This window comes from Lolium rigidum, chromosome 4 (genome assembly GCF_022539505.1).
Source record: "Lolium rigidum isolate FL_2022 chromosome 4, APGP_CSIRO_Lrig_0.1, whole genome shotgun sequence".
Lineage (NCBI taxonomy): Eukaryota > Viridiplantae > Streptophyta > Magnoliopsida > Poales > Poaceae > Lolium > Lolium rigidum.
This window is the reverse complement of record NC_061511.1, coordinates 53,436,702-53,508,790: the sequence shown is the minus strand read 5'-3', so window position 1 is coordinate 53,508,790 and position 72,089 is coordinate 53,436,702. Positions and strand designations below refer to the sequence as shown.

Sequence of the window (72,089 nt, the reverse complement as noted above, 5' to 3'; positions counted from 1 at the left end):
AGATGAATATTTAGATAGTTAATTCCACATTTTTTGAACTTTGTTGGCATCAATGGTATCTACAATCTAGTGTTGAAGGCTAGGCATGCCCAGCTAGGTTCTTTGGGAATGTACCAATCAAAAGAAATTCATTCTCGTGCTATAAATGGCATGTTGAAATGCATTCTAGTTACCAATTTGAATTAAATGAAGCTCAGACATGGGTTTTTATCTTGTTGCGATGAATTATCCTTCCTGCTCCCTTGAGCTCGCTCTCTTTACAAAACTGATGTCATGAGAAATTTTTTGCATTACCAAGTTCTCAACAAGGTATGGCAATTTAAGGACCGTAAACATTTTTAATGTTCTCATTTGTCCATCTTTACGGGTAGCGACGTTGTTTTTACACAGCTGCTTTTATGGACGAATACTTTGGTAATCTGGATATTCCTCGGCCTCCTTACTATTCTCTTCACGAAATTCTTACAAATAGTGTGTAAATCATGCCATAAAATTGTGTATGTTGGGCTATATATGAACTACACCGTTACATTTACCATTTTTCTTAATCTAATCATTTCCATGCTAGATGAGATGCACAAACCTGACGAAGAACTGCCTAATTCTGAAGATAGACACTGCATGTAATTGACTTGCGAGCATAAAATTGTCTTGAACACCGCTCGTACTGTTTGTTTTTTCAGCTATAGCTTCTGTTGAGGAGGAAGATGAACCCATAAACAAGATCATTTTAAACGTTACATGAGATACAATTCTTGGTAATGGACTCTGGATCTGCTCTCCATCCGCTAGTTAATGCAGATGCAGCAGGGTAGTTGGACAGCCATAAGACACCTCATAGTTTTCGCCCGTTGAGGAATATTTGTCTCGGCCTCTCGGGTAGCTTCTTTAAAGGTCTCCAGACCAAGGTAAGATTCTGCATTTTATTTTGATACAAATTCACAGATGGTGTAAGATGTTGATTCTGTGTCCACTTCCTGCGCCTTTTTATTTTCTCAGACATGGCACTGAAAACTTGACATTTTAGTGTGAGGAATCCCAAAAGCTCACATGTTGGCAACCAAGTAAATTTTGATCGAGACAAGTTGTGCCATTACCCCTGGTATTTTCAACTTTACAGAATCACAGACTTCAGGGCATTGGTGTCTTCCTGCCCTTGCTGAACAGCTTGACAGCATAGCTCAATGCTTGCTGGGAGTTCTACTGCCATAGTATTCAGCCATTTTGAGTAGTTTCATATTGCACTGCATCTTGGGCAGTCACCAGATGTACTTGGACATGCCCCAGCTTAAACCGAACAAGCTGCACCACCTCTTTAAAGTTTACATTTTGGAGAGTCATGTACATGTTTTTCTTGGAACCCCTCAGTACCTATTAATTCATGTTCTAGGTTTCTCTGCGATCTGAATGACCTCAATCATTTCAAGATTGCTCTGCTAACAAATTTTACTTTCAAATCCATCCCTGTCATACATAGCTTTCTCATATGAACTCATAAGTCTATTATTTTCTCATACAAACTGTGTAAGTATGTTAGGTATACGTACCAGCAAAGTTGCAGTTTTTTATTACCTAGAACTATTGAGGTTGATTCGCCAGCAGTTCATGTTCATTGCAAATTTTTAACCAACATAACCCGCTTTATTACAGGATTCCCTGTCCCTATCGCTAGAGTCTCCTTCATGTATATGGCGGTGATGCTCTCTTCATTTTTTTCGGATGCAAGGGGTGTTCCCTGGGATTTCACTTCAAAAAAAAGTATGCAAATATATTGATAGCAGTTTATCAATTAGAAGCTAAACAAAAAGATGGCATTACATCTACGATGGAATAACGATGGGCATCTTGGTGGTTCGGCCATGCTGTTGATGGGTAGTCACATAGGGAGTGTTTCAGCGTCACAGTTGGATTCGTGGCTTGTTTTATGTGATAGTTGTACCAATATGTATGTTAAAGTTCAAACCGTGAAATGTTCAATATTGTGTTTCAGTGGCATAGCACGGGCATATTTTGTTAGTATGGCAAGAACAAATTTGGTGTCATGCTTTTGGTTATTTAAGAAATCAAGATGCCATCAATATCACATGATAATGGCATCTTGTATCACACGAACATCCATGAATGGTAAGTGCAATTTTTTCTCATTAATCGTAATATTTGATCGAACATGATTTTGCTACGGAGTAAAAGATTTTCTGAGGTGAATAGGATAAGGGTCATAAGATAGCCTTACTTTATTTATAGTATGTTGTTGGCCCATGGAGCTACCGGTGGCTTGGCTTCTTCTAATTCTCTTACGTTGGCCCTACATTCTCTTACCTCACGTGCACTTTTTGGAGCTAGCTCGGTCAAAACTTTACGTCGCGTGTAATGCTGTGTGAGAGCATCAGTGCACGGGTCAGGAGTTTCTTACATCACATGCAACTTTCTTACGACGCGAGGAATTTGGCGCGTGCTGGCTGGCTGCGCCAGGCGCGGCTCGGGACGGAAGCCTGGGTGCAGAATAATATTCTGCCCCAGTGAGTCAAATAGCGCGTCTATATCTATACCTAATAATAAAGGAGCTAAGGTTTCTGCCAAAAAGTTTCGTCAACGCTTTTTTTTAGACCGTTTTACCCTCCCACCAAAACGCATATTACTACCAAACGTCACTGTACCGGTTCGTTTTTATTTTACCCAGCCCTAACAAACCCGGACGCCACAACTTATCCCCATCCCCGAACGGCGCCTTTGAGCTGCCCAGACGACCTGATTATGGCGGCGAGCCGGCGACGATGGGAGTCTTTCGAGTTGCCCGGACCTACGGTGCAACGTGCGGCTGCGACGGTGGTCTGGCTATGTCGGCTACGAGAATCTCTGCGGTGCGACTACTACTCATCTCCCGCCTCCGAATCTGGCTCGCCCCCAATGTTTTGCAACCGGCTGGAATCAAGAGAGGAAGGGCGCGAGCTCTGAGTTGTACCGTGGTCCAGCACAGGCTCACCCCCTAACGACGAGCTATCTATCCCATCGACCGTCCGTCCGTGTGGAGGTGGTTTCCCTGCCGGTGCGCCCGCTGGCTGGTGCCGTCCTAATTCAATCTGATGGCAGCCGGCCGTGAGTGTGCTCCACTCCTTTGCCTTGCTCCCAGCGGATGCCCGCGAGAATTCAAGATGGTTCGTACGATTTGGAGCAACGCGGGTCAAGATCTGCGCCTCTCGCGAAAATCAAGAGAGACAGCCGGCCGCCGACCAATCCCGAACCGCTTGGAGGGAAGAGGATTTCCTGCTTCTCCCGCAAGATCCAGTCCATCTACCCCCCATCCCAACTGTCCGGCTGATTCGAGCTGCTAGCTCATCGCGTAGATGTGAAGCTGTTGCATGCTCTGACTCGGTCACCGCAACGCTTGCTAGATGCATTGAAGTCTGATGTTCACTGGGCAATCCATTCGGACAAAATGATCTACTGGTGAAGCTAATTAACCACCATAGGGACGACAAATATGCATGGCCAAAGCTGCTGGTAACTGCCATCTGACGGGAGCGTGCGGTGCGGTGGTCGTCCTCATCCATAGCACTGCTGGAGCTTGAGAAGGTACCCGATTACTTCTATCAGTATTGATTTCTTTCTCTTGTGTTTGATTCCTGTTAGAGCTAGCAACCACGATGAGTAGTAGCAACCTGATGGAAGAAAAATTATCAGCTAGCTAGGTTGTTTAGGTACACGGATGTGATGCTATGATGATTTGCTTCGGCCAAAAACCTGTTGGGGCATTGCGATTCATATTGCAGTGACGTCCAACGAGTTCTAGGATGCATGCATTCCTGAATACTATTCTGTCAGTTCAAGGTATACCTGTGTTCAAAGTCTAACTAATAATATGTCTATTTCTAAATGTAGAGATGAATGCATTTTAATTGCTTTACATATAGACGCATTACCATATAGTGGAGATGATTTCCATGTAAATTATGATTTCTATGTGAATCGAAGGTGTTCTTCTATAAATTAATAATTGATGCAAGTTACGTGTTTCATATTTATATTTCACATCGCATTTGTACTTTTTTAACTGATGCAACATTAGAAATGATAATTTTCTTGCAAACAACAAGTTGTGACGGCATGCTGAGGAAGGCGTCAATGCCCAGGACATTGACGACATGTACCCAAGCTAGGCAACGAGTGGGGGAATTTTAAAAGTTTCACATTTTTGCTAGGGAGAAAAAATTTAAGAGTAAAATTGAAGGAAGATGATTTTAAGTTTTTTTTATTTGCATATTTTCTCTCCCGGTGCAACGCACGGGCCTTTTTCCTAGTCTATACCTAATAATAAAGGAGCTAAGGTTTCTGCCAAAATTTTCGTCCAACTTTTCATTGGACGATTTTACCCTCCCACTAAATCGCATAATACATCAAATTGCCACCGTACCGGTTCAGGTTTTCTTTTTTCCTCCTCTACCCGTGAGAGGGAGCGAGAGCAGAGAACTGCTCTGCCGAGCCCCGGCCGCCCCACCGCTTTCGCCCATCCACGCCTGGCGCAGACCGCGTACCGCACCGCGCGCTCCATCCGCCGCCCGCACTGGACCGTCACCATCGCGCGCGGACGGCCGGTCCGGGGACCCGAGGGCCGATTCGAAGGTTGACCCGATGCAGCGCCGCCACAGTTAAAATCGAGCTCGAATCCCTGCCGGAATCAAGATCGGACGAGGAGCAGGGGAGAGGAAGAAGAGATGTAAGAGGGGCATGGCCACTCCTGCACGCGCCCACAGTCGTGCTGGCGAGCCAATTGAGGAAGAAGAGATGTAAGGGGACGAGGCCACTCCTGCACGGCCCTCCGCGGCGAGGACACGTCCGGCGAAGTCCATCGACTTGTCCTCCCAGGCTGCCGTCTCCCCCGGTTTTCCCCTCAATTTAATGCATCGCTAAAACGCTCCATGCCATGGCGAGATTCACGGCGTCGGCGCCGCGCTCTCAACCGGCGCAGACACAGACTGCTCTTTTAGTCTGCGGGTGGATTTTGGAGAAACGTACGGGAGAATAGAGTAGAATCCTTATCCCTTCGTGTGTGGTGTGGAGCCGTGGAGGGGACCGAGGTGGACAGCACACTAGAATGGTGCGACGACATAAACAGATGAAAAGGCCTGGCACAGGGGTGCTGCTTGGGCCGTACTTAATCTGAAATAATTTCAATGGGCTCATGTGCTACATAGATAGACGCTACTGAAAAATGTACTAAGGCATGGAATAGTCCCACCTCGGTCATTTATACAGAGTTCAGCCAATTTATATACCCTTGCAAATTGGGAACTCCAACAAGTTGTCTTGAAAACAACAAACAAGCAGCAGCACGGTCGTGTTTGGGCAAAAGCGAGCCACGCACAAGGAGGGAAAGCAAATAAAAATATGTCCTTATGCGGAGGGAGTATGCGGTTGTGATCTGGATAGAAGCATGTACTCCTATGAAAAGTCCCGCGCATAAGGACTGAACCGCGAGTATAGACGGACCGCGGCGTGGCAGAAAGCGGCAATTGTAATAAGCTAATGCTCCTAAAGAATTTAGGAAAAACAAACAAACGTACATGTGCTCCGCCGCGAATGGATGGATGTCCTTGTACAGCTGAGTTTGCACGCAGCCGATCGACCATGATGATCTCTAATTGTTCTTTATTTTATCTATAATTATTTTTAATTGTGCTTCTCATGAGCACTTGATGGATATAGAAACTGCCCAAATCAAATTGGAGAACTAATAAATTTATTTGTATTTTCTAAAGAAAGTGCTAAGTATACTCCAGAGGATCGGGGCTTCGGAACCACCGAGCCGAGCATACGACACATGTCTGTCCCCACAAGAAACAAAACAAGGACGAGAGATGAGAATTCCTTGGCTCACTTCTAACCGGTGCCCAAAAATATTTTGTTTTGCCTCTCGTATGGTTTTTATTAATAAACAACCCCTCTCTTGTCATTTAACAAACCCTAACACAAAACTATTTTACTTTTGCTATAAATTTTTTGTCTCTTATTTACTCTCTCTCCACTTCTTATTCAAATTCAAAACCCTATATGAACCTGAAAGTATAGAGATGGTAAACCTAGAGGGGGGGGTGAATAGGTTTCTACAAATTTTAATTCTTTCTTTGCAATATTAGGCTTTGCGGAATATAAAGATGAGCCTAATGCAAACTAGGTGAAGCAACCTATATGAGGATACAACTAACTCAAGCACGAAGGCTCTCACGAGCAGTTAAATCACAAGTAAGGAGTTCGGTTAGAGATAACCGATAGCACGCGGAGACGAGGATGTATTCCCGTGTTCCCTTGCTTTGCAACAAGGTACGTCACGTTTGGAGGAGTGGAGGTCCCACGAAGGATTCCCCGCGCCACGAAGGCTCACCCTATTCTCCGGAGCCTATCCCACGAAGGAATAGCTCACTCACTTGTGGTAGACTTTGAGGTAGCCTCCAAACCTTCACAATCTTGCCCGGAGCAAATCCACGGCCCGGATGCTTCGGACTCCTCTTGCCCACCTAGGGTTTCCAAGGAACCCTAGGAAGCAAGCTTCTCAATGAATACAAGGGGGAATGAGATTTGGCTTGGTAGAACGGTAGATCGGGTCCTCCTCTAGTGATTCCTGGAGGGATTTGAGTTTGGGTGGAGGAGGAGGGAGATCGCGAGGCTTTTGGTGTTTCTAGCAATGGAGTAAGAGAGAGAGAGCTCAAGAACAGTTTATAGTATGTTGCCCGACTGTCTAGAGGTAGGAGAAGGGCTATTTATAGTGTTCTTCAAAATCGGCCGTTGCCACTTGCCACCTCGGCATTCTTCCCGACAAACCCGGTCGAGACCGGACCACGAGCCGGACAGTCCGGTCCGAGGCCGGTCGGACCGGACCGGTGACCGGAGCACCTTTTGCGTCGTTCGGCTCTTCTCCGGTTTGTGCCCGGTTGGTGCCCGGCTTCCGACCGGTCGACCGGACGGGAGCGCCGGACCCGCCGGTCGAGAGCCCGGTCGGCCGGGCTACGACCGGACCTCGCTGGTCCTCCTGTGGAGCCCGGTTTCCGACCGGTCGACCGGCCTGTACGCCGGATCGGCCGGTTGCTGGTCCGGTTGGACCGGGCAGTGACCGGATTTCTCCTCGTAACCCCTTTTTGATTGTTGTTGAAATGGGGGGTCACCTTTAGCCTTCTTGTTCCATTGATACACCTTTATACCTCTTTGGCTAATACACTGGGAATCATCTAGTAGTCATGTATTAGTCCAAATACACTAGCACGGTGTCATTGTTACCAAAATAATGGATAAGGGTAAAATACCCTTACAATCTCCCCTTTTTGGTATACGATGACAAACCGAAGCTAGAGTCACAAATAGATATTATGATAAGCTCTAAACCTTGATTCCATATAAGATATTACGAAAGCTCCCCCATAATGTGTGTACTTGGAGAATTTGCGTTTGAATGCAAAGTACACCATTTGTGAAACATGAGAAGCTCCCCCAATATCTTTAGGAAACAAGCATGGTATGGAGATGTGCATAACAAGATATATAAGCATAGCATAATCATCCTAACATAGAGTAGCACACATAATAGTCGTCCATACACATCCATACACAAATAATTGGAAATAGCAAATGGTTCTTGAAAAACTCAAATAAAGCACAAGCCATATAAAATCCAAATAAAGCAACTCCCATGGCTTGTGGCGATCAAGGACCCCGTGGTCTAGACTCTACTCTCTTCTCCCCCTTTGGCATCGGAACACCAAAAAGGCGAAGAAAAGAGGAGAGATGCTATCGCACCCATCGAGTAGTGCCCAAACCCAAGCGAGGAGGAGCTCTCGCGTGCATCATCATCACCGGCATCATCATCACCCGCGTCATCATCACCCGCGTCATCATCACCCTCATCACCATCGGCATAGTCGACGAGGAGGAGCACGAGCGAGGCCTAGGGAGAGCACCATGAGCGTACACGGAGAAGTCGAAGTTACGGGAGCATCTCATCGGTAAGAAGAGGCATCTCCCACCGAGGTGCTATCACCGGCTCCATCTCGGGGCCGGGAGGAGGAACGGGGTGGTTCCTTGAGGCCATGAATTCATTCCGGCGCCTCCGTGTCTCTTGGGTCATAGAATGGGTTTGATGTGCAACATCATGGGTTCTCTTGCACATTTGGAACGGGCATGTGAAGAAACGAGCAGCCCCATCGTCGAGAGCGCCGAGAGTGACCGGAGCTAGCATCATGATCATGGTGTGCCTTGGAGCGGCGCTCGGTGGTGGGCATCATGGAGGGAACGTCTAAACGAGTGGCCTCCTGAATGGGGAACCGGAATGGCTCCATGATGACTTGCTCACCAGTAACGTTCCGAGGAGCGGGAACAATGAAGTTGATGAGCCGCTGAACATATTGGGCGTAGTTGGGAGTCATGCGGTCCATAATTGCTCTCCTCAGTTCACAGTAGATAAGGTCACAGCCATCAATCTTCCTCACCCTGTCAGGATGACAATAGTACATCAAGTTGAGATGATAGTTCCGGACTTCACCGTGGTCTCCGGACTTGCCGATGAGGTTCTCCCGAACAGCTTGGCAAGCACCAAATAGGAGTAGTACATCCCGGAGATAGTGGGAGGTCCGGGCGTAGGGTTAGCGGGATAGCGAAAAGAGATGTCACCCTTAGTACACCTGGACCGTGAGTGAATCTTGTACCCTGGATCATTGTCATCACCACAACCCATGGCTGCACGGAACTCAGAGTAGGAGCATGAGTACTTTGTCTTGCCGGTCATCCAAGTGAGGGTGCGGTCTGCATCATCATGGAAGAAAACAGTACAGTGAAACTGACGGACAAATAGGGGACAAAAGGTAGGATCATCTTGAGTATCATCAGGCTTGAGGCACACAAGATCATACAATCCCAGACTCCTCAAGGTTTGAACCACAAACCGATACTTGGTGGCTTCATGCGATCCGAGCTCGTCAGGATTGATGGCCTTGGGTGATACAATGTTACCATGCTTCATGAACTCATGAGAATCATAGAAACCCTCCCAGAGGGCTGCTTGTGTGTTGGTCCAGAATGCCTTGTCCGAACGAGTGTAAGTTGGCCTCGCAAAGCGATACGGATTCAGTGTCCTCCATTCCTGCCACTCAAGACGGTTTGCGGACCCAACATTGATGGTTGGTACTACCTCATCATCCTCTTGGACAACATTCTTATCCTTGTGCTTGGTGGCAACGAGACTTGGTTCCGCCTCGAGCTGAGCTGCCGGTGTCGGTACCTTGGCCGAGCTTGGGGGTGCACGGCCACTAGAACGGCGGGGAGGATCAACCGTCCTACCACGCTTGGCAACATGGCTACGTGGTGGCTCACCACTCCAACTTCCTGTGAATGAGAAAAATATAGCAAGGATAGCAGTGGGGTAAGTGTACATGTCATCAATAAGAGAGAAACCGAAAAGCATAGCATATAGTCAAGTGTAGTGATGAGTTTGTGCGAAAAACTGGGCAACCCGGCGCACAGGCCGGTCAAACCGGGCAGCAGACCGGACGATCCGGTTTCCGACCGGTTGACCGGACCATACGCCGGGCCGGCCGGTTGAACGGCCGGTCGACCGGGCTGGAAACCGGGTTTGTCGATTTGTTATTGTTGTGCCCAGATTTCTACCACAAAACCATGCAAAAGCTCATAAACTTGAATATAGACTATAGCAATGTAGTGGTGAAGTGCATTGTGGTGTGGGACACTCTAACGGCATGAGGACTTTACAAACCCTAACCCTAACCCTAAGTTTTCTCAACTTTTGACAAGATCTTGCAATGTGTGAGGAGGACTAGGGAAAAGGGAGGAAAGGAGAGTACATTACTCGAAGACATTGCGCTTCTTGATCAAGGGAGCAAGAAGAACACGTGGTAAGGCTTCAAAACCAAGAACTCCAAAAATTCCCAAGCTAGGTGGAGAGGGACCAAATCCTTTGGTGGAGATGTTCCAATGGCCCCGATCTATGGTGTGGTGGAGTTTGGGGGAGTTCTTGTGGCGGGAAGGGCCTAGATCTTGGTGGAGGTGTTGAGGGCGCCGGCCATGGTGGTTTGAGAGTGGGGAACAATGGAGAAGAAGACCCCAAGGGGTATCTCGTCCACAATATATAGGTGGCGATGGTCCGGTCGAGAGTCCGGTCAGACCGGGCTGGCGACCGGCTGACCCGGCCCAGACGCCGGTTGACCGCTCGGAAGCCGGACGGTCCGGTCGAGGACCCGGTCCAACCGGACCGAGGGACCGGCCAGCCCGAAGTTTTCTAATTTAGCCTCGTTTTTGCCCCTATGCTTTGTGTAATGTGTGTGAGTGCTCAAATGATGACATGTACATATAGATAGATAGATGATGATGAGATGAGCATAGACATGGGGTTGGAAAACACAAAGTCCTCTAGGCATACCCATTGGAGAGAAAATCCAAACAAGATGTGAATAGCAACAATGGGCATGATTCGAAGTGTATATCAAGAATCATAAGTCATTTTGGAATGATTTTTGCAATAAGATCATTTGCCCTTATATAGTCAAATTAGTTTGTAATGAGGGCTCAATGAGGGGCGGGGGATTACTCCCCCTATGTGAAAGCGCAAATGTCATGTGACCTCGAAGAGACATGCTTGGGTCCATATAATGACATTGGGTCTATTTATGTTGCACACATAGGTATGCATCATACCAAGACATGGTAAGATGACTATCCCCATATGTGCTATGCCTCTAAGCTAGATAGCTAGATAAATGCAAGAATATAGTGCAAGAAGTTAATCAATCCAAGTTTTTAGGATCAAGAATACCAAGTTCTCCTCTCAAGTTAACAAAACGGGCTTCATCCAAAGGCTTAGTGAAAATATCCGCCAATTGGTAGGTTGTTCCCACATGAGTGAGATCAATATCCTTATTGGCAACATGATCACGTAGGAAGTGATGGCGAATGTCAATATGTTTGGTGCGACAATGTTGAACCGGGTTGTTGGCGATCTTTATTGCACTTTCATTGTCACAAAGAAGAGGCACCGTACCAAGAGACACACCATAGTCTTTCAAGGTTTGCTTCATCCATAACAATTGAGTGCAACAAGATGCCGCGGATATGTATTCGGCTTCGGCGGTGGATAGGGCGGTGGAGTTTTGTTTCTTGGATGACCAACTCACCAATGACCGGCCAATAAATTGGCAAGCCCCGGAGAGTAGACTTCCGATCAACCTTATCACCGGCCCAATCGGAATCCGAATAGCCAATGAGTTCAAAGGTTGACCCCTTTGGATACCATAGCCCGAGAGTAGGAGTGAGAACAAGGTATCTTAGTATCCGTTTGACCGCCACTAAATGGCTCTCCTTGGGAGCGGATTGAAAACGAGCACACATCCCTACACTTAGCATGATATCCGGCCTAGAGGCACAAAGGTAGAGCAAGGATCCTATCATGGAGCGGTATACCTTTATGTCCACATCCTTCTCACCGTCACATGAACCAAGTTGCCCCTTTACGGGCATGGGTGTCTTCATTGGACTTGCATTGGTCATGTTGAATTTCTTGAGCATGTCCTTCACATATTTTTCTTGAGAGATGAAGGTGCCTTTTGCAAGTTGCCTCACTTGGAAGCCTAGAAAGAACTTCAACTCTCCCATCATAGACATCTCAAATTTCCTAGTCATCAATAGCTCAAAAGCTTTGTTATGATTGGGGTTAGTTCCACCAAAGATAATATCATCAACATATATTTGACATATAAAGAGGCCACCCCCTTTAACCCGCTTGGTGAAAAGGGTGGAATCGACCGTACCCATGCAAAACCCATCATGTAGTAAGAAATCCCTAAGGAACTCATACCAAGCACGTGGAGCTTGCTTGAGACCGTAGAGTGCCTTATGGAGTAAATACACGTGGTTGGGTCGGCATGGGTCTTCGAAACCCGGGGTTGTGCCACATATGCGGTTTCTTTTAGGGGACCATTCAAAAATGCACTTTTCACATCCATTTGATATAATTTGAAATTGTGGAAAGATGCAAATGCAAGCAAAAGACGAATAGCTTCAAGACGGGCTACCGGCGCAAAGGTATCCTCAAAGTCCATACCTTCTATTTGGGCAAACCCTTGCGCCACTAACCTTGCTTTGTTTCGTATAACAATGCCATTCTCATCTTGCTTGTTCTTGAATACCCATTTGGTCCCAATGACATTGATGCGATGATCCTTGGGTCTCTCAACTAGAGACCATACTTCATTACGAGTGAAACACTCCAATTCTTCTTGCATGGCAATTACCCAATCCGGATCAACCAAGGCTTCATGTACCTTGAGTGGTTCAAAACTAGACACAAAAGCATGATGTTGACAATAAGTGATAAGTAATGCATGGTGTCTACGAGTTACCACTCCTCTTGAGATGCTACCAAGGACTTGATCCACTTTCATGTCGCTTGCCCTTGTAGCGGCCTTGATCTTCCGGATGGTTCCTTCATGATCAATGAATTCATCTCTTGCTAGTACTTGATCATGAGGGACCATTTGAGCTTGATCATGAGTTGAGGATGTTTCTTGATCGTCATCATGATCTTGCTCCATGGAATGAGGATCTTCTTCTTGTTCTTCGGATTGTGACTCATCTTGAGTAGAGGATGATTCTTGAGTTGCACATGATGGTTCGGCTTGAGTTGAGCTAGGCTCCACTTGTGGCGTGCTTGAAACATCTCCTCCATCATCTTGATCATCATTATGAACCTCCATGGGCCGGATGTGTCCAATGCCCATATTCTTGATAGCACTCGGATGGATCATCATCATTACCTGCAACACATGGAACAACTTGCTCCACTCGGGAGCCATTATCCTCCAAGAACACCACATCACAAGATACTTCAATGGTCCCGGAGGATCGGTTGTAGTATCTATAGGCATGAGAGTTCTCCGCATATCCAACAAATATACCCTCTATGGTTCTAGTTTCAAATTTACCGAGCTTCCCTTTGTTGTTCTTAACAAGGCATGTGCATCCAAAGACACGAATATATGTGACATTAGGCTTGTTACCAGTAAGGAGCTCGTATGGGGTTTTGTTGTGGAGGGGACGGAGGAAGAGCCGGTTGGAGTAGTGGACGGCCGTAGAGATGGCTTCTCCCCAAAAGTTGTGGGGTGAGTTGAATTCACTCAACATGGTTCTTGCCATCTCAATGATAGTCCGGTTCTTCCTTTCAACAACACCGTTTTGTTGAGGGGTGTATGGCGCCGAAAACTCATGCTTGATGCCCTCATCATCAACAAACTCTTGCATAGTGTAGTTCTTGAACTCGGTGCCATTGTCGGTCCTAATTGCCTTGATCTCGGATTCATACATACGTTGAGCTTTCTTGGCAAAGGTGATGAACTCTCTATGAGTCTCGTCCTTAGTCTTGAGGAGAAAGACCCAAGAGTATCTTGAGTAATCATCAACAATGACAAGTCCATACTTGCTCCCACCAAGAGTATCATAATGTGATGGCCCAAAGAGATCCAAATGAAGGAGCTCCAAAGGCCTAGATGTGGAAACAATACTCTTGATGGGATGCTTCTTCTTGAGTTGCTTTCCGGCTACACATGCACTACAAACACGATCTTTCTCGAAAGAAACGCCGGTTAGTCCCACAATATGCTCACCCTTTAGGAGTTGTTTAAGATTTCTCATGTTAACATGACCAAGGCGGCGATGCCACAACCAACCTTCGTCATGCTTGGCCGCCATTAGACATGTGGAGAAGGAGGGGCTCTCTTTCGAGAGGTCAACCACGTAAAGGTTGTTCTCCACATATCCAACAAGGACCAATTTGAGATTGTCACTCCTAAAGACTTGCACATAATATTTAGTGAAATATGAATTGTAACCGAGCATCGGCAAGATGATATATAGAAAGTAAGTTATAGCCAAGGTGTTCAACAAGCATAACCGTCTCAAGGCACAAGTCCTTAGAGATTGCTACCTTGCCATACCCAAGTACCTTTCCCTTTGAGTTGTCACCAAAGGTAATGCTTGACTTCTTGTTGATATCTTCAATGAATTGATCAAGCACACCTTTTCCTCCGGTCATATGATTGGTGCATCCACTATCAAACACCCATTTTGGACCACTCGGAGGAATACCCCTACAAAATCAAGTAGAGGATTTAGGAACCCATCGATTAATGGGTTCCTTTGCAATGGCAACAATATCTTTTGGTACCCAAATTGAGTACCCTCTATAAGCATAGCCATTAGGAGGGCCAACATAGTTAGCATAAACATCACCATAATAATCAACAAATAATGCATAGTGATCGTTTGGCCCCGTGCGGTCACCACTAGTGGCTTTGCCCCTTGAGGCTTTGCCATTATTAGTGACCTTCTTGTTCTTATCTTGAGCGGGTTTCTCCTTCTTGTAGTTGTTCTTCTTGTGAGACTTGGGAACATATCCAAGTCCATACTTTTGATTGTTTGACCTTTGTTTACTCAAGAGGTCATCCAATCCCATCTTGTTCTTGGCGGTGGTGAACTTTGCAAGTTCCTTTGTTAACCTAACATTTTCCTCAAGAATAGATGCATGCTCACAAGAGGATTCATTAGGATGGTAGTCGAGACCATATTTAGTCACCAAGGATTCAAGATATGCATTGGTCTCAACATGCAAAGAGAGTTCCTCTTGTAAACGAACATGTTCCTCAACAAGCTTAGCATGCTCACTAGTAAAAGATGTAGGGGAACTAGCATGCTTTTCAACAACAATGGGATCCTTCATTGATTCAAGTGCTTTCATGTAGGTTTCTTGAAGTAGGTCATGGTTCTCTCCAAGTTTCTTGAGCTCATCCTTTACAAGCTTGTTAGCTCTTTCAAGGTGGTCAAGATCCCTAGTGAGAGAGGCATGAGCAACTTCAAGTTCCTCTTTTGAGGTATGGAGCACTTGAGTCAAAGATTGAGCCCTATCAATAGTTTCTAGGTCCTTAACTTTATCAAGTTCATAGGTTTCAATTTGTTGCTTAAGGCCTTGAGATATGCACCTTTCGGTTTTTAGCTCTTGTCTTAGGAGATTGAATCTCCGTTCCTTTTCATTCAATTGATATTCTAATTCCTCAATGGACTCATCCTTTTCTTTGAGAGAGTCCATCAAGAAATCAAACTTGACAAGAGCATCACCACGAAGGGTGCATCTAACATTGTAAAGTTCCTTAAGCACACTTAGTTCATCTTGATTTTCATTTTCATCATCAAGAACACTAGATAGGGAAGGTGGAGATTCCATTACCTTGGTTTCCCTTGCCATAAGACAAGAACCAACGATTGTAGAGGAAGAAGAGTCATCGGAGTCATCATCTTGAGTGATTCTTGCCATGAAGGAGGAGCCAACATCATTCTCCGTGGAGTAGTCCTTGGAGTAGTCATATGTGAAGAGTGATCCGGGCTTGGAGAAAGCCAAACCGGCCACCCCGGCCTCCTTCTCCTCATCTTCATCTTCATCATCGGACAAGTACTCGGCTCCAACAAAGGCTCTTCCCTTGTTCTTCTTGAATCGATCGTTGATTGGGTTTGGCTTCAATCTTGGCTTGACCCCTTTGATGAATCTTGGCTTGTCTACCCTTTTCTCATAAGGGCACTCATTTGCAAAGTGGCTATCTTCATCACAATTGTAGCAAGTTCTCTTCTTCTTCTTGTCATTGAGGAGCATTGGAAACTTTGCCTTGTATTTCTTGGCAAAGAAAGCAAAGTCGGTAGCCATATCACTAGTTGAAGTCATCTCTTCTTCTTCTTCAATTTCAAGGTCTTCTTTGCTTTCATGGTCGGCTCTAGCTTTGAGAGCAAGGTTGTGTGACGCTTCATGGTTGTGTGAAGCTTCATCAACACTGGTTCATTGCCTTGAGCCTCTTTCCGGCTTTGGCCATGTTTTCATTGGCGGCCACATAGGATACTAGATCATCGGAGTTGAGATCGGCACTCTTGGTCATGATTTGCAAGTTGAGCCCAAGGTTGGTGTCTTCTTGTTTGACGGCAATCATAGCAATGACCTTTGATTTTATGAAGGCTTCGTTCATCTCGAATCCGTCATTGTACTTCTCAGCACCAAGACCCTTGATCCTTACTTTCAGAGCACCAAGCCTAGCATAGGCATCGAATACGGATTCTCCATCTCGAATCATGAACTGGTAGGCCTCTTGCTTTGCGGTCTCATAGAGAGATGATTGGATCAAATCGGTTCCCTCTTGGAGTACTACGATCCGATCCCACAACTCTTTAGCGGAGACAATGTCATCAACTTGATCTAGAAGCTTGCGGTTGATGCCACTTCTAATCTTGTCACGTGCGGATGCATTGAGTTGACGGTTGTAGAACTCGGTGGAGGACAACCGAGTAGGATCTTGTGGCTCCCGATATCCATGAACAATGAGCTCCCATAGCTCCACACTGCACGCTGCGAATATGAGATTCCATAGCAGATTTCCAATGAGGAAAGTGAGTTCCATCGTAATGGGGAACGGTCCCACTATGGTTTATATGAGGCATGGGTGAAGTGTTTTTGGGATAGCTATGGTCAACCTCATGGAAGGATTCTTTAGAAGCCGAAGCCCCACTAAGAGTTCCACCCGCGGTTAGGTTCTTAAGCATGGCGGTCATTTCGTCATTTGGTTTTGTAGCTCATCCTCCTTTTTCTTCTTCTCGGCATCATATGCCAAGAATCTAGATTTCATCTCTTTAACCGAAAGGTTAGAGTCTTCATCTAGACCCTCGAAGAGTTTATCCATCTCACTCTTAAGGCGGTGAAGCCCTTAATAAGAGTCCAGGCTCGATACCAATTGAAAGTATAGAGATGGTAAACCTAGAGGGGGTGAATAGGTTTCTACAAATTTTAATTCTTTCTTTGCAATATTAGGCTTTGCGGAATATAAAGATGAGCCTAATGCAAACTAGGTGAAGCAACCTATATGAGGATACAACTAACTCAAGCACGAAGGCTCTCACAGGCGGTTAAATCACAAGTAAGGAGTTCGGTTAGAGATAACCGATAGCACGCGGAGACGAGGATGTATTCCCGTGTTCCCTTGCTTTGCAACAAGGTACGTCACGTTTGGAGGAGTGGAGGTCCCACGAAGGATTCCCCGCGCCACGAAGGCTCACCCTATTCTCCGGAGCCTATCCCACGAAGGAATAGCTCACTCACTTGTGGTAGACTTTGAGGTAGCCTCCAAACCTTCACAATCTTGCCCGGAGCAAATCCACGGCCCGGATGCTTCCGGACTCCTCTTGCCCACCTAGGGTTTCCAAGGAACCCTAGGAAGCAAGCTTCTCAATGAATACAAGGGGGAATGAGATTTGGCTTGGTAGAACGGTAGATCGGGTCCTCCTCTAGTGATTCCCGGAGGGATTTGAGTTTGGGTGGAGGAGGAGGGAGATCTGAGGCTTTTGGTGTTTCTAGCAATGGAGTAAGAGAGAGAGAGCTCAAGAACCGTTTATAGTATGTTGCCTGACTGTCTAGAGGTAGGAGAAGGGCTATTTATAGTGTTCTTCAAAATCTGGCCGTTGCCACTTGCCACCTCAGCATTCTTCCCGACAAACCCGGTCAGACCGGACCACGAGACCGGACAGTCCGGTCCGGAGGCCGGTCGAGACCGGACTGGTGACCGGAGCACCTTTTGCGTCGTTCGGCTCTTCTCCGGTTTGTGCCCGGTTGGTGCCCGGTTCCGACCGGTCGGCCGGACGGAGCGCGGACCCGCCGGTCGGGAGCCCGGTCGACCGGGCCACGGACCGGACCTGTCTGGTCCTCCTGTGGAGCCCGGTTTCCGACAGGTCGACCGGCCTGTACGCCGGACTGGCCGGTTGCTGGTCCGGTTGGACCGGGCAGGTGACCGGATTTCTCCTGTAACCCCTTTTTGATTGTTGTTGAAATGGGGGGTCACCTTTAGCCTTCTTGTTCCATTGATACACCTTTATACCTCTTTGGCTAATACCTGGGAATCATCTAGTAGTCATGTATTAGTCCAAATACACTAGCACGGTGTCATTGTTACCAAAATAATGGATAAGGGTAAAATACCCTTACAGAACCATTTCAAAATCAATTGCAAAACAGTTTTCAAAAGAGAAGGATTTTGAAAATAAAACAAAACCCCCTAACCTGACCCTCTCTATGCTTCTGGCCTGGCCTCTTAGGTAGTGCTTGTGTGGGAGCAAGAGCATTGACATGACTTCGGATTTTTGTTCTCCAACCTCTGTCCCATCATATCGGTGCATGCTCCGATTTCCTATCGAGTCAACATCGTTGTGTGCATTAGCAATTTAATTCCACATCGACGTCTGCGATGAAGTCTTGATTACCCGGTGCAACGCACGGGCACTTTTGCTAGTATATATATATATGAACATAATTTAAAACCTAGACACTAGTAGAAAACCCCCCCTTTAGTACCGGTTCCAAAGGGCCTTTAGTACCGGTTTTGGAACCCATCCTCACACTACTCCCGCACTAGCACGCTTAACTTTCAAGTTCCATCCCATTCCACCTCCAAGTGCTTCACGCGCATGTATGTGATAGTAGTATCATATCAATCCTATTAACATGTTGGTCTATGTCACACTTTTTATCGTTTGAATTCCAAATAATTCTTTTAATAAACAAAAGTAATGATGTAATAATAATGTTGAATAAATAAATAAAATAAAGTTTTTTAATTTTTTAATTTTTAATTTTTTAATTATTTTTTAAAAAATTAATATTTTTTGCAAAACCTAAAACTTGAAATAATTTGATAAAAGTAATAGTAATATGTTAGGACTCAAAAAATCTTATAATTAATATTTTAATTTAAAAAAAATAAAAAATATATAAAATTCTAAATTTCTGGAAAAAAAACTAAAATCTTCCTGCTTTAATATTTTAATTTGGAATTTTGAGAATCTAACAATTGGCTAACCGGGTAAACCCTGGTGAAATCGGATGTAACTTTTTCCCAGGATTTTTTTGTCCAGTCCGTCCCAATAGCCTTTAGGAGACGCTTTTGGGGGACGCGGCTGGAGATACTCTTAGGCCTGTTAAAGTGGAAGTGGGCTTTCGCTGCTATCATGGTCCATGGCCTCCTCGGCGGGCGACGGGGTGCTTTCGATTAGCTCACTTTCTTGTTTCTTCCATGACCGGGGTCACCAATCGACAGCCGCCGGTTACCATCGTGTTAAGGAGCTCCTTTTCTGCCCCCTTCCCGCCGGTCACCATCTGCTAGCTCCTCTCTGGCTCTTGACAAGCAGCTTCTGCTTGGTATATATATATCCTCACCTTTACTTTCTCTTCTTAAATCAGCCAGAGTGAATTTTGGAATCAGACTACTTTTCCGCTTCGTGTACTCAATTTGGCATCAGACTGGAAACTGTTGTCAATGTCCGAAAACATTTTTCATCTTGCCTGCTTTACTATCCAGACTCCAGAGGACGATCAGAGTGAGCTCGGAAAAAATCAAGCAAGCTTCAACATTGTTCTTGTTTACCTAGCAACATAGTTTGAAGAAAAATAGAGCAAGCTTCAACATAGGAATTACAATTCCAGTGCAAGAAACAATACATATAGATTGGAAACGGAGACACGCTTACAAAAGAAACCTTCACCTCGTGGTTGTCATGGCTATTGTAGTGCTCCAGCGCCGTGTTGGCATACACAGGGACATTTAGCAGATGGGAGTGGAAACATTCATCGTCGAGATTTTTAAACTGGAACATTTTCCAATTTTTTTTAAATTAGAACATTTTAAAATTTGATCAATTTTTAAAATTTGAACATTTTTCAAATTTGAAATATTTTCAGATCAGAATAGTTTTCAAATTTAAACATTTTCAAATTTGGATATTTTTCAAATTTGTAAATTTTATAATTTGAACAGTTTTCAAAAGTTGATTTTTTAAAATATGCATTTTTTCAACTCTTAACATATTTCAAATCTAAACATTTTCTAATTTAAATATTTTTTAAAATTTGAACAATTTTCAAATCTAAACAATTTCTTAGATCTCTTTTAAGATGTGAACATTTGTCATATCTGATTTTTTTTGTTTTCACCAAATATTTGATTTTTTTCTAAAAAGGTAGTTAACGCTTGACACTCCAGGTTAGCGGGACGAGAAATAGTGAGCGATCTTGATAGTATGATCTTTTTTGAGAAAATACGATGACCTTTTATTCCTCAATAATATTCCTGGGAATACATAACCCATCAGGAGGCTGTAGAAGCCATACCTAATGTCCAATTAATATTCATAGAAACACCACTACGGGCCACCTTATGTGCTTCAGAATTTGAAACTCTACTTTCATGCTTAAAGTTGGGGTCTTCAAAATCCCTCTACTATTCAAAAAAAAAAATTCATGCTTAAAAGAAATACTACAAAATGGCCCCAAAATTGCAAAGGTGGCAGGCCAAATATTTGGTGTGTCGTTGGGGGAAGCTAGCTGACGCAAACGGACCTGGGCGTCTTCGCTATCCGCCAGCAACTACAAACGAACCCAAACGAACAGATTGACGATCCGGAATGCAGTGGCTCGTTGAAAATGGCCTTATTCATCGATCTAGTTGTGCTCAAATATAAAACGGACGCACTCGAGTCGGAAGAAAACAAAATGATAGGAAGACAATTGCTTCAGACGCATTATATCAATGATCCTTCGATGCTACGTAACACAAACTGCGGAACTCTGGATCTAAAGAAAAAATACAGTAAGAGACATTCACAAACAAGTGCCCCATCCGCGTCTTATTATTCATCAGTCATTGCTGGAATACAAACACACACACCGGAAAGGAAAATGACAGAAGGAAAACAAAGTGATGACAAAAAGAAGAAAAAGAAAAAAACACTGACGCACGGGGCGGCCGCACTAGGCAGAGACGCAATTGTGGTCCCACTCGAATCGCAGCTCCTGCTCATTTGAACATTGCTATTCCAGTTTTGTGTTCTTAAAGTGGAACAAGAAAATAAACAAATGAGGTAGAGACGAGATATAAGTGGGATATTCCACTTAAGAAGTACTAGTATTACTACTAGCAAAAGTTGGCATCGATGGATCTGCCAACGTCAACCGAGCTGCCGAAAGAATATACCCTGTGGTATTTGGGCCCGTCCTCGTAGACGTTGATGGTGACGGTGCTAGGATGCCAGGTGCTTCCTGGGACTAGGAAGGAAGTCCAATGAAGTGCGAGGGTGAGGCGGCAAGGGTCTGCGCAGCGCTCGCCGTGGTTGGTGAACACGTCGGTGCTGCCCCTCTCGTACGCTGCACCCAAGCCAGTTACTGTTCGGGTCGTGATAAGGCCGGCCTTATCGTACAACCCAAACATGATCAATGCGTCTGTGCCCGCTCCAAATTCATCGGCTGTTAAGGTGCTAACCTCGTAGCGGCACAGGCCGTTGCAGATGCCGACGACGGCGGAGGCGACAAGGATGAGGACGCCGAGCTTCAGCTTGGCGGCCATGCTCGACGCTAGCTAACTCCGATCGAGATATCAGATATGAATATGAATATGGTGTTGCAAACTGTTTGCTCTGCCTTGTTCACATGAGATGGCCACACTTATATAGCTAGCTAGAGAGGGTGCCTGCCCTATAAAATACAAGTGTGTGGACTTTCTCTAGTCCAGATCATCCACGATCTCACTACCACGTGACTTTCTATCGTATCCGTTGCGAGCAGTATACGGTTGACTTTCTATCGTATCTTTTCTTTTTCAAGAACAAGATAGAGAGAGAGTGTACGTGTTTCAGAAATAACAGCACGAGCAACACACATCATATCCGATCTGTCTCGACAATTCCACGCTCACACGCAAAGGCACCATGCATAGTTTGGGTCGTTTCCCTCGATCGCTGAGTCCCACTTCCACATAGTTTGGGTCGTTTCCATTGCTCAAACTGCATCGTGCGTTTCATTCTTTCTTCTTTGTACCATGTGTAGTATATTAGTATTAACTGCACGTATACATGAACTTTTTTTTGCCATGTTTATGAAGTAACTTCTGCTGCTGCTCTACAACTCCTTGCCTGAGGGTAAATTCACTTGGCATATTTGACTCAACCTAGACGTCAGCTAACACGAAACTCGAGGGACTATCAAATATCACTATCCGGCGTCGCTCCCCCATTTTAAGATACCCCGCATCGCTCGCCAAAGGGTGGCTCAGGCTGGATCAAAGGCATGCATAGGCTATACGATTTTTGCTAGCGGGGTTTTTTCCCTGTCCATTCAGGATATGGCTCCGGTGTGTCGGTAACTCACGCTTAAGTGATTTCGTAGAGGGATATAGTGGACCCACATGCATCGAAAATCTCAATATCCTCAACTATATAACATAGTTAATCGTAAGCATGATACGGTGGCAAATGTTATGAGATCAACTCCATTAAACATAGGTTTTCGGAGGAGGTTAATTGGTGACAAGTGGGATCAATGGGTACACCTATGCCAAAGACTGATGGAGATAAATTTAAACGATGATCAAGACAAGTTTGTTTGGGATCTAACCTCTTGATGACCCACAAGTATAGGGGGTGTATCGTAGTATTTTCGATAAATAAGAGTGTCGAACCCAACGAGGAGCAGAAGGTGTTGACAAGCAGTTTCGATGAAGGATTCACTGTAAATGCTCACAGACAAGTATTCAGGGGGTTTTAATATAGCAGATGAATAAAGTACAAGTAAGTAAAGTGCGAGAGAAATAATTGCAGCGAGTGGCCCAATCCTTTTTAGCACAAAGAACAAGCCGGTTTGTTTACTTATAATGACCAAACGTTCTTGAGGACACACGGGAATTTAGTCTAGTGCTTTCACTTCATATAGCTGATTAATCTTCATTGTTTTGATAAGTGTTGTGTGGGTGAACCTATGCTAATGCACCGCCCTTCCTAGGACTAATACATACTTGTGATTATACCCCTTGCAAACATTCGCAAATACAAGAAAGTAATTAAGACAAATCTAACCACAACCTTAAACTCTGAGATCCTGCTATCCCTCCTGCATCGATATACCAACGGGGGTTCAGGTTTCTGTCACTCCGGCAACCCCGCAATTAGCAAACGAAGACAAGATGCATTCCCCTAGGCCCATAAATGGTGAAGTATCATGTAGTCGACGTTCACATGACACCACTAGAAGAATAACACCACAACTTAAATATCATAACATTGAATATTACCCAACATAATTCACTACTAACATTTAGACTTCACCCATGTCCTCAAGAACTAAACGAACTACTCACGAGACATCATATGGAACATGATCAGAGGTGATATGATGATGAATAACAATCTGAACATAAACCTTGGTTCAATGGTTTCACTCAATAGCATCAATAACAAGTAGAAATCAATACCGGGAGAGTTTCCCTATCAAACAATCAAGATCCAACCCTAATTGTTACAGCGGTGACGAGGTGCAGCGGTGGAGATGGCGGTGATGATGATGGAGATGATGGTGATGATGATGGAGATGATGTCCAGCTCGATGACGGTGACGATGGCGTCGATTTCCCCCTCCGGGAGGGAATTTCCCCGGCGGATTTCAGCCTGCCGGAGAGCTCTTTTCTCTCTGGTGTTTTCCGCCCCGCAGATGCGGCTGTGTCTCTTCGCGACTATCCTCTGGAGCTTAGGTTTTCGGGACGAAGAAGTACGTGAAGGAGAGGAGGCCAGAGGGGGCTGTGGGCCCCCTCCCCACATGGCGGCGCGGACAGGGCAGGGCCCGCGCCGGCCTATGAGGGGGGCCCATGGCGGCCCTCCTCGGCTCCTCCTTTTGGCTACCTCCGTCTTCTGTAAAAATAGGATTTTTAGTATAATTCCCGCCAGTTGTTGATCTTCCGAAATATTGCATTCTGACGGTGCTTTTTCCAGCAGAATCCTGACTCCGGTGCGCGATTCTCCAATAGTCTTGAAACATGCAAAATAGATGAAATAACATAAGTATCATCTCTAAATATGAAATATATCAATGAATAACTAGTAAATTATGATATAAAATAGTGATGCAAAATGGACGTATCAACTCCCCCAAGCTTAGACTTCGCTTGTCCCCAAGCGAAGCCGAGCTCGATAAACAAGACCACATGTTTATGGAGTGAAGAGTCGATAAATCAAATACGGACAAGAAGCATCATATTAATTCACACAAGACATTCTAGTAGACAACTTCCTCATATAATTCAACTTGAAACAAGTAGAAGGTAATCACAAATAAAGATGCATAAGAAATCATAATTGGTGATGGCAAACTTCGTTCTTGGTCGAAGAACGATTAACGATTATACTTATCTATTGAGCAGCGCTCTTATATTAAAGCTTATAACAAAACTTGCATACTCAATCGTAATAATTTCCGCATAATCATTGATAACCTTCAAAGCTATATTCATTCAGATAAAACTTGTACTAAACAAGGAAGAATAAAGGGCTTGATTAAGTAGATCACAATATAGATGGTTGGATCACAACAACTCAATGGCTTGCTTAAGATGGAGGGAAATAGGTTTACTGACTCAACATAAAGTAAAAGACAGGCCCTTCGTAGAGGGAAGCAAGGATTAAATCATGTGCTAGAGCTTTTTAAGTTTTGAAATCATATAGAGAGCATAAAAGTAAAGTTTTGAGAGGTGTTTGTTGTTGTCAACGAATGGTAGTGGGTATTCTAACCCCCTTCCCAAACAGACTTCCAAAGAGCAGCTCCCATGAAGGACATTATCTCTACCAGCAATGTAGATCATCCCTCTTCTCTTTTGTTTACACATGCATTTTAGTTTATTTAAGGATGACACTTCCCCCAACCTTTGCTTTCTCAAGCCATGGCTAACCGAATCCTCGGGTGCCTTCCAACATTTCACAAACCATGGAGGAGTGTCTATTGCAAAATTAAGTTGCTTACTGATGAATCAGGGCAAAACATGTGAAGAGAATTATTAATGAAAGTTAATTAATTGGGGCTGGGAACCCCGTTGTCAGCTCTTTTGCAAAATTATAGGATAAGTGAATGAAGCCACTAGTCCATTAGTGGAAGTTGGTCAACAAGTTTGAAAGATAAAACACCACATACTTCTTTATGAGCTATAAAACATTGACACAAATAAGAGGTAATAACTTTTGAATTGTTTAAAGGTAGCACATGAAATATTTACTTGGAATGGCAGGGAAATACCACATAGTAGGTAGTTATGGTGGACACCGATGGCATAGGTTTGGTTTAAGGGTTTGGATGCACGAGAAGCATTCCCTCTCAGTACAGGTCTTTGGCTACGAAGGTTGATTAGCAAGCATAAGAGTTGAGGGAAACAAACAAATATACATGTGATAGAAATAATCATGCATCTTACTTGTAAGCACAAACAATTTTAACTTCAGAATACTAAGCTAGAAGCTAACAAGAAAGATAATAACATATCTACATGTATTTCCTCTTTTCTACTTAAACTCAAAATGTTGTTGCTATTGACCAATGCTAAGTTTGCCAAAACCAAATAGATTTACTCAATGCTCCCAAAGTGATACCAATACTAACAACAAGATCAATCATATAATAGAGATTGCAAACTAAAATAAGATGTGCAATATGTAATGATAAGGCTTCTCATTAATATTCCATAACGATAACTCACACCAAGGGATACATAGATAACCAACTAAAGAGAGATACTTCCATACCGCAACACATCCTATATGACAACTTCCCTACTCATGATATGACACTACTTGATAGTAAAAAGATAAAAGATAGTGATGATGTGATACCGCGGCACTCCCCCAAGCTTGGAATAAACCAAAGGGGGTGCCAATACCGATGATGAATTACTCCTTCGGCGGTGATAGTGGTGGCCCGTTCCTGCGATTCTTAAAGATCTCCTTCAGCTTCAGCTTCTCAGTTTGGCAGTTCTGCACTAAGACTCGAAGAGATTCATTGTTATCCAAAGATGGCGGTGGTGGCCTTGTGATGGAAATTGAATGATACTCCGACGATTCCGCGAAGTCGGTTGTTCTCCTCCTGAAGTATCTCCACTTCCCTTCTCAGAGCACGGTATTGATCACAAAACTCATCGGTAACCCGTAGCACTTCCTCCACAGCAGGAAAAGAGCCGAGGCTAAGAGCAGGCGGTAGAGGTCCCTGCAAGTTATGAGAAAAAGAACGTCCAGTGTTAACCGATCCCACCAAGATTGGCTTACTCCCCACAGTTTGCCGCTTTCTTTTTGTTGATGACATCCCCTTCACTTCCTCCTTGAATTCTCTTTTCAACTCGGGATTCTGAATATCTTCCTCCAGAGGCTCCTTGTCCTTGTTGTTGGAGGCCATGATGCTTCTAGATCAAAAACAGATCCTGGCAGAAACAGCTCGAAACAAAATGCGACGAGAAAACGATATACGGACCTCCAGGGGTCCGGGGGATTATATAGCATAAATTTTCACGACAAAAGGAAAGTACCAGGTCGAACCAGAGTCGGAGAGGGGCAACGAGGGGGTCTCCTCATAGGGCGGCGCGGCCAGGCTGGGGCCCGCGCCGGCCTATGAGGGCACGCCCTCATGCGTCTCCTCCACTCCGTTTCGATCTCGTAATTTTTCATATTTTCCAAAAGTAGCAAAAACATTGTTCAGAAAGTTAAACGCGGACTTTTTCTTACCGAGCATCGTTACCTATTCAAAGTCGAACTCTGCAGGACTGTCAATTTGGCCTTTGATGAAAGCTTCCGGAGTTACCACTCGAATAACATCAACATCTTCATTATAAGAATTACCGGAGATATAATGCTTGAGTCTTTGTCCGTTTACCACTTGTGTGGCATTACCTTGCAGATAGCTAATTTTAATTGCTCCCGAACGATACACCTCATCAATGACATATGGTCCTTCCCATTTTGAGAATAATTTCCCTGCAAAAAATCTGAGACGAGACCGATACAATAGGACTTTATCTCCAACATTAAATTCTCTTTTGATAATTCTTCTATCATGCCATTTCTTAACTTTCTCTTTAAAGAGTTTAGCATTTTCATATGCTTCACTTCTCCATTCGTCTAGAGAACTCAATTGCAGCAATCTTTTCTTACCGGCAAGTTTAGGATCTTTATTTAGTTCTCTCACAACCCAGTAAGCTTTGTGCTCTAGTTCTAAAGGTAAATGACAAGCTTTCCCATAAACCATTTTATACGGTGACATACCCATAGGATTTTTATAAGCAGTTCTACAAGCCCATAGTGCTTCCTTCAATTTAATAGCCCAGCTCTTTCTAGATTTATTAACAGTCTTTTGCAAGATAGATTTAATATCTCTATTTGATAATTCTACTTGCCCACTAGTTTGAGGATGATAAGCGGAAGCAATTCTATGATTAATACCATATTTAGCAAGAGTTTTTCTAAAACCACCATGAATAAAATGAGAACCTCCATCAGTCATAAGGTATCTAGGAACTCCAAATCTAGGAAAAATAATATCTAAAAGCATTCTTAAAGAGGTCTCACCTTCAGCACTTTTTGTAGGTATGGCTTCCACCCATTTAGTAACATAATCACAAGCAACAAGTATATGAGTGTTACCTTCTGAAGAAGGGAAAGGACCCATGAAGTCAAATCCCCAACAATCGAATGGTTCAATAACAAGAGTATAATTCATAGGCATTTCATTGCGTCTGGAGATATTACCAACCCGTTGACATTCATCACAAGATAAAATAAACTTTCTTGCATCTTTGAAGAGAGTTGGCCAATAGAAACCTGATTGTAGAACCTTTTGCGCGGTTCTATCTCCGACGTGATGTCCTCCATAAACACTACCATGAAACTTACTCAATATCTCTTGTTGTTCATATTCGGGAACACAGCTTCGCAGAATACCATCCACTCCTTCTTTATATAAGTGTGGGTCATCCCAAAAATAATGCCTCAAGTCATAAAAGAATTTCCTGCTTTGCTAAGCTGAAAAGGTTGGAGGCAAGTACTTGGATACAATAAAGTTAGCATAATCGGCGTACCAAGGGCTATCTCGCGAGCTTACCTTTATTACAGCCAATTGTTCATTTGGAAAACTATCATTAACAGGAACATGATCATAAGTAATATTTTCCAATCTAGACAAATTATCAGCAACAGGATTATCAACACCTTTCCTATCTATAATATGTAAATTAAATTCTTGCAAAAGAAGCACCCATCTAATAAGCCTTGGCTTAGCATCTTTCTTTGCCATAAGGTATCTAATTGCAGCATGATCAGTATGGATTGTAACTTTTGAATCAACAATATAGGATCTAAACTTGTCACAAGCAAAGACTACAGCTAATAATTCTTTTTCAGTTGTAGCATAATTTCTTTGAGCAGCATCAAGATTTTTGCTAGCATAATGAATAACATTCAATTTTTTATCTACTCGTTGTCCAAGAACAGCGCCTACAGCAAAGTCACTAGCATCACACATAATCTCAAAAGGTAAATTCCAATCAGGAGGTTCAACTACAGGAGCAGTTGTTAAGGCTTTCTTTAGAGTTTCAAAAGCTTCCATACAATCATCATCAAAAACAAAAGGTACATCTTTTTGAAGAAGATTAGTAAGAGGCTTTGAAATCTTAGAAAAGTCTTTAATAAATCTCCTATAAAACCCAACATGACCAAGAACACTACGAATACCTTTAACATCCCTAGGATAGGGCATCTTCTCAATTGCTTCAACTTTAGCTCTATCAACTTCAATACCTCTCTCGGAAATTTTATGTCCCAATACAATTCCTTCATTAATCATAAAGTGGCATTTCTCCCAATTAAGAACAAGGTTAGTTTCTTCACATCTCTGCAAAACTTTATCAAGGTTTCGCAAGCAATTATCAAAAGAATTCCCATAGACAGAAAAATCATCCATGAATACCTCTACAATATTCTCACAAAAGCCATGAAAAATAGCAGACATGCATCTTTGAAAAGTAGCAAGAGCATTACATAAACCAAAAGGCATACGTCTATAAGCATAAGTTCCATAGGGACAAGTGAAAGTGGTTTTCTCTTGATCTTTAGTTTTAACAAGCAATTTGTGAAAACCCAGAATAACCATCAAGAAAGCAAAAATGAGTATTTTTAGACAACCTTTCTAACATTTGATCAATAAAGGGTAAAGGGTAATGATCCTTCTTAGTAACCTTATTAACTTTTCGATAATCAATGCACATTCTATACCCTACAACTACTCTTTGAGGGATGAGCTCATCATTATCATTAGGCACAACAGTCATTCCTCCTTTCTTAGGAACACAATGCACATGACTAACCCATCTACTATCCGCAATAGGATATATAATACCGGCTTCAAGAAGTTTTAATACCTCATTCCTTACCACATCCTTCATCTTAGGAATTAGATGGCGCTGATGTTCAACAACAGGCTTTGCATCATCTTCCATATTGATAGCATGTTGGCAAATAGAGGGAGAAATCCCCTTCAAGTGATCAAGAGTGTAGCCAATAGCTCCTCGGTGTTTCTTCAATATTTCCAATAACCTTTCTTCCTTAAAATCTGAAAGCTTAGAACTAATAATAACAGGATATATTTTCTTATCATCAATATGAGCATACTTAAGATTATAGGGCAACGGTTTTAAATCAAAAACAGGATCTTCCTTTGGTGGTGGTGTTGTACCTAAATCTTCAACCGGCAAGTCATGTTTAAGAATAGGTTGACGAAGGAAAATTTCATCAAGCTCATTTCTTTCTTCCCTAAAGACTTCACTCTCACTATCCTCCAAATGTTGCTGCAAAGAATTATTAGGAGCAAGAGCAATAGACGCACACTGTTCAACTCTAAAATCATTATTAGGCAAATCATATTTATAAGGAGTTTTGGCAAATTTAGAGAAATTAAACTCATAAGATTCACCAGCAAATTTAGTCACAATCTTTTCCTTCTTGCAATCTATAACAGCTCCACAAGTATTTAGGAAAGGTCTACCAAAAATAATAGGACAAGACTTACTTGCAGCAGAACCAAGTACCAAAAAGTCAGCAGGATATTTAATCTTACCACATAGAACTTCCACATCTCGAACAATACCAATAGGGGAGATAGTTTCTCTATTAGCTAGCCGAATAACCACATCAATATCTTCAAGTTCACAAGAGCCAATTTCATGCATGATCTTCGTATAAAGCTCATAAGGAATGGCGCTAATACTTGCACCCATGTCACATAAACCATAATAACAATGATCACCAATTCTAACAGAGAGCATAGGAACACTGGCTTCTCTAGACTTATTAGGATGCGAAACAATATTGGAAGCATCTTCGCAGAAAATAATATGACCATCTTCCACATTTTCAGTCACAAGATCTTTAACTATTGCAATAGCAGGTTCAACTTTTATTTGTTCTTCAGGTTGTATAGGTTTCTTTGCACTTTTATTAACCGCACTAGTTATAACAGAGTACTCCTTCATTTTAGCAGGGAAAGGAGTTTTTTCAATATAAGCTTCAGGAAGAATATGATCAACAGTTTCAATTATAGCACATTTATTTATAGATGGATCAATTTTATCTTTATACGGTTCATGATACTTATCAAAATTCTTCCTAGGCAATTCAAAGTGAGAGGCAAAAGCTTTATAAAAATTTGCAACGACTTGAGAATCAAGACCATAAGTAGCACTCATATTACAAAATTTATCAGTATCCATAAAAACTTCAATGCATTTATAATCATAGTTTATACCGACTCTCTATCTTTGTCGTTCTCCCATCCTTCAGTATTCTCCCGGATCCGATCAAGAAGGTCCCTTTTAAACTCTTCTTTGTTGCGTGTAAATGATCCGGAACAAGAAGTATCCAGCAAAGTCTTATCTTGAAAAGACAGTCTTGCATAGAAATTATCAATAATAATATTACCAGGAAGCTCATGAATGGGGCATTTGAGCATTAAAGACTTCAACCTCCCCTATGCTTGGGCAATACTCTCTCCATCATGAGGCCAGAAATTATATATGCGGTTCCGATCTTTGTGAATTTCACTTGGAGGATAGAATTTAGAATAAAATAAAGACACAATGTCCTCCCAATCAAGAGAATCCCTATTCTTCAGCAATTTATACCAATGCGCTGCTTTACCAGACAGCGATATAGAGACTAGTTTCTTCCTAACTTCATCCATAGCAATACCTGCACATTTGAATAACCCGCATAATTCATGTAAAAACAGTAAATGATCACCAGAATGGACAGTTCCATCCCCTTCATAGAGGTTATCCACAAGACGTTCAATAATTTTCATAGGTATTTTGTATGGAACCTCTTTCTCACCTGGCGCCTCATCCACTACCTTTGCAGTAGTAGTAGATTTTCCAAAGAGGAATTCAAGAGAAGACCTCTCCATAATGAATTATAGCAGCAGGCAGTAATAAAATCAGCATGTACGAGTAAAAGTTTCCCTTACCAATTCCACTTACCAATAGCGCTTCACTCCCGGCAACAGCGCCGTAAAATAGTCTTGATGACCCACAAGTATAGGGGGTGTATCGTAGTATTTTCGATAAATAAGAGTGTCGAACCCAACGAGGAGCGAGAAGGTGTTGACAAGCAGTTTCGATGAAGGATTCACTGTAAATGCTCACAGACAAGTATTCAGGGGTTTTAATATAGCAGATGAATAAAGTACAAGTAAGTAAAGTGCGAGAGAAATAATTGCAGCGAGTGGCCCAATCCTTTTTAGCACAAAGGACAAGCCGGTTTGTTTACTTATAATGAACAAACGTTATTGAGGACACACGGGAATTTAGTCTAGTGCTTTCGCTTCATATAGCTGATTAATCTTCATTGTTTTGATAAGTGTTGTGTGGGTGAACCTATGCTAATGCACCGCCCTTCCTAGGACTAATACATACTTGTGATTATACCCCTTGCAAGCATCCGCAAATACAAGAAAGTAATTAAGATAAATCTAACCACAGACCTTAAACTCGAGATCCTCGCTATCCCTCCCGCATCGATATACCAACGGGGGTTCAGGTTTCGTCACTCCGGCAACCCCGCAATTAGCAAACGAATACAAGATGCATTCCCCTAGGCCCATAAATGGTGAAGTATCATGTAGTCGACGTTCACATGACACCACTAGAAGAATAACACCACAACTTAAATATCATAACATTGAATATTACCCAACATAATTCACTACTAACATTTAGACTTCACCCATGTCCTCAAGAACTAAACGAACTACTCACGAGACATCATATGGAACATGATCAGAGGTGATATGATGATGAATAACAATCTGAACATAAACCTTGGTTCAATGGTTTCACTCAATAGCATCAATAACAAGTAGAAATCAATACCGGGAGAGTTTCCCCTATCAAACAATCAAGATCCAACCCTAATTGTTACAGCGGTGACGAGGTGCAGCGGTGGAGATGGCGGTGATGATGATGGAGATGATGGTGATGATGATGGAGATGATGTCCAGCTCGATGACGGTGACGATGGCGTCGATTTCCCCCTCCGGGAGGGAATTTCCCCGGCGGATTTCAGCCTGCCGGAGAGCTCTTTTATCTCTGGTGTTTACCGCCCCGCAGAGGCGGCTGTGTCTCTTCGCGACTATCCTCTGGAGCTTAGGTTTTCGGGACGAAGAAGTACGCGAAGGAGAGGAGGCCAGAGGGGGCTGTGGGCCCCCTCCCCACATGGCGGCGCGGCCGAGGCAGGGCCCGCGCCGGCCTATGAGGGGGCCCATGGCGGCCCTCCTCGGCTCCTCCTTTTGGCTACCTCCGTCTTCTGGAAAAATAGGATTTTCAGTATAATTCCCGTCAGTTGTTGATCTTCCGAAATATTGCATTCTGACGGTGCTTTTTCCAGCAGAACCCTGACTTCGGTGCGCGATTCTCCAATAGTCTTGAAACATGCAAAATAGATGAAATAACATAAGTATCATCTCTAAATATGAAATATATCAATGAATAAAAGTAAATTATGATATAAAATAGTGATGCAAAATGGACGTATCACCTCTTCAGAAAAATTCACTGTTAAATCTATGTATGATGACTTGTTAAATGGAAATACTAGATATCTTCGTAAATATCTTTGAAAACTTAAAATCCCACTAAAAATAAAAATCTTTATGCAGTTCCTTAGTAATGAAAGTCCTTTTGACCCGTGATAATCTAGCAAAGAGGAATTGGAATGGAAATACGAAATGTTCTTTCTGTGACGCTAAGGAATAAGTGGAACATTTGTTTATTTCATGTTCTTTTGCTAGGCTTATTTGGCGGGTGGTTTTGACTGCATATAATATTCCACCTCCATCCAATATCACCAATTTGTTTGGGAATTGGCTTAATGGAACTGACAAAACTGATAAAGCTAGAATTCGCATTGGTGTTTCGGCCTTATGTTGGTCAATTTGGAATTGCAGAAATGATATTGTTTTTAACAAAAAAAGATTCTACTAATTTCTTGCAGGTTATTCACATTATGGTGCACTGGATCCAGCTATGGCGCTTCTTGCTCCCGAAGGACCAGCGAGAGTGCATGGTTTCTGGATGCAACCGTCTTCGAATGGTTGCCCAGGATATTTTCTACCAAGCTACTTGGCGGCCTATTAAGAGATTACAAGATGAAGATGCCTAGATTGTCTAGCAGTTTTCATTTGTTTCGATGGTTGATTTTTGTATCGATCCTCGGTAATCGTTGATTTGTAAACTTTGAATTCTCCTTTGATTAATAAAAGGCTGTGTGCATCAATCGATGCAGAGGCCGGGGATCACCCCATTTCGAAAAAAAATGCATCAAAAATCTCGTATGGATACACATAAAATACAAAATCTCTAGATACGCGAGTCACGTGGAGATCTGTGGACTTATATTTCTTGCTCATGCTTGCTTCCACTATTTGGCAGATCTGATTTTTACAGCATATCACGCTATAGTGTTATCGGTAGAGTAGTAACGAAAAAGTGAATCCACATGGGTTCGAGATATCATAATGTTATGCACAACGTTCAAAGTTTCTAGAAATCCGAGTTGCATGCGAGAAGCCAATAGACTTCTCCCTTTTACGGGATTCATTCTAAATGTCCCAATGTGTGGGAGATGCCGGTGGAATTCTATTTCTTATATACTTCCTTCTATATTTGTCAGAATATTAAATACCACAACCTCAGATTGACCATCAGACGTAGATTATATTGACTAGTAAACATGTATGTGCAATGCACGACCCCCATTGATGATCAATTTATATTTAAAATTCATTGAACCATAAAAATTCAAAGCACATGTCTATTTTATTTTCTAAAAAATAAATATATATTCATGTTACTTCATATGATATTAAGGTTATGATACTGTCCAATTTGCTTCTCTCGCATATATATGCTTCAGAGTTTCGGACCCACTGGCTTAATCAGAGCAATTATTGTCTTAAATTTGAATATATCTAGATATATTTTGTTAATAGATACATTCAAATCCGCGACAAGAATTATAACACATCATTCACCTATGGCTAAGTCCTTAGTCACGTGATTGCAAGCGATATAGAATGTGCGTTACCTGAGTGGGCTTTGAGTATATCTATCTATTACACGGATGGACAAATCCCACTCTTGACACATACCACCCAACAAGTACTTTCTGAGATACCCAAAGACATCTCTATGATCACCTAATTATGAAGTTATGTTTGATGACCTCAAAGCATTCTTCGAGTACTAGGGAGTAGCATAATCTCATGGTCTAAGGATTGATATATTTAACGTTTGGAAAGCTACGCCAATTAAACATTGACACGATCGTATTGCTTTGCTTAGTTATTTCTTGTCCATCATATCATTCTCCTAATGACATGATTCTGTCATTAATTGATAACACATGTCTATGATTAGGAAACCTTAACCATCATTAGGCTTAGTAGGGACATGGTGTTGTCTACAAACCACACAAGTATTAAGTTTTCCGCTTAATAAAATTCTAGCATGGAGTATAGATATTTATCATGAAGAATGAAATATGATAATAATTTACTATATATTGCCTCCGGGTCATATTTTCAATACGATCATCCAGATAGTAGCGATCTGCATGACAATCATTGTGTAGGATGTCACTGAAGATCTCCAGCCTGACGCCACACGCCCCATGGTGGGCACCAACTAGCGTGGGATATTACCTCGGCAGATGCTATAGGGGAGGTAGCTTAAGTGAGTCCCGGGGCAGGGATGATGTAGGCATCTTAGAAACGAGATTAAGAGGACAAAGGTTTTTACCCAGGTTCGGCCTCTCTTAATTGAGGCAAAGACCGACTCCTTCTATTTTTGTATTGATTGACTATTTGCAATGGGGTTCAACGAGTTGGCTATGGTGGATCGCGTAACTAGGGCTCAAGTGTCGGGCGTAGAGCGTAGATATGTATGGATGAAAGCGTGTCCTCTAGGGTTACCTGCCGAGGGTTTATATGAGCACATTCGCCTAGGGTTTACAAAGCTGGGACCGAGGAAGTTACAACTCGGATCCTCCATTATGCTTTCTGGACCATCATGCTAGTCTCCTGGGCTTTCTTATGATCTAGTCGCCGGAGTAGTTAAGCCCATGCGAGATGGGCTGGCGTGCAATCTTCCTTCACACAGGCGACTCCTCCTGGTGACATATCTGGTGGTGCATATCTCCATCAACAGTGTAGTCCATTCCGCTCTCCCTTTAAATGCTATTGTAGGTATTTGCAGCTAGTCAATGTATCTATGATGTCCTATCTATTTCCTCATTTTATATTGCTCCTCGTAGTTTCAATTGGTTTGCTTAGTAATGGCCGCGTAATTTGTTCTACTTATGACTTACTTAGTTTTTACTTATCCATCGGGCTACATTTACTCTTTAATTCTCTGAATGTGATCATTTTAGTTAACGTGCACATGAAACAATTCAGTTTCTTATAATAATCTATAAAAAAAGTATCTATGATGCTAAGCAACCTCGATTCCAAATTCCAGCATACAGTATTCTAGCGTATCTACTCAAGGAAGAATGGCATACCAGTTACAAGCAGAAAAGTTCGCATTCTCTTGAGTAGTCTTGCTGATTAATTCTATCCGCCGCCCTTTGCTATTAGGTAGCCATTCCTCTTCACTTAGGTGCTTGCCGACGATCGAGATTGGGCATTCCGAGCAACTAGATCTCCTCTTGCAGCGGAGTTCTGCCGCCCTTGAACCTCTCGCATGAGCATGCCCCGAACTCCCGGCCCTCGCAGCTTCCGGCGTGGTAGTCGGCAGTCACGGCTACTCCGCTGTCCTAGATCGCTTGCCTCACTGTGCTCTACCCTCTTGTTTCTTTTTGTTGCTTTCGCCTCTAGCAGTTTCAGGAGGACAAGAAATAGTCGAGAGAAACAAGAAAATATGAAGCCATTGGAACTGATGAATCATTCATGGACCAAATTGGCTAACGTAGCCAATCTATCCAACCCACCAGTACTGCTAGCAAACCGGTCTAGATATTAAGAAGGTTGTTCTGCTAACTTGTCGATATAAAAAAAATAGGCTAGAGTTAGAAGAGCAGCCCACTGAACAATAGCTTGGTGTAGACATGTTAGGTGTGATCATCCAAGCCCTGGTTCAGCAGCTAGAAACATTAGTTATTACTTCCTCCGGTCGGATTAAATTGATGGGGAGGGGAGCCAAAGCTAACATATCGCGCGGGTAAACCCGCATCGATTAAATATGACTAGAGATAATATTATCAGTATCTCCAATTTACCCACAGGACTCCGAGTTGCCCTCCGATGTCGGGCCGGAGGTAGGAATAAGATTTAGGCTCATGAGGGGCCGACAAATTAAATTTAGGCGTCACCTTCGTCATCGACAGTGACTCGACCACATGCGTTCTCAGACCGGGGTCAGGAGGGGTCCACGTCGCGCTCTCGCTCCCCTTCGCCTCGGTCGTCGACGCCTTTAGCACATATAGTGGAGTTGCCCCCCCTCGTCTTCAGCCAACACACCCCCCTCATGCTCAACAGCCGGAGATTAGGCGGAGTGGACATCATGCGTTGGCTTCGGATGGGGCTGGAGTCACATACGAGGACATGATCCAGAAGGCAATGCGCCATAAAGCGGCCAAAATCCTCGACGCATCAGGTACGAAGAACTCCTCCACATATTTTCTTAAATTTTAAAATTTTAAAATTTCTTTCATGTTGAGTAGTGCAGGAGTTTCTTTGGGTCGTAGTTCGGAGGAGATGTCCGTTTCGGCCAATGACTTGAGGCATTTGGAATACGACCACATCAAAATCGTCCCAAAGGCTTCGACGGGGATTGAACCATCTTCTATAGAGGAGGAGGAACATGATGTCATATCAGATGGTCGTCCTCTTTCGACTCTAATAGGTGGTATTTTAGAGGTGTATTTAGAACAGTCGGGGCTAGAATCAATTTTATGATCTAAAAGCTTCTCGATGTACTTCTAAGTCTTCCGCTAAAAAAAAGAAAAAACATAGGTCAAGGATAAATACAAAATCTAAGATAGTTTCAAATGAATGACATGTTTAAGAATAGCAAAGGTCTTTGGGACTTGGATAAACATTCTCATATTGCCGATTGTTGTAAGGACTATAATTTCGATTTTATTGCTATTTCTGAGACAGATAAGCGAGATTACTCTCAAAGCCTCTTAAACCGGTTATCCAGAGGAATAGACTTTGAGTGGTTCTCTCGCCCACCTTGTGGTATGTCCGGTGGCTTGCTTGTATGCTTGTTGGAGTCCAAACAGATTTCATGGAAGTTTTGGCTAATTGTTGATGGCGAGTATCATATCAAACTCGCTATTTGAAACAGAGCGGATAATTTCATTTGGAGTCTGGTCTCCGTTTATGGAGCTGCCTAGGACAAGTTTAAAGCCGACTTTTTATGTGAGCTTGTTAATCTTGCAAAGGACGATCCTTACGCCATTCTGATTGGGGGAATTTCAATTTGCTCAGATTCCGCCATGAAAAAGTAGAAGTCAATTTAATGGCCAATGAACTTTTTTATTTAATGTTATCATTGATAGGTTGGACTTGAGAGAGTTTGAGATGGCGGGCTGACAGTTTACTTGGGCTAACAGACTACTTGACCCAATATACCAATATACGAGAAACTATATCGCGTGTTAATGGACACTACTTGGGAGGATAATTACCCTATAGTGTCTGCACGCGCTCTAGAATTATTGAAAATTTATGGGACCATGCTCCCTCACTTTTAACTACCGAAAATCCAAGACAACTGTCTAAATGTCCGTTCATCGTTTGAACTTGGATGGCTACAACCGGATGGTTTTCACGAGATGGTTAAAATGTCTGGGAAAGACCAGTATGGCAATAACCTGATAGTAAGGTGGAATAAGAAGATGTGTGCTCTACGCAAACACTTTTCTAGATTGCCCAGCCACATAGTTGGTATTCTTAAAAAAGAGAAGCTCCCCTTATCAACTATAATTGATGAGTTGTGCATTCGCTGAAGTTACACCACTAACGAGCCTAGAATTGTAATTAAAAAACCAATCTAATGCACAATTAACGGGACTTCTTCGGGAAGAAGAGTTGAAATGGTACCAACGTTCAAAAGCCCAATTCATTCTAGAAGGAAATTCAAATACTAGATATTTTCATGGGTTTGCCACTGGCCATCACAGGAAAAAGCGTATTCAATCTCTAATACAGGATGAGGGGTTAATTGAAGGTCATGATCAACTCAAATTATATATTACAATTATTACAAGGATCTATTTGGTCCACCGGATAGGAGTTCCTTCTCTCTGGATGAATCTCAAATAGCCGACATACCCAAAGTGTCCCCGGAGGAGAATGCCATTTTAACGGCTCCTTATTCAGAGGAGGAAGTTAATAGAGCTATTTTCCAAATGGAATATAACAAAGCCCCGGACCCAGATGGTTTCCCTACTGAATTTTATCAGACATTTTGGGTCACTATTAAAACGGACCTTCTGCAAATGTCCAGCGTTTTACACGCTAGACAGTTGGTGCTATTCTGTCTAAACTTTGGTGAGGTTATCTTATTACCTAAGGTTAAGGAGGAATAAATGATTCAACAATATAGACCTATCTACCTTTTAAACGTAAGCTTCAAGATATTCACGAAAGTGGCCATCATTAGACTGAATACAGTGGTTGATCATGTGGTGAGGCCGTCGCAGACCGCATTCATGCAAGGACGTAATATCCTAGATGGGATAGTGGTCCTACATGAGGCGGTACATGAACTGCACACCAAAAAGATGAATGTGGTTATTTTAAAGCTTGATTTTGAGAAAGCTTACGACAAAGTAAAGTGGTTTTTCCTTCATCAGATACTCAGGATGAAAGGCTTTTCACCAGAGTGGCAAGATTTGATCAACGATTTCGTGTCTGTAGAAAGCGTTGTGATCTGTGTTAATGATGTCACGGGACATTTTTTCCATACAAGAAAAGGTTTGCGCCAAGGTGACCCTCTATCACCACTTTTATTCAACATTTTGGCTGATATGCTCATTATCTTGATTGAACGTGCTAAATCTGATGGCCAAATTAAAGGGGTGATCCCACATCTGGTTGATGGGGGTTTATCGGTCCTTCAATATGCTGATGATGCAATTTTATTTATGAAACATGACCTCGATAAAGTTCGAAATCTAAAGCTAATCTTGACGGCTTTTGAGCATTTATCGGGTCTCAAAATCAATTTCCATAAAGTGAATTGTTTTGATTCGGCGAGGCTCAGGACTGAGTTGCCGCATACACGGAACTGTTTGGTTGTGGGCAAGGCCAGTTTCCTATCAACTATTTTGGAATCCCGATCCATTATCGGAGATTAACAATGGCTGAGTGGAAACTAGTGGAGGAAAGACTTCAGAAGCGTCTTAGTAGTTGGAAAGGTAAAGTGCTATCCCATGGAGGAAGACTGGTACTCATTAATTCAATACTTACCAATATGGTGTTGTATATGATATCCTTCTTCCTTGTGTCAAAAGGTGTTTTACACAAACTAGATTATTATCGATCAAGATTTTTTTTGCAAGAGGATAGCGAAAAAAAGAAGTATCGACTTGTTAAGTGGAATGTTGAATGTCGTCCCAAAGATATGGGTGGGTTGGGTGTTCATGAACTTAAGGTCAAATACTCGGCCTTACTGGGTAAGTGACATTTTAAGCTTCTAACGAAGATGGTGTATGGCAGACCTTTGTTAAAAGAAAGTATATTGCCGAGAAAGCGTTATCCCAAATCCTTTGGAATCGGGAGATTTGCATTTCTGGGCTGGCTTAATGGCTACGAAGAAGTTTTTCTTTAGATATGGTACTTTCTCCATTAAGGACGGATCACATATACGGTTTTGGGAAGATTCCTGGTTAGGGAATATGCCTCTCTCTGAACAATATCCGGCGTTATATAGAATTGTTCGTCGCAAAAGTGATATCATTTGTTTAGTAATGTCGATCTCACCACCGTCGATGACATTTAGACGAGATTTATATGGCCCGAGACTTCATGTGTGGAATGCCTTACTGCTTCGTTTGGAATCCATTAAATTGTCTGAAGGGCCGGATGAATTTCGTTGGAACTTACAATCCAATGAAAAGTTCACAATAAGTTCACTGTACAATGCAATTATCCAACCTGAAATACCAGTTGATACGAACAAGAAGATTTGGAAGATGAAAATACCGCTAAAAATCAAGATTTTTGGCTGGTATTTACATCGAGGGGTAATCCTAACCAAAGATAATCTTGTGAAACACAATTTTCTTGGGAGTAGTGAGTGTGTTTTCAGTCATCAGAATGAGACGATTAAACACTTGTTCTTCCAGTGCCGCTTTGCCAGATTTATATGGCCAGGCATCCAAGTAGCTTCTGATCTGTATCTCCCGACTAGTGTGGCCAATATCTTTGGTAATTGGCTTCATGGTATTGATCACAGGTTTAGAATGATTATTTGGGTGGGAGCGCTTACCGTTATATGGTCGCTATGGCTATACAGAAATGGCAAAGTTTTTAATGATAAGAATTGCTCTCTCTTGCAGGTTATTTACACAGATGTACCACTATTCTCCGTTCGCTGTCTGCGCTTCAAAGGGTGGAGAACCGCGACCTCTTTACGGAGCTCTGTACACGGTTGAAGAATACGCCGATGGATACTTTTCCCTACATGGATGGCACCATAATCTAACGATTGGACACCCCTTTCATCCTAGGCGTTCTACAATTGCTCATGATTGATTTGTAATTCGCTTTTTTGGTTTTCACTTTGAGATATTTGAGACTTTGAACGGTTGTGTGCATCTTGGCTATGCAGAGGCCGGGTGTAATTGCTTGTCAAAGTAATAAAGCGTCCATTATCGAAAAAAAGGAAGGCCGATCAAGATAATCTTCAAGTATGTGACCACAAAATCTAAACCAAGCCATCCAGTATAGCTTGATGCAGCATATCATGAGGGGGCATGGATGTTATTAGTGATGCTTACCTTAGTGTTTAAACATTGATTACCACAACATGTAATAATCTCTTAAATATCCTGTTATGTCTATGTTTCCTATGTGTCGTGGCATCTGAGGACCATGCTACGACAATCCCCATCTTTAGATGTTGCTTTTGCTGCTCCTTCTCTCTAGACAAAACCATAGAGTATTATTTATTTTAATGCAGTCCCTTATTGTCCTCGTTGTATATAAGTGTTTGCTACTCTGTTCATGATTTTGTGTGCTTTATCCTAATTTCATCATATTGACTTTGTTTTGTAAAACCTAAAAACGTATTCCACTTGATTTTTATCAACGCTATATAGAATATAAATCGGCGCTAATTAATTTCACGGAATTGTGCACCCATTGGTATGATGAATGTGCAGAGTCATTTGCTTGAGTATAACGTACGTCTAAAAATATCTGAATGTACCTTTGGAAAAAAGATTACTTCCTTCGGATCAGCTGATGACAACTAATTAGTCTAAAGAAAATATAAATTTTATGTCTACAAATATATACCATTAGATTCATATTCAAAAAATATTTTCAATAATATAATTGTTGTGAGACTAAAATAATGATCAAAATAATTTCCTAAACTACTTGAGGGTCTTTTAAACCGATCCGGAGAGAGTAGATGCGGAGTGAAGAGAGCCGGATTTGGGTTGGGTCGGCGCAGGTTCTCCACCATAAATGCAATATCAAAAGATAAATATAATCACTTTACAAAGCAGGAGCTAGATCTATAATTTAGAAGGTGAGAGCCTAACGATAGATGCAACTATGGACGACTGAGTGAATACTTCTCAACAGAGGCGAAAGGTGATGTACGAAGTTTTTTTTTGTCATGGTATATATACCTAAACTGATGGGACTGTAAACTTTGTATTGTTTTTGTATTATACCCTGATTTAGAATTCTGAAGGTCGAAACGTTGTTCCGCGTGCCTAGATTGTGCCACACCTAGCCTTGGATCGACAAGCTATATTTCATGTGTTTGGTCTAATGTAGTTTGTGGCTTGCTCTAATTACTAATAGGTTGCACACAAGCCATATATAGAATCAATTTTTTGCAGACCACTCTTTCCTTACATATTTAACGGGTCTTGTGGAACTAGTTCCCCGCTGCTGTGTGAGTAACGTTTATTACTTTGCTTAGAGAGTAAGGTTCGTGGAGTGGAACCAGTTCCCCGTTGCGATAACGTTTATTTGTACATAGCACTGTTATGCTAACTGCTAAGACATAGTACTGCTATCTTTATTCGCTGGTCATTTCAGTTAGCTGTGCGGAATATGATTCCTTTGATGTAAAGTATGGGCTCTGATTCTTAGCTTGAGCAAATTTCCTACTGTCCCACACCGTTAAAATATATAAAAGAATCCAACCATAAAAAAGTAATACTCCGTCTGTCTGGAAATAAGTGATATGGATGTATCTACATTTGCATGTATCTAGACATGTTTTAGTGTGTAAAAATACATATGAATTTATGTAAATCTGGATCACTTATTTCTGGACAAAAGAAAATGTACTACCTTTGTCCACCAAAAGGTTTCCCAAATTTATCTATATTTAGATGTACCTAAATATTTTTTAGTGTATAGATACATCTAAATTTAACAAAATTTCAATATTATTTTATAAAAGGGAGTAAAAAGGAAATATGTCATCGATCCGCCTTTTTCGTGGGAGTGTTTTGTGACCCGAAGCGTGAACCATGCATGTGTCTGGCCATCCCAAACGGACAGAGCATTTGCCAAAATTCAGACATTGTTGGAGAGTGTTATTCGAGATGTTGTAGGTCAACTGTCCACCCAGTCAATAGCAAAGTATTGGCTGGCACTAAGTCACAGTGGGAGTATCATAGGTAGTATCATGCATGCCATGTTGGCAAATATATGATGTGACACATCATTTAATGAGGTGAGAGATGAGAGTGGTATCATAATATGATACCGTATCATAGCACGTAAAACTAGAAAATTTAATGGCAAACACATCTTATACACATATTTGCATTGAGATTCTACAAAACATTAAATATAATAACACTATGATACTATCTTATGATACTATGTATTGTGGGGGTAGTATCATAAACTAGTATCATGTGCATGATACTAGTGTATGATACTTCCCATTGTGACTAATCTTAGGTCTCTCTGAAAAGAGATACCTGGCTAGCCACTCGCAGGTTTACAGAGTATAAATGTATACATGTAGAAGAGTTGCTTGCTGCATGCTTACCAATAACAACATAGACTATTTGGATTGAAATGGCCTTCTTTCTAGTGTGCGCATTCTCCTTTTCTGTTCATCCTCTTGTCTTCCTACGTGTTCCAACTGCTTCCCGACATCCGCCGCCGCCTGCCGCCCGGACCAAGGTCGCTTCCGGTCATCGGCAACCTCCTGGATGTTGCAAATAGTCTCCCGCACCGCTCCCTCGCGCACCTCGCCCAACGGTACGGCCCGCTCATGACGCTCCAGCTGGGCACGGTGGTCATGATCATCGCCTCCTCCGCCACCACGGCCCGCGAGGTCCTCCAGACGCACAACGCCACGCTCGCCGGCCGCAACCCGCCGGACGCGTGGCACGCCATGGGGCACGCCGCCAACTCCGTGTTCGTCCTCCCGCCGCGCCACAAGTGGCGCGCGCTGCGCAGGATCGGCACGGAGCGGCTCCTGTCGCCCAGGCGGCTCGACGGGGACGCGCTGCGGCCGTTGCTGCGGGATGCCGTCCTCGGCATGCTCCGTCAGGTGTCGGACCGCGCGGCGTCCGGCGGAACCGTGGAGGTCGGCCGCGTGGCGTTCGCGGCCACGGCGTACCTGCAGTGGTGCGCCATGTTCTCGGTCGGGCTCGACGACGCGACGTCCGGTGAGATGCACGTGTTCGCGCGGGAGGCCGTGGCCTTCTCCCTCAAGCCCAACGTCTCCGACTTCTTCCCGGCGCTCGCGGCCGCCGACCTCCAGAGCGTGCGGCGCGTCTTCACGAGGCACCTGGCGAGGGTTTACCAGCTCATCGACCAACAGATTGATCAGCGCAGGCATGACCGTGGCGGCGGTCCGCGTAAGGACGACCTGCTGGACGTGATGCTAGACATGGAGGAGCAAGGGAAGGACGACGTCGACGACAGCTTGGTGAACGTCAACCGGGATTTTATCAGGTCATTTCTCACGGTAAGCATGCGGATGCATATCACCAAACATTTCTTTCACAACGTGTTCAAATTTTCATTTTGCTGCGATAGGTCCGTTGGCCTCCTAAACCTTTACGTCATGCTTCAAGATTCTTCATCTCATCTCCATCTCCTCCAAGACAGGCCGAATATTCTGCACTAGAATTTTTTTAAAACCAACGATCTGACTCAATTAATTAAGAGAACACTTTATGTCGGATCAGAGAACCTGAAACAAAAGCAACCAGCAGAAAACATATATTGATAACCTCTAAATTTACATCAGAACATTATAAAGTCACGCATCTCGATGTTCTTCGATGCACCCTGTAAATAATTCGCAGCACACCATAGAAATGAATAATCTGTAAGGTTTTAAGTAGTCACATAAGTTGCCCACCAAAAGGACTGAGAATATTAGACCATTCCCCTCAAAAAATAATACTGTAGAATGTTCTCATAAGGCAGGTTCAAACCATTTCTTCATCACTAGACTCCCAAAGGAGAAGATCGTGATGATAGTAGGATACAATGCAGAAGAAACTGAGGCATCACTAAGTCTGCGACATCAGTCGTGAAGACCATGCTTGGGCTGCGTCCACGTTGAGGCACCCCCACAAAGCACACACAAGAATAACAAGAAAAACCTTACAACACTGGTAGAAAAACAGGCTTCCGGGAAGCCCCATAAGTCGCGAAGGTAAAGGAACCGCGACTAATGGGGTCTTTAGTCGCGGTTCGTGTGGCGAACCGTGACCAAAGGCCTGGGCCCAGGGCGCACGGTGGCCAGCTGGTGCACGTGGGGGGCTTTAGTCGCGGTTGGCCAGGCCAACCGGGACTAAAGCCCCTCCCCTATATATACCCATCCAGCAGCCAACACTTAGCCATTTGGAGCCATTCTCTTCACAAACTTCACAAGTGAGTGTTAGGTTTGCTTTTGGTTCCTCTTATGCACATAAGGTGTTTGATGAAATGCCCCAAGAGCATGAAACAAACATGATATGAAGTGTTGGAGCCACACTTGAGCTTTCTCATTTATTTTTTCCTCCTCGATCGCGGTTAGCAACTTGAACCTTTGATGTGTCGTCATTGATACAATATGCATGTGTGTGTAGTTCATTGTTTAATTTATATTGTTTGTAGCTAGTTAGTTTAACAAATGCATGATGGTTAATTATATATTTTATATTATAATAATGCAGATGAATCGGCAATGGATGTACGGTAACCGACTCTCCGGCGAGTTCAGTACGGGTTTGAAAGATTTCCTCGTAGTGGCTAATGCGAACAAGCAGGGGGTTTTTGTTATCTGTCCATGTGTTAAGTGTAAGAATCAGAAGGGTTACTCTTCCTCAAGAGATGTTCACATGCACCTGCTTCGGCACGGTTTCATGCCAAGCTATAATTGTTGGACCAAGCATGGAGAAAGAGGGGTTATAATGGAAGAAGATGAAGAAGGGGATGATTTCATCGATGAAAGCTATCTTTCTCATTTCGGTGATACTTTCATGGAGGATGCTGAAGGTGAAGGGGAAGGTGAAGGGGAAGGTGAAGAAGAGGATCCGGTTGATGATCTTGGTCGGACCATTGCTGATGCACGGAGACGCTGCGAAACTGAAAAGGAGAGGGAGAATTTGGATCGCATGTTAGAGGATCACAGGAAGGCGCTGTACCCCGGATGCGATGATGGTCTGAAAAAGCTGGGCTGCACACTCGGATTTGCTGAAATGGAAGGCACGGGCAGGTGTAGCTGACTCGGCATTTGAAAACTTACTCGAAAATGTTGAAGAATATGTTTCCAAAGAATAACGAGTTGCTCGCCACTACGTACGAAGCAAAGAAGGTTGTCTCGCCCTCTAGGTTTAGAGGTTCTGAAGATACATGCATGCATCAACGATCGCATCCTCTACCGCGGTGAATACGAGAATTTGAATGAATGCCCGATATGCACCGCATTGCGTTATAAGATCGAGAGGCGATGACCCCGGTGACGATGTTGAGGGCCGTAAACCCAGGAAGAGGGTTCCCGCCAAGGTGATGTGGTATGCTCCTATAATACCACGGTTGAAACGTCTCGTTCGGGAACAAAGAGCATGCCAAGTTGTTGCGATGGCACAAAGAGGACCGTAAGTCGGACGGGGAGTTGAGACACCCCGCGGATGGAACGCAATGGAGAAAGATCGACGGAGAGTTCAAAGATTTTGCAGCCGACGCAAGGAACATAAGATTTGGTCTAAGTACGGATGGCATGAATCCTTTTGGCGAGCGAGCTCCAGCCATAGCACTGGCCCGTGACTCTATGCATCTACAACCTTCCTCCTTGGTTGTGCATGAAGCGGAAGTTCATTATGATGCCGAGTGCTCATCCAAGGTCCGAAGCAACCCGGCAACGACATCGATGTGTACCTAAGGCCATTAGTTGATGAGCTTTTACAGCTGTGGGGCAGACCTGGTGTCCGTGTGTGGGATGAGCACAAAGAAGAGGAATTTGACCTACGAGCGTTGCTTTTCGTAACCATCAACGATTGGCCTGCTCTTAGTAACCTTTCCGGACTGTCAAATAAGGGATACAATGCATGCACGCACTGCTTACATGAGACCGAAAGTGTACATTTGCCAAATTGTAAGAAGAACGTGTACCTTGGGCATCGTCGATTTCTTCCGAAAGGTCATCCGATGAAGAAAGAAAGGCAAGCATTACAACGGCAAGGCAGATCACCGGCCGAAGCCTGCGGAACACACTCGGTGCTGAGGTATTTGATATGGTCAAGGATTTGAAAGTCATCTTTGGAAAGGGTCCCGGCGGACAATCAGTTCCGAAGGGAGCTGACGGGCACGTAGCCATGTGGAAGAAGAAATCTATATTCCGGGAGCTAGAATATTGGAAAGTCCTAGAAGTCCGCTCTGCAATCGACGTGATGCACGTTACGAAGAATATTTGCGTGAACCTCCTAAGCTTCTTGGGCGTGTATGGGAAGTCAAATGATACAAAGGAAGCACGGCAGGACCAGCAAAGTTTGAAAGACCCTGATGACCTGCATCCGGAACGGTTTCAAGGTCGTGCCAGCTACGCTCTGACCAAAGAAGAGAAGGTCATCTTTTTTGAATGCCTGAGCAGTATGAAGGTCCCGTCAGGATTCTCGTCCAATATAAAGGGAATAATAAACATGGCGGAGAAAAAGTTCCAAAACCTGAAGTCTCACGATTGCCACGTGATTATGACGCAATTGCTTCCGATTGCTTTGAGGGGGCTCTGCCGGAAAATGTTCGAGTAGCCATTGTGAAGCTATGTGCATTCCTCAATGCAATCTCTCGAAGGTAATCAATCCAGAAGTTCTACCACGGTTACGTGAACGATGTGATCCAATGTCTTGTCGGCTTCGAGTTGGTGTTCCCGCCATCCTTCTTCAATATTATGACGCACCTCCTGGTTCACCTAGTCGATGAGATTTCCATTCTCGGTCCTGTATTTCTACACAATATGTTCCCCTTCGAGAGGTTCATGGGAATATTAAAGAAATATGTTCGTAACCGTGCTAGGCCAGAAGGAAGCATCGCCAAGGGCTATGGAAATGAGGAGGTAATTGAGTTTTGTGTTGACTTTGTTCCCGACCTTAAGCCGATTGGTCTTCCTCGATCGCGGCACGAGGGGAGACTAAGTGGAAAAGGCACGATCGGAAGGAAATCAACGATATGTATGGACGGCCATTCTCCGACCGAAGCACACCACACGGTTCGACCAATTCCATCTTGGTGGCTCCGTACTTTGAGAAACACAAGAATATTTTACGCTCGGACAACCACAGGAAGCCTGAATCCTGGATTAGGAAGACCCACATGGAGACTTTCGGCAGTTGGTTGAGAAAACATTTAATGAGTGACGAAGATGTTGTAGATCAGTCTGTACATGTTGGCCAAGACACCATCTTCGACTATAACGACTTTCCAAGGGTACGAGATAAATGGGAATACATTTTACACGATCGCCCAAGATAAAAAGAGCACCAACCAAAACAGTGATGTCCGCTTTGATGCAGCAACCGAGAATGGGCAAAAGGTCACATATTATGGTTACATAGAGGAGATATGGGAACTTGACTATGGACCCTCCTTTAGGGTCCCTTTGTTCCGGTGCAAATGGTTCAAGCTAACGAGGAGGTGGGGTAAAGGTGGACCAGCAATACGGAATGACAATGGTGGATTTCAACAATCTTGGTTACCTTGACGAACCATTCGTCCTAGCGAAAGATGTCGCTCAGGTTTTCTATGTGAAGGACATGAGTAGCAAACCGAGGAAACGGAAAGATAAGAAAACGATCGGTACATCATGCGATGATCCAAAGCGCCACATTGTTCTTTCGGGGAAAAGAAACATCGTGGGAGTGGAGGACAAGACGGACATGTCGAGAAGATTATAATATGTTTGCTGAAATTCCGCCCTTCAAAGTGAACACCGACCCAAGCATTAAGTTAAATGATGAGGATGCTCCATGGATACGGCACAATCGTAAGCAAGCGGGGACACAAGGGAAGAAATGATGTGTAATAATTTATTGTACCAAACTTTGTTGAATGAATCATGTGAATTATATTACCCGTGATGTGTTTGGTGTCCATTTTCGAATGATTCAATTGACTCGAGATAGCACCGATGATACATGAAATTTGGAGTGACTAAGTCATACTCCTGCATACATGAAATTTGGAGTGACTAAGTCATACTCCTGCATATAGGAAATTTGGAGTGACTAAGTCATACTCCTGCATACATGAAATTTGGAGTGATTTAGTCATACTCCCGCCTAGGCGTATAATATGCATACTCGTAGTCTTCATAGCCGCCGCCGTTGTACCGGTAGTCGTCGCCTTCTAAGTTGCCGGCGTCGTCGTCGCTGCTTGTCGTCGGCTGTCGTCGGGCGGCGCTCGTGGCTCGAACCGAGGGTAGCGCGGGCGGGGATATCGCCGGCCGTGATGTAGTCCATGACGCTCGCGAGTCCGGCCGTACCACCATAGCCGATGGCCGGCCTCGTGGAAGTTTCCAGGAGGCAGACTGTCCTCCTCATACCTGGCGAGCGCCCTCTCACGCCGATTGATGAAGAAGGCGTCCCAAGTATGCTGGTTATCGGGATGCCAGCGGGGATTCATCCGCTGCTCCGGCGTGAGGTCGAGGTAGTAGTGGTTCGTGATGGCCGCCCGGCGCGCGGTACCCTGAGGGACGGGGAGGGACCGGCACGCCACCGGCGCTTAGGCTCCGGCCCGGCAGGGACGCGGTAGCCCGGAGGGCAAGGGTAGTTCGAGGCGCAAAGCTCCTCCACCTGCTGGTAGGTTAGAGTGGGTGCGGTGGAAGCCATGAGAGAGTGATGAGAGATTGTAGAGATGATAATGCTGGCCAAGCCGGGCTACCTATATGTAGTGACAAATGGCGGGAAAAATGGGAGCGGGAAGACAGGGAGGCGGGAAGAAAGAGGCGGGGAGAAAGTGGCGGGAAGAAATTGGCGGGAAAAAATTGGCGGGAAGAAAGAGGCCGGAAGAAATTGGCGGGAAACAATTGGCGGGAAGAAAGAGGCGGGAAGACCAGGGAAGAAATGGCGGGAAGACGAGGAGGGAAGAGGGGGTCGGCGGAAAGAGGCGGGACGAGGGGGCCAACGAACTTTTGAATTGAATTAGTTTTATTTTTATGAATTTTTGATAATTTGTATTTTTAAAATTTTGAATTGAATTAGTTTTATTTTTCTGAATTTTTTGATATATTATTTGTATTTTTAAAATTTTGAATTGAATTAGTTTTATTTTTCTGTATTTTTGATATATTATTTGTATTTTAAAATTTTGAATTGAATTAGTTTTATTTTTATGAATTTTTTGATATATTATTTGTATTTTAAAATTTTGAATTGAATTAGTTTTATTTTTCTGAATTTTTTGATATATTATTTGTATTTTTAAATTTTGAATTGAATTGGTTTTATTTTTATGAATTTTTTGATATATTATTTGTATTTTTAAAATTTTGAATTGAATTAGTTTTATTTTTCTGAATTTTTTGATATATTATTTGTATTTTTAAAATTTTGAATTGAATTAGTTTTATTTTTCTGAGTTTTTCTGTATTTTTAACATTTTGAAAAACAAAAAGTAATTCAAAAATACCTTTAGTCGCGGTTGGCTGTGCGCGCGCGGGAACGAAAAAACGGCGAAAAAAAGCCTTTAGTCGCGGTTGGTCTGGCCAACCGCGACTAAAGGGTGCCCTTTAGTCGCGGTTGGTGTCGCCAACCGCGACTAAAGGGCCTCCCCTATAAAAGCTCGCGGCGCCCTCGCGCGATCCACACTTCGTCTTCTCGCTCGAAACCGCCGCTCACAGAGACGCGTCACAGATCGACGCCGCCGGACGACACGCCGCCAACGACGCCGCCGGACGACGCCGAAACGCCGCCTCGATCTCGCAGTCTCTCGCCGCGCCGCGCCTCGCCGTGTGTACGTCGTCGACGCTCAGCTCGCCGCGCCCCCTCTCGCCGTTTCCCCGGCTGCCGTACGGGTGCGCGCACTCGCGCCACCGGCCGCCACCACACGCCGCACGACCGCCGCCGCCACACACCGCACTCCGCCGCCACACACCGCACTCCGTCGCTAATCTCGAGCCCCCCCGGCCGCTGCTCGATCGATCTCCTGCCGCGCCGCCGCCGCATCGACGAGATGGAGACGACGACGCGGCACCGCCGCCGCCCCTCGCCGCTGCCCCCGCGACCGCTGCCGCGCCCTCTCCCGGCCGGCCGTCGGCAGGGCGCCACAGCGCGCCGCCGGCGCGCCCTCGCCGCGCGCGCGGGTTGCGCCCCGCTCGGCAGAGAACTAGAGAGGGAGAAGTTTTTTGGTTTTTTTTGTTTTTTTATATCGTAACTAAATTTTTTTAATTAAAATTGTAATTTAATTAATTACACACTTTTTTGTTTACTGAACAAAAAATTTACTATAAGTTTAACTATAAGTTTTTTTAATTAAAAACTAGTAAAAATGCAACTACGTACAACTTTGACTTAATAAATATTGAACTAAAATGGGTACTAAAAAAAGAACTAAAATTTTGACTTAATTAAAAACTTTGTCTTAATTAAAAACTTTGACTTAATTAAAAACTTTGTTTAAAAAAAGAACTAAAATTTTGACTTAATAAAAATGAACTAAAATTTTGACTTAATAAAAAATGAACTAAAATTTTGACTTAATAAAAAATGAACTAAAATTGTAACGCCGCCGTACCGTCGCCAACGCCGTCAACGCGCCAACGCTACCTCTATTCATAAAAATGTAACGCCGTCAACGCTACCGCCTCTATTCAACGCGCCAACGCCAACGCCGTCAACGCGCCACCGCCACCGCGAGGGTTATGTGTCCTCGTCACCACCACCGCCCTTTCGCCACCGCCCTTTCGCCACCGCCACCGGTCTCTCGGTCACGCGGTCACTGCGTCCCCCCTCTCGCCTCCCGCTCGTCGCCCTCTCTGTTTATATGTAGAAGAGATGTGATAATGCATATACACAATTAATTTGATTTGACTACATGTTTTCAGGACTGACATATGGCGGACGATAGAGCTGACCCGATTCTGGACAACTATGATCCGGACGCTGAAGACCATATGTTCGGCATCATAAAAGGCGATATTCCATTTGTGCCGACCGGAGAAGAAGAAGATGATATCTCTTCTTATCCGAACCTTGAGGGTGAAGATGAAGGGCGCCGTCGACAAGATGATGCGGAAGAAACGTCGATAAACGACGATCTTCAATTGGAAGTAGCAACCACCTCCGGCGCCGAGGTATATATATATACATATTGAGCGTCTGGTGATACAACTAACTGATTTGAATAAATGTGTGTGTACTAACGCGCGCGACTCTCTTTCTTATTTTAGCCCTCGGCCGGATCGTCGAAAAAATCGAGTACGTCGTCAAAGCGTGGCGCAACCAAGACGATGAAAGCAGGAGAAACATGCACCATCGATGTTGTCGACGAAGCAACCGGCAGGCCGCTGGAGCCCAGCAAGAACGCCACCAAGTTTGTCGGCCAATGCGGAGCCGTTGTTAGAGACAACGTCTCGATCACCCGCCAGGAGTGGAATGAGCCAAAGAAGGCACGTGTTGGTTTCACTTTTGTCGATAAGAGAGAAAAAAAGATTGCTTCAACAAGCTTATGGAACATTTCGTTCTACCTCCGGAATACCGCAAATACGATGAGGAGGGTAACAAGATTGCGGAAAACAAGAAGAGGCGCAAGCTAGTCAAACAGTTCGCTCTTTCTAGGATGGCCAACGCATTCCGGAAATACAAGCAAAATCTAGCCCATGACTTTGTCAACCAGGGCAAGACTCCGGATTTCAAAGGACAATATGAGAAACTGCAACATGATTGGCCAGAATTTGTGAAGCAAAAGAAATCGGAGCGAGTTCCTTGAACTATCGAAAAAAAATAAGGAAAATGCGGCCAAGAAGGAGTACAATCATAAAATGGGGCCGGGAGGGTATCGCTTTTGGCAGCCTAGGTGGGAGAAGATGGAGAACGAGCTGAGGGCGCGAGGAATCCGTCCGAGTACGGAGGGATGGGACCCAAGGGCCAAAAGCTGGTGGTACGGGCATGGGGGATCGCTGAACCCGGAGACAGGGGAGTGTGTTTACCGGGGCAAAATAATTACACCCACCCAAAAGCTTATTGAGGCAATGAGGGATGCTCAAGAGGGGAGGATCAAGTTCAACGGAGAGAACGACGCCACGACAAAAGCCCTCGGGAATCCTGAACACGGAGGACGTGTACGAGGCATGGGGCCCATTCCGTGGAAAATAGGGTTCCCCGGAACGATGACCCGTACGGTTACGAAGCCGTAAGAGAAAGATGGATCGGGAAAAAGATGTTGTGGCGCGGTTGGTAACGGAAATGGATGTGATGAAGAAAACCGTGAGTGTACTAGTAGCCGAAAGAGAGGCAGCTCGGGCGCAGCATGAAGATCATCCAATGGATCTCGGAAGCCAGCAGCGGAGAAGAAGCAGCGTGGCTTCCACGGAGGCCTCACCGGCTGGTGCACCGACGATAGAAATTACTGCACCGGAGCCTCTGGTGGTCGAAATTACTGCACCGGAGCCTCCTCGCTACCCCGTGGACGATATAAAGGAGATGAAAGCATGTCATCTGTATTATCCTATGGGGAACATGTCCATGAAGGTAGCCATCGGCAGTGCTTTACCACCTGGAGCACTCCACCACAACAACCCCATTCAAGATGGCTATGCTCGTGTCACGGTGGAGGAGATAGTCCAAGGGTTTGAGAACCTGGACATTGACATTGCTACACCTGAAGGGGTGAAAAGACTTGGAGATGTCAAGCGCCAGTTCATTCTATGGCAGAAGAAATTTATCAAGTTTCCAGGCGAGGCGCCAACAAGTCCACCCCGTACGGTGGTGGTGGTGGCGGTGGCGGTGACGGTGGCGGTGGCGGTGGCGGTGACGGTGGCGGTGGCGGTGACGGTGGCGGTGGTGCTTCACCTAATACACCTCATTCACGTCGGCCGACGCCGCCCCCGGTCCTCGTCCGGCGGGTGATCGGACACCGGTACCGCCCCCCAATCCACCTCCGGCGAAGAAGCGAAGCAGTCCCGGGTTATTAACCCGGACCCTTATGTACCTAGAACCACAAAGATACCAGAGCCATCATCGAAGCCTCTCATCCCGAGGCCTTGGGAACTTAGTGTCGAGGAAAATGCAGCGGCCGTGGCTGCTCGGCATGAGAAATGGAAGGAGGAGTGCAAGAAGAAAAGAGAGGGCGAGCCCAAGCCGGTATATTCCGACAAGCAAAAGCGATGGGCTAAGTCATTTTTGAACACACCGTCCCAAGCCGCGAAGAATCTGCCGGACGACTATTTACGTGAACTTCGTAGGCAAGCACTCGCGTTCAAGAGGAACCAAGAGTTGGCGGAGAAGAAAGCCTTGGAGGACGAGGCCGAGACAAAATTAGAAAGGGGGAAAGAAGTTGCCCAGCTCGGGGAACAAAGTAAACAATCGATCGCCCCGCTCATAGTGCAAGCCGCCGGTCCGGATGCCCCCGATATCATAGCAGCTGCGGCAGCACATGGATTGACCGACGAGTGCCGGAGAACAAGCGGCCGACTTAGGTATCACTCTTCGTGCACTTGTTAGGCCTTGATGAGGCGCCAATGAAGGACGTAGTATTTACATATGTGAAGAATGGCCCTCTCATCGAGCCTGCGCAGGAAGAGGATCTACCTCGACAAATGAAAGGTCTGCTAAATTGGTACAAGGGTTACATAAAACATAAAGACGCCAAAGACTATATCTATGCGGAAGTTAGATATGAGCATCACTTCAAACGTTACTCGGTACAAATTCATCTGGGTGAATTGTTCCAGCTGTTCAATCTGCGCGACCTCGACAAATCTATCATCAGTTGCTACGTTCTGTAAGTGATTTATTAATTTCTACCCCATCTCGTTCATTGCCTGCACTATATATATATATATATATATATATATATATATATATATAGGATAAATACTTCCTACCCCTGGGTGTAGTTACACCCATGTCTAATATACTACCATACGGAAGTATCTATGATACTTTATCGGTTTGAGTATGTTCGTATACTATATTTAAGATACTCCAAATAAAGTTTTGTGACAAAAATGCAAGTGAACCCATAGTTTCCACTATATATCCGAAATACATGCATATGTATACGTATAAAATGAGTCTACGTAAAAAAATGTACATACTGCCTGCAAAATAGTATATATACTTTCAAAATAGTTTTATATACTTCATACTACATGTACATACTATCCGGTATGATAGATACTCTCTAGATTATGAGAAAAACGCGTGGGTGTAACTACACCCGGGTGTAGTATATATATATATATATATATATATATATAGGAAGCACAAATGGGGCACCAAGGAGCTTGGGCACCATGCATCTTAACCGTTCAATAGGTATCTACATTGTGCCAATCTGATCGGGTTTAGAATAACGGGTTTACCCCATTAGCATAGGTATATATCTGGAAATATTGCATGCATGATGTTTAAGAAGAGAGAGAATATTATTTCAAATTACCAAATATTTTGTTTCCTTTTTTGTAATTCGTATATAACATGAAGCCCAAATTTCCTTGCATGCATCGTCCTTGATTCGTGGGCTTTTACTACTCGGAACAAGGTATGTGCAGATATTTGGGCAGGATACAATGTACACAGGGTGGCCCACTATTTCTTCATTTGGAAATATGTATCGTCCATGCTTAGTGGGTGGGAATTAGGAAAGTGCAGATTTTTCAGGTTAGATCAAGGTATATGGGCCCAGCATTTCTACATTTGAAAATGTGCATCGTCCAATATTAATGGACTTATTGCTGTTGTGTGCCTGGATATGCAGACAAACAGGTATACTAGTCAAATTGGTAAATGAGGATGTCCAGGTATAATATTTAAACAGCTTAGTATAATTTCTAACGTCGCATTTTTTTAAAATTCTTCAGCTGTAACGCTTATGTGCACGACTCGGTCCCTTTGCATGCATCTAGCACATAGAAAAGGATGAATGTGGACAATTGATTTGATGTGTAAGCTAATTCATTAAATTTGTATATAATAATGTTAATATTTTTACATGCGCTAGTGGTTATACTATTATTATGAGGCGCACCCATGATTGTTCAGAAAAAAGTATGACACATGTTTGTGACAAAGAAATATTAAAATCACCGGTCTTTTTCCCAGAATATCCAAATTGTATCATGAGGAAATATTCCACGTTCTAGTTATTCAAACCGCATACTCAGGGTTTATGATGCCCGATGTACCGATATTGCATACTGAAGTTATGTACATATTGATGGACATGAAGTATGATTACATACGCGAGGTATCGAGGTATCAATGTATCGAGGTATCAAAGGTATCGTTCTATTATCCGAGGAGTATGATAGGTCTTGATGGTAACTCCGGGTATCAAGGTATGTTGGTAATACCGGGTATCGATATCCCATACTCATGTCACACGATACCTAGTTGAACTTCACGATTAGACAAAAATGAACAATCAATACCCCGATTTGAACTTCAAACCTTCATGGTCAATACCAGTTAGCCCAATGCTAACAGGGTTGTTATACCTTCACACGGAACATATTTCCCACTTCTTCAATTCACTGACCTAGTCCTCATGATGAGGTATGTTCACAATTTCAAGGTATCTTCAACCCTTATTGTTGGAAAGGGTAAAATACCCTTATTATGAGCATAGTGAGGAACTTAGGTTGTATCATACCCAAGGTACCTAGGTTTATGGGTATGTCAGGAACTGTTAGGTATGCAAGGTATCGAGGTATCGAGCTATTGTCCGAGGAGTATGATGGTAACTCCGGGTATCCAGGTGTGTTGGCAATACCGATACCTAGTATAAATTATTTGAAAAGGGTAGAATAACCCTTATTATGAGCTTCACGAGGAACTTAGGTTGTATCATACCCAAGGTACATGGGTATATGCGTATGTGTGGAACTATTAGGTATGCAAGGTATCGAGGTATCGAGCTATTGTCCGATTAGTATGATAGGTCTTGATGGTAACTCCGGATATCAAGGTATGTTGGTATTATCGATACCTAGTATAAATTATTGGAAAAGGATAGAATAACCCTTATTATGAGCATCGTGAGGAACTCATGTCTTATCATACCCAAGGTACCTGGGTATATGCATATGCGAGGAACTGTTAGGTATGCAAGGTATCGAGCTATTGTCCGAGGAGTATGATAGGGCTTGATGGTAACTCTGTGTATCAAGGTATGTTGGTATTATCGATACCTAGTATAAATTATTGGAAAATGGTAGAATAAACCTTATTATGAGCATCTTGAGGAACTCATGTCATATCATACCCAAGGTACCTGGGTATATGCGTATGCGAGGAACTGTTAGGTATGCAAGGTATCGAGCTATTGTCCGAGGAGTATGATAGGGCTTGATGGTAACTCCGGGTATCTAGGTATGTTTGTATATGTGTATGCGAGGAACTGTTAGTTATGCAAGGTATCGAGCTATTGTCCTAGCAGTACGATAGGTCTTGATGGTAACTCCGGGTATCCAGGTGTGTTGGCAATACCGATACCTAGTATAAATTATTGTAAAAGGGTAGAATAACCCTTATTATGAGCATGACAAGGAACTTAGGTTGTATCATACCCAAGGTACCTGGGTATATGCGTATGTGTGGAACTATTAGGTATGCAAGGTATCGAGGTATCGAGCTATTGTCCGATTAGTATGATAGGTCTTGATAAAAATGGGAATTGGTTCCCGTTTATCCATTGGTTAGGTTAACCTAACCTAAAAAAGAGCCCAATGGACCGGATGGTTAACCTGAAAAAGCTACAGGTTAATTAGGTTCGATCCTGTTTTACCAAAGGTTACCCGTCACTCCTACGAGGCGGACGAAAGCGACGCCGCCGCCGCGCTTGTTGGCCGCACTGCGCCCCCGCACTCGCCGGATGATACTCGACCGGCTCACCACGCCCCACGCCAGCTTGCCCACTGATGCCGGCCAGCTCGCCCTCGCGCTCGTCGGCTGATGCTCGGCCAGCTCGCCGCGCCCCCACGCTCGCCGGCTGATGCTCGACCAGCTCGCCGCGCTCGCCGGCTGATGCTCGACCAGCTCGCCGTGCCACCTTGCTCGCCGGCTGGTGCTCGGCCAGCTCGGCGTGCCTCGCGCTCACCCGCTAATGCTCGATTGCTTGACTAGCTGGCCGCGTCCCCGCGCTCGCCGGCTGATGCTCGGCCAGCTCGCCGCACCCTGCGCTTGCCGACTCATACGAGTGACAACAAAAGCTAACAGCCTAGGAGACATGCGTGCTAGCTCAGTTAGCACTTGCACGTGGTGTCCGCTGCTGTTGAATTGGTAAAATAGTATTGTAACATGTCTTGCAATGAAAGTTAGGCAGTTAGATATGATTTTTTTGACCGACTATTCAAGGTAGCAAGTCGAAGTTTATGAGTATTAAACATTTTTATAATGCATTCTCATTTACCAACGATTTGTGCCATTCTACTGTTGCACAATGTTTAAAATGGTTTGAACCTTAATAACCAATGGTTAACCATTTAAACCGTATTAACCTAATGGTTAACCTTATTAACCTTTTAAACAAAATGGTTAAATAGGTTCGAATCCGAAAAATAAATGGTTAACCAAGTCCCATCTTGAGGTCTTGATGGTAACTCCGAGTATCAAGGTATGTTGGTATTATCGTACCTAGTATAAATTTATGGAAAATGGTAGAATAAACCTTATTATGAGCATCGTGAGGAACTCGGGTCATATCATACCCAAGGTACCTGGGTATATGCGTATGCGAGGAACTGTTAGGTATGCAAGGTATCGAGCTATTGTCCGAGGAGTATGATAGGGCTTGATGGTAACTCCGGGTATGTAGGTATGTTGGTATATCTCTATGCGAGGAACTGTTAGGTATGCAAGGTATCGAGCTATTGTCCGAGGAGTATGATATTTCTTGATGGTAACTCCGGGTATCTAGGTATGTTGGTAATACCGATAGCTAGTATAAATTATTGGAAAAGGGTAGAATAACCCTTATTATAAGCATTGTGAGGAAGTTAGGTTGTATCATACCCAAGGTACCTAGGTATATGTGTATGTGAGGAAGTGTTATGTATGCAAGGTATAGACGTATCGAGCTATTGTCCGAGGGGTGTGGTCGGTCCGAGGAGTATCTAGCTATTGTCCGAGAAGAAGCGAGGATTAGGATCCGAAAAAGGGGTACAGAGTTCGTCGAGCTTCTTTATATCCTTTATATCCCTAGGTAAGCTACGGTGTTCGGCGGCATCAGGCGAGGGCGGGCGGGGGCGTGGCCGAGCGGCATCGAGCGAGGGCGAGGCCAAGGCCGAGGGGGCGAAGCTGGGCGGCACCGGGCGAGGCTAGGGCTAGCAGGGCGGCGCGGGGCGTGGCCGAGCGGGGAGAGGCCGGGCGAGCTCAGGCTCAAGGGGGCGGGCGGCGCCGGGCGCGCCGTCCGACAGAGTCCATTGTGTCGGAGCTCGAGGCGAAGTCATCGAGGATAGGCAGCTCGGGGAGTTGTTGGGGCAGGGCGGCGGAGCGTGGGGATGTCAAGCTCGGGACTGGGTGGCGGCTTAGGGAGGTTGAGCTCGGGGCTGCTTACGACGCGCTCGCTGCCACCACGGCTTTTTGGGTGTTACCCTATTATACAACATCTATTGGAGATGCTCTAATATATAGTAATAAGAATAATTAGTGTATACTCCCTCCATTCTGAAATACTATGCATTCTAGGCTTAGAATTTGTTCTGAAATAGTATGCATTCTGAGTGGGACCCACTGGGGAATTAATGTCCAGGAGTTAATCAACCCTTTAATCACCCAGCAGCACACCTACCTGATCCCATCCCCACGAGAACACTTTCTAGTACTACTACTTCGTGTGATACTGTTTTCTGCTGTAAAATGGAGGGAACGCTTTCTAGTACTACTACTTCCTGTGATTTGGTGGTAAAGTAACTCGCGTCAAACGTTTTAGCATGCAAATTGCATGGCTACCATTAATTCTTTTTTTGGGTATAGGGCTGACGCATGGATTCCTGTCTATTTACTCACCGTCAGCTAAGCTAAGTACTACTAATAAATACACTTTTTATTTGTCTGAAATTTTCTAGAATGCATAGTATTTCAGAATGGAGGGAGTATACCTCAGATTGGCACACGCACAATTGATCAGGTACATATACCAGTAAATTTACGGACACGAGGCTGATAGATATACACATACAACTTATCTCTTTTTTTCTCTCGCAGAGAGAAAAGCACGTACGTTCAATCAGAACCACAAATATAATTGAATCATACACGCGCTGGGTATGTTCCCATTTGAATTAAACTTTGAACGACATACATGTAAATGGGGCTGGACAAACATTTTTCTAGGATATTGAATACATGAAGCGGCCTTGGATAGCTATTGCCACGACCACAAATGGTTGTGTGCTTTCGAGCATGTTGGAAGTCCTCCTGGTGTACCTTGAACCTGTAGCATCATGTTTCAGTTACAGACGTATTGGAAAGGTTCCCGAAAACAATGTCGCGACACATTTTATTAGATAAATAAAGATCTGAAGCACATGCATACCTAGATAAACACATGCATGTCGTCTACCATCAGGGGCTCCCCCAGCTCATCATGGCCTGTTAATCTGGAGCAATAGTACTGTGGCGAACGGCGGTATCTTATTCCATGGTGCAATCATGCATCACCTCGAAGCAGAAACATCTTGCTTAAATCTGCAGAAAGGATGAGATACTGGGAGGATGATTCTGTCTGTGGGTAAACATACTGCCGTGGCCAGCCAAAGAAGAACGTCTCCTTATAGCACTAGCACACATCTGCAGCCTGGGCATCAAGATACTTATGATTGAACAAGAAAATTCTGAATTCTAATGGACCTGATGGTGAAGATAAACAAGACATCATACACAGCAGCCAGTTCTAAATCAGAGTACGCATATCCGGAATCGCTACCACTGTCGAAACTCACAGTACGGTGTTTCGGAAAAACATGGTCCAACAATGAAAGCCCCAATACATACCTCAGCCCAAGAAGAATTCAAAAACATGGAGGCGTTTTGGGTCGTCCTTCACTCGGCCAAGTCTAGACTAGGATGCAACAATTCAAAAATGTGGAAACATGAATTACGTTTCTGATTGGCACCTTATAAATAGCCGAGAGATATGAGTTCAAAAATAACCAGAAAAGGCAACTAAGGCACGGAAATCGCGGCTGATTGGTAAACATTAAACTGGCATGCGTTTTCTATGGCAAGAGATCACTATCCTATTTTTTCATTCCGGGTATCTAATATCTGCAATCACGGTGCATGCATTCAAAACCAAAAATGGAAATATTTTGGAATCATCCATTGGAGCTGCCATGCAAATTAAATATGGAAATATCTAGAAATTGTCGGTTCTTGCTACAAAACGGGTATTATGGTGCGCTAACGGGTTTCATCACAATATATACCCGGATTTCTTTCATCTCCCAGTGGATCAATCCAACGGTGCAAGATCTGGGAGCCTGGGCACCATGGTGCCCCAATTATTTTACCTATATATATATATATATATATATATATATATATATATATATATATATATATATATATATATATATTGTCCTAACTATCTTGTTGTGTACGCTATTATGCAGAATGAAGAAGCGGGAAATGCGAATAAGGAACATCCATGATGTTGGGTTCATTGACCCACACATCGTTAATTCATATGTGTTAGAACACCACCCCGCCGACGTGGAGGATGACCTGTGGCGGTTTATTAGAAAACAGCAACGAGAAAAGTGATATTCTATTTCCTTACCATTTTGGGTGAGTGTTTCTGTCTTGAGCACATTCTCTTTTGTTTTCTCCATGCATGGTATGTGGCTAATCGATGAGTTATGCATGACTGTGCATGTATCGTGTCCGCAGGTTCCACTGGATTCTTATGGTAATTAAAGTTCAGACCTCCTCGGTTCTCGTCCACGACTCTCTGAATATGGATCCGGCGCTTTGGGGCGACATGAGAAAAATGATGCAAAAGTAATTATTTTCATTCATTTGCGCTCTATATCGATCGGCCTATTTCGTTCATCATTTCCTAATATCAAGTAACTAATTAATAACTCTCTTGTTTATTTAATTTTCTTTGCCTCGTAGGGTTTGGAGACGGTTCGTAGATACCAAGGTCGGTGAATTCAAAAAAGAGCTACATTTTAAAATGGCAGTGCGGACGAATGGGGATACTCAGCCACCGGGAACCAATCTATGTGGATACTATGTTTGTGAGAGGATCCGGAGATACTGCAATGAGCGGGACCAGAAGTGTGAGAACAACATCCTGAGGAATAACCTCCGGAAGACGCTTAGTCCAGAAGCTCGCTTCCGACCACTTCAAGAGGAACTAGCTGGATGGTTGGCGAGGAAGTCATCGATCCTAGAGGAGAACACTATTACGATGACGTAGAACTTTATATGCACCAGAATTTGTAACTAACTTGTTCAAAATTGTATATGGTCATCCGATATTGAATATATATTGTATATGGTCATCCGATATTGAATATATATTGTATATTCCTCTTGAATTCTTTTTGGCTCTAATTTCAAATTTGTTTGAAATTGTACATTCATATGCATTTATGTATACAGTACCGTAGAATATGTGAAACTCCTTCAAAATTAAAACCCAAAAGAAATAAAATAATACAAATTAAAAAGAAACCAGATTTAGGGGAGGGGGCTAAACCCTAAACCCTGCGGAGGCCTTTAGTCGCGGTTGGCCGGAAGAACCGCGACTAAAGGTCCTCCGCTCTGGCGCTCGCCTGCGGCCCACGTGGACGGGCCTTTAGTCGCGGTTCGTAAGGAACCGCGACTAAAGGGGGGGGGGGGCCTTTAGTCGCGCTACTTTGGTCGCGGTTGCGCCACCGCGACTAATGGCAGTTGCCAACCGCGACCAAAGCCCCTTTTTCCACCAGTGCAATATTCAGTCTATCGTGGGTCTTTTACTACCTCCTCTATGTTGAAGCGTCGGGTACATGTTACATACACATGGGAATGTAAACCAATTTTTAGTATTATTTTTTTATTTTTTTGTATTTTTTTTGCTTTCTTTTTTTATGTTATTTTTCCCCTTTTGCTTTTCTAGGGTATGGATTTTGTACTTACACGCATGGGTGTGGGTGTTTCCGTCACCGTTCATTTATTACTCGAGATTCTTGCTCATCATGGTAGATGAAAATATTCCTTTCTCTCTTCTCTTCTTATCCGCATCTTAAAGCACAATGAATGGCGATGGAAACATCCACAATCATGTGTGTAAGTACAAAATTATTTCGTTTCATTTTAATTCTCTTTTTATTCCACATAATTTCCGTGCTTTGTTTCTTGATTTCTTCTCCCCCTCCTTCTCATCCTCTTCTTCTTTCATCATTTCCTTTCTTACTACTTTTACTTTTGATTTTAAAAAATTCACATACATGACCATTTAAATACTAGATCATTTGTTTTCGTATTATCAATAGTTTTTTATTATTTATGAGCATTACTCCTAAAAAAATTAATATTTATTCTTAAATAAATGATTTTTTGAAATGTATGAGAATTTTAGTGAAATGACGAATATATTCAATTAATGTTTTATTAATGGATACATGTAAATAAAATAAAATTGGCATCCGAGATGTATGGAAGTAAGAAACTATACTTTAACAGTATAACAAGATCATTAAAGTAAAAAATGTAAAACTATTTGTTTACATTAATAAAAATGATAACAATATTTGTGATAATGGGCTTCCCTAGTAGTAAACACATGTTGTAAGCTTCAGGCCATGCAACACCTATTTGCTTCAAAAGTGGTAAATAGGAGCACTCTTACTTTGGAGAGCTGATGGAGGCAAAATGCTTAGGTTGATATGATTAATACATGTTTTGAAACGTTACTAACACAAAACAAAATAAATAACAATTTAAGCATGAACCTCAACATAGAAACGATACATGATATGCTAGTTATGGTTGGACCATCTTGGATAAATAATACTTTAAGTATGTAAATATTTATTATCATTATTATTCTATGTTTATTTCTTCTAGATAAAATATACTAGACATGTTGGACACTTAAAATATTGATACTAAAAATGGACCATATAAAGTTTGAATATGTGAGGTACACATAATGGATGACATGTAAATAAGCATGCCCAGTTTTAAATAATAATAAAATTACTTACTGAAATATGTATACGAGGACATAATATTTTGTCATATATTTACTAGCTTTCTATTTAACTATACATAGTTTTAGAAGTTCATTCCAGAAAGATTGTGACCATTGTTTGTATATGTATTGGGTGAAATTTATGTAAATAATGGGAAACATTTGTATAAATATAATTATTCTAATTCAATTTGTGAATAATGAATATAAAATTAGTTAAGTAAGCAGTTGATGTTAGAAAATGTTGACTATATGATGTTTGACGGAGTTTCTCAGAAAAATATCTTAGTCGGTGTAGTGTTAATTTGGTTTCTCACATGTGTGTGGTGACACTCAAGTATATTGAAATTGATATCTGAACATGGAAGGTTGTCACTTGTCCTTCACGACAATTTTTTTTTTCACTTTGATTCTAAAATAGCAGCAGTACATATTTCATCTGCTTTTATTTGGTCCTGTAATCTATATAGTTGCAAATTTCAGGATATATTTCTTGCAGCCATCGACACAATCTCGAGTACAGTTGAGTGGGCAATGGCTGAATTACTACAAGATCAACGAATTATGACAACACTACAACAAGAACTCAAAATGGTCCTTGGCTCAAAGACACATGTTGAATACTCCGACATCAACCAGCTTCCCTACCTCCAAGCGAGTTGTGAAAGAAACACTTCGTGTGCACGCGGTTGTGCCACTGGTACCAAACAAGGCCGAGGCCACGGTGGAGATACAAGGCTACACCATCCCCAAAGGGAGCACTGTTTTGGTGAACTTGTGGGCGATCCATCATGACCCTGAGGTATGGACGGAGCCGGACAAGTTCCTCCCGGAGAGGTTCATGCAGCACGAGGACATCAATTTCCAAGGGGCAGACTTCACGTTCATCCCGTTCAGCGCCGGGAGGCGCATCTGCCTCGGCTTGCCGCTCGCGACCAGGATGCTTCACGCCATGCTCGGCTCGCTGTTGCATCGTTTTGAATGGACACTGCCACTCGATGTCAAGGAAAATGGTGTGGATATGTCGGAGAAGCTTGGGTTGACGATGACGATGGCTACTCCCCTCCAAGTTATTGCCAAGCCAAGATAAGTTAATGGCATGGTCGTGGGATGTTTCTTCTGTGCAACGTGCACATATGTTGCATTGTTGTGCATACGAACTTGTAAAGTAAGCCAATAAAAGTGATGTGAAATAGGAAATATAATGTTGTGTACTGCGGTATAAATTATTATATGCTTTCGTAATGTAATGTAATTGATGAGGTTTTTTATGACGCTTCCTGTAATGTACTTTTACGTTTTAGAAATTACATGCTTTAATCATAACGTAATGTATATGTACTTGCACTTTTGGGCATTTTGTTGGACATAATGCAACACCTGTATGCCATTTCTTGGGATCACATGATTTCCGGAATTGACATGGTCTTTGATGAAATTTGTGGCATTGCACGATGCGGTCGCATTTTAACAGCAGTCATTTAGCAATTTTCATGCGTGTAAGAAACGTGTTCAGGTTAAAAGAATTGTTCTTCTCCAAAAATGTTCATGGTGGTTCGAATAAATATTCATAGATGTTGGGAGAAAAATGTTCAAGGTGATTCGAAAAAATGCTCACGGGTCGGAAAAATGTTCACATGGTAAAAAATACTTTAATGGATGATTTTTTTCGTGGAAACGAAAAAAAAATATTGGGGTTAAAAAAATTAAGTTTTTTTTTCTAACTTTCAGTTTTTTAAAATGTTCAGATTTTGAAAGGTATTTAGATTTAAAAAACTAGAACGATACCCCGCGCGTTGCAGCGGGTATCTCTTTAAGAAATGTAATAAAACACATAAAACTTGGTTTATAGAATATGCAATATTTGGTTGGTCATAGTAGCCGAGACACTAAATATAATAGACATGAAATAGATAAGTATTTGAAAATTTCAAGATTGTTATATTTCAGAGGTGTAGTGATTGATTTAGATAAGGTCAAATCAACTGACTATAGAACCAAATAATATGGATGGCTTGCATGAAAAATACATGCACATTGCGGTGTTACGTTTAAAAAAATATCTTGTATGGTTACATATATAAGAGCTCATAATTAACATTGTGTTTAATTCGCAAAAAGTTTATTTGGTTGCCAAAATTATTTGGTGTTTAAGTTGCACATGACTTAACTATGTAATGATATAGCATGATGGCGCGATATTATCAATCGAGAGGCAAATAAAAAGAATGACATTGCTAGTTTAATGGTTAAAATAGACAATCTAAATATCTTGCATGTAGAGATAGATAATAAATAAGGACTACTATTAGTGGAATGAGGTGGACAAATGATTGGCTAAGGAAGTAGATGACGTGGATAGCTTGCATGTTGAGATAGACAAATATTAATTGCACTTAGTGGGATTTTGTTTTATAAGAAGTATAGATAGTCAGCGATTCAAGATTTCATCTTCTTAAAAAATATTCAGGTTTTCAAAATATGAATATTTCAAAAATAGTTAGATTTAAGAAAACATAAAAGAACTCGAAAAGAAAAAAAAAACAGAAAAAATGAAACTTAAAAACAAAACTTAAAAAGGAAAATAAGAGATCGGCCAGCCAAACCAGGCATGTGGATACAAGGTGCGTCCTATACACGCTAGCTGCTAAAGGCGGTGTATAGGTGCCCCGGGATGGTGAGCAAAATCCGATCACTAAGGCCCACTTGATCGAGAGAATTTATTGATGGGCCTTGTTTAGAGATCATCGAGCCCATGCTCGTGGATCTGTTGGTTGCGTTCCCGTTGAACTTGATCGGTGAATTTGAAAAATGGAAACATGCACTTTTGTTGTAGACAATGATCGGTGATTATGTCACCCACCACCACCCTCACGGACGTGCCTCCTTCTTCCTCCGACGTTGAACCGAAGTCAAAGCCGTTGCTGCCAACTCATCTTCCAAAATGAACGTCAATGGTTCCAAACTCGGTAGCCGGAGCCTCTGTCCACCATCCTCTCTACTCTATCCATCGCCATCGTTGGTATGCCACGGTCCCTTGATACGTCTCCGAAGTATCAATAATTTCTTATGTTCCATGCCATATTATTGATGATACCTACATGTTTTATGCACACTTTATGTCATATTCGTGCATTTTCTGGAACTAACCTATTAACAAGATGCCGAAGTGCCGATTCTTTGTTTTCTGCTGTTTTTGGTTTCAGAAATCCTAGTAACGAAATATTCTCGGAATTGGACGAAATCAAGACCCGGGGTCCTATTTTGCCACGAACCTTCCGGAAGACCGAAAGGGATACGAAGTGGGGCCACGAGGGGCTGCCACCATAGGGCGGCGCGGCCCGGCCCTTGGCCGCGCCGACCGTGGTGTGGGGCCCCGTGTGGCCCCCACGTTGCCCTTCCGCCTACTTAAAGCCTCCGTCGCGAAACCCCCGATGCGAAAAAACCACGATACGGAAAACCTTCCGAAGACGCCGCCGCCGCCAATCCCATCTCGGGGGATTACGGAGATCTCCTCCGGCACCCTGCCGGAGAGGGGATTCATCTCCCGGAGGACTCTACACCGCCATGGTCGCATCCGGAGTGATGAGTGAGTAGTTCACCCCTAGACTATGGGTCCATAGCGGTAGCTAGATGGTTGTCTTCTCCTCATTGTGCTTCATTGTTGGATCTTGTGAGCTGCCTAACATGATCAAGATCATCTATCCGTAATACTCTATGTTGTGTTTGTCGGGATCCGATGGATAGAGAATACCATGTTATGTTAATTATCAAGTTATTACATATGTGTTGTTTATGATCTTGCATGCTCTCCGTTATTAGTAGAGGCTCTGGCCAAGTTTTTACTCTTAACTCCAAGAGGGAGTATTTATGCTCGATAGTGGGTTCATGCCTGCATTGACACATGGGACAGTGACAGAAAGTTCTAAGGTTGTGTTGTGCTGTTGCCACTAGGGATAAAACATTGGCGCTATGTCCGAGGATGTAGTTGTTGATTACATTACGCACCATACTTAATGCAATTGTCTTTTGCTTTGCAACTTAATACTGGAAGGGGTTCGGACGATAACCTGAAGGTGGACTTTTTAGGCATAGATGCGGTTGGATGGCGGTCTATGTACTTTGTCGTAATGCCCAATTAAATCTCACTTGTACTTATCATGACATGTATGTGCATTGTTATGCCCTCTCTATTTGTCAATTGCCCGACTGTAATTTGTTCACCCAACATGCTTTTATCTTATGGGAGAGACACCTCTAGTGAACTGTGGACCCCGGTCCATTCTTTAATACTGAAATACAAATCTACTGCAATACTTGTTTTTACTGTTTTCTTGCAAACAATCATCTTCCACACAATACGATTAATCCTTTGTTACGGCAAGCCGGTGAGATTGACAACCTCACTTGTTTCGTTGGGGCAAAGTACTTTGGTTGTGTTTTGCGGGTTCCACGTTGGCGCCGGAATCCCTGGTGTTGCGCCGCACTACATCCCGCCGCCATCAACCTTCAACGTGCTTCTTGGCTCCTCCTGGTTCGATAAACCTTGGTTTCTTTCGAGGGAAAACTTGCTGCTGTGCGCATCATACCTTCCTCTTGGGGTTCCCCAACGAACGTGTGAAATACACGCCATCAAGCATATTTTCTGGCGCCGTTGCCGGGGAACTGAAGAAAAGCTACACCACAAAGATTTCTAACTCCCACGTCAACTACACGCCGGCATATTTTCTGGCGCCGTTGCCGGGGAGATCAAGACACGCTGCAAGGGGAGTCTCCACTTCTCAATCTCTTTACTTTGTTTTTGTCTTGCTTTATTTTATTTACTACTTTGTTTGCTGCATTATATCAAAACACAAAAAAATTAGTTGCTAGCTTTACTTTATTTACCGTCTTGTTTGCTATATCAAAAACACAAAAAAATTAGTTACTTGCATTTACTTTACTTGATTCATCATGTTTCCTTTTAATTTTACCACAAAAAACATACCGGTAGGACAAGGGTCTATAATTGGGAGGAACAATATAGAAGAATTTTTCACCCATGTTAGTACCGTTGAAGATTTTGAAGATAGACACTTGGTAGAACTTGCTCCTACTTATGAAATTGCTGCTGCTGCTTTAGTTCGCATGTTGGAAACTAAATTTTTTAATCTCAATCCTATAATCCAACACATGTTTCTTACACTTGGTGATATGGAAGAGGGGGAAAATAAAGATTTTGTTTTAGAAACCCTTCTTAGAGAATTTGGTGGTCTAACAAGAGAGGCTAGAAAGGTCTTCGCTAAATTTAATATGCTTGGTTCTCATACTAATTTTGTTAGTCTCCTTGAAAAAATGGATATGGATAGGATAAGGTACACTAATAATACTAATGATGGTGGGGAGATCAAAGCACCAATACCATGTAAACTCCTAGCTATGAATGATGCACTAGAAAATAACTATGCTTGGCTTGTTCCTGAAAATTTGTTTGATGAGAGTAGCAAGCCCAAGACTAATGAAAAGGGAGACGATGAAACTTATGTATCCAATATACTATGCATGGTTGAGAAAACTCCAAACCCCGCTGTAGGTGCACCACCCTTCGATAACACTTGAGTTACACTTTACTGCGCCTAGGCTGAAAGGCGTTAAAGAAAGCGCTTATGGGAGACAACCCATGTTTTTACTACAGTATTTTTGTTTTATATTTGAGTCTTGGAAGTTGTTTACTACTGTAGCAACCTCTCCTTATCTTAGTTTTATGTTTTGTTGTGCCAAGTAAAGTCTTTGATAGTAAAGTAAGTACTAGATTTGGATTACTGCGCAGTTCCAGATTTCTTTGCTGTCACGAATCTGGGTCTACCTCCCTGTAGGTAGCTCAGAAAATTAAGACAATTTACGTGCATGATCCTCAGATATGTACGCAACTTTCATTCAATTTGGGAATTTTCATTTGAGCAAGTCTGGTGCCCTAATAAAATCCATCTTTACGGACCGTTCTGTTTTGACAGATTCTGCCTTTTTATTTCGCATTGCCTCTTTTGCTATGTTGGATGAATTTCTTTGATCCATTAATGTCCAGTAGCTTTATGCAATGTCCAGAAGTGTTAAGAATGATTGTGTCACCTCTGAACATGTTAATTTTTATTGTGCACTAACCCTCTAATGAGTTGTTTCGAGTTTGGTGTGGAGGAAGTTTTCAAGGATCAAGAGAGGAGTATGATGCAATATGATCAAGGAGAGTGAAAGCTCTAAGCTTGGGGATGCCCGGTGGTTCACCCCTGCATATTCTAAGAAGACTCAAGCGTCTAAGCTTGGGGATGCCCAAGGCATCCCCTTCTTCATCGACAACATTATCAGGTTCCTCCCCTGAAACTATATTTTTATTCCGTCACATCTTATGAACTTTGCTTGGAGCGTCGGTTTGTTTTTGTTTTTGTTTTTGTTTGAATAAAATGGATCCTAGCATTCACTTTGTGGGAGAGAGACACGCTCCGCTGTAGCATATGGACAAGTATGTCCTTAGGCTCTACTCATAGTATTCATGGCGAAGTTTCTTCTTCGTTAAATTGTTATATGGTTGGAATTGGAAAATGCTACATGTAGTAACTCTAAAAAGTCTTGGATAATTTGATACTTGGCAATTGTTGTGCTCATGTTTAAGCTCTTGCATCATATACTTTGCACCCATTAATGAAGAAACACTTGGAGCTTGCTAATTTGGTTTGCATATTTGGTTTCTCTAGAGTCTAGATAATATCTAGTATTGAGTTTTGAACAACAAGGAAGACGGTGTAGAGTCTTATAATGTTTACAATATGTTTTTTATGTGAGTTTTGCTGCACCGTTCATCCTTGTGTTTGTTTCAAATAACCTTGCTAGCCTAAACCTTGTATCGAGAGGGAATACTTCTCATGCATCCAAAATACTTGAGACAACCACTATGCCATTTGTGTCCACCATACCTACCTACTACATGGTATTTATCCGCCATTCCAAAGTAAATTGCTTGAGTGCTACCTTTAAAATTCCATCATTCACCTTTGCAATATATAGCTCATGGGACAAATAGCTTAAAAACTATTGTGGTATTTGATACGTCTCCAACGTATCGATAATTTCTTGTGTTCCATGCCACATTATTGATGTTATCTACATGTTTTATGCACACTTTATGTCATATTCGTGCATTTTCTGGAACTAACCTATTAACAAGATGCCGAAGTGCCGATTCTTTGTTTTCTGCTGTTTTTGGTTTCAGAAATCCTAGTAAAGAAATATTCTCGGAATTGGACGAAATTAAAGCCCGGAGGCCTATTTTCTCACGAAGCTTCCGGAAGTCCGAAGGAGAGACGAAGAGGGGCCACGGGGTGGCCAAACCCTAGGGCGGCGCGGCCCCACCCCGGCCGCGCCGGCACGTGGTTTGGGCCCCCTGTGCCGCCTCTTGACCTGCCCTTCCGCCTACAAATAGCCTCCGTGACGAAACCCCCGGTACCGAGAGCCACGATACGGAAAACATTGCGAGACGCCGTCGCCGCCGATCCCATCTCGGGGGATCCTGGAGATCGCCTCCGGCACCTGCTGGGAGAGG

At 43.2% G+C, this 72,089-nt stretch overlaps 1 pseudogene; it reads left to right on the top strand.

The window, feature by feature from the left end:
* The first annotated feature begins 39,830 nt into the window (after positions 1 to 39,830).
* LOC124647054 lies at positions 39,831 to 65,716 on the top strand (annotated as a pseudogene).
* Positions 65,717 to 72,089: the final 6,373 nt, after the last annotated feature.